Source organism: Nomascus leucogenys, chromosome 14 (assembly GCF_006542625.1).
Source record: "Nomascus leucogenys isolate Asia chromosome 14, Asia_NLE_v1, whole genome shotgun sequence".
Taxonomy (NCBI): domain Eukaryota; kingdom Metazoa; phylum Chordata; class Mammalia; order Primates; family Hylobatidae; genus Nomascus; species Nomascus leucogenys.
In genome coordinates, this window is record NC_044394.1 from 45,702,535 (window position 1) to 45,774,623 (window position 72,089).

General features: G+C 44.3%; 2 pseudogenes; both read right to left on the reverse strand.

Annotated features, from left to right (window-relative positions):
* Positions 1-4,632: 4,632 nt before the first annotated feature.
* On the reverse strand, positions 4,633-10,659 carry LOC100597421 (annotated as a pseudogene).
* A 27,654-nt stretch (positions 10,660-38,313) lies between these two features.
* LOC100598096 lies at positions 38,314-38,760 on the reverse strand (annotated as a pseudogene).
* Between the last annotated feature and the right edge of the window lie 33,329 nt (positions 38,761-72,089).

Below are 72,089 nucleotides of genomic sequence, written 5' to 3' on the forward strand. Positions count from 1 at the left end.
TGATAAAAACTTTCAGAAACCTAGAAATAGAAGGAAACTTCCTGAACTTTATCAAGAGCATTTATCAAAAACAAATAGCTATGTCATGCTTAAAGATGAAAGAATGAATGGTTTTCCCCTCAGGGTGGAAACAAGGCAGAGACATCTGCTCTCAGCAATACTGTTTGACAGAGCACTGAAAGCTCTAGTCAGCACAATTGGGCAAGAAACAAGTAAGGCATACTGATTGAAAAAAAAGAAAGAAGGAAAGTGGCGTCTACTGCAGATTACACGATTATCTTTGTAAAGTCTCAGAGAAACTAAAAAAAGTATTGTAGAATAATAGTATTTAGCAAGTTCACAGGATAAATGATCTATCCTCCAAAATTCATAATATTGCTATGAACTAACAATGAATGTGTGGAAACTGAATATACCTTTACAACTGCTCTAAAGAAAATACTTAGGCATAAATCTGACAAGACATGCAGAATCAAGATGGCAAAATTTACAAAATGTGCATGAAAGAATTGAGAGAAGAACTAAATAAATTCAAACATACCTTATTAATGGTTTGGAAGACTCAAGATAGCAAATATGTCAACTCTCTTCAAATTAATGGGTAGACTTCATGACAGTCATATCAAAACCCCAGCTACATATTTTTTATGCATATAGATAAACCTATTTTAAGTTTATATGAAAAGGCACATGATATTGGTGGAGAGATGGACACATAGGTCAGCAGAACAGAATGAAGAACTCAGAAATTGACACAAGTAAATATGCCCAACTCATTTTTGACAATGGTACAAAAGTAATCGAAGGAGAAAGAATAGTTTTTTTAACAAATGTTACTGGAGAAAATAAACATTTATGGGCTCAAAATCTCCGTGTAAACCTCGCACTTTATACAGTAACTAGAAATGGTTTGCAAACTTAAATATAAAAGGTTGTACTATAAACCTTTTAGGAAAAGAGAGTTCTAAAAAAGTTATTGGTATCTAGGGCTAGATAAAAGTCCTTTGTTCTTATTTATATGTATCTTTTAATGTTTTTTTGTTTTCAGTAAAAGATCAATGTGTACCTGTACTTATTCTAAAAAAGAAAAAATGTTCAATGTGCTCTTCCAGGTTAATAGACAAATCAAATAGACTCACCTTTCTTTATGAACCCATAGTGTATCAGTGATCCAGTCATTATTGTTTTCCTCAGAGGAAAATTCTCTTTACGCTCATCACATTTTTGGAGCATAGAACCAGAGGACCTAAGGTGAGATGAACACGCTGCCAGTGGAGGTGAGCAGGAAGGAAATTTCCGAACCCAAGAACTGGCAGAAACTGCTGGAGAGAGAAAGTTACTTGGGCAAGTCTAGAGACCAATTGTGATGTGCCTTTCTCTGTAGAATAATAAAAACAGTGTATTCCAGCAAAAAAATAGAACAGGTGATACTAATCGAATGATGTTGCAACACACCCATATGTCTGTATGTGTATACAGACCTAGGCACATAGACACACATAGATATGTGTAATATGTGTGTATTTGTAACTGAGGTTAAACCGTTAGGCAATAAGAATGCAGTCCTATTTTTCTACCCTCTCTTTTCTAACATCTTTCAAACAGATGATGTTTTGCAAGATTTTCAATTATTTTCAATAATTAAAAAAATTTCAAACAGAACAAATATGCATGCTGAATTATTTATCAATCCCCTATTTTACATGTGGCTGTAAATAAGTGACCTGTTGTATAGATATTTCAGCATCTTAGATGTTAAAGTAAACACATAGCTGCTCCTCATTTTTAGAAGAGTGGATTTACAATATATGTGTCTGATGCAAGTTGTATATTTAAATTACTTAAAAATACATCTTCTTTGGTAAGAGTTTTTTAAAATAAATGTGTGGCACATTTGAATGTTTTTAAGAAAAATTGCTTTTTAGTTTGTATTGTCTAAACATCAGAATTTTACTTTGAAAGATTTCAAAACTTACAAGAATATTCATATTTGACCTATAAAATAAGTAACTTAGATGGAATAATTTGAATTTGGAAATTTCTTTATACCACTAAATTTGAAGTATCAATGCCACATTTATTTTTACAGATTTTCCTTGAAACATTATATTGGCTACTGGAAAGAGTTAATACCCTTTATGAAAGTATGATTTTAGTGATGCAACTTATATATGAGGTAGATTAGGAAGCATTACTTCCTGTGCCCATTAACTAAGAAGATTTTATGAAACAATTTTTAACAGGGGCCACAGTCAGTACCGGGAGTGTGGTCAGGCACGCCTCCCTCCTCACTGGGCCCACCAGAAGCTTTCAGGGTTCTAGGAGAAACATGCCCAGGCATGCAGAGGCTGTCACAAAGGAAGAAGGGCCAGCTTGGGGAACCCAGCACAGGGGGCCTGGCCTCATAGGGGAGTCGGATAAGGTTTTCTGAGGAAGCTGTGTCCAAGCTGAGATCCTTCCTGTTCCATGTGCTCCAGCACAAGGCCTGCAGGAGGCGCCCTATGAGCATGGCCAACCTAGAGACCACCTGGGTGGATTCCCTGGGCATTGAGGGGGAGCGTGGCCTGAGGAGCTGAGCGTAGTCTCAGAAGGACGGCATCAGAGGAACTCTAACCTTTTCTATCATGAACGCTTACAGTTTGATATCAGCATGGGAGTTGTGATTGGGTGATCTTGGGAAGGGTCTGTCAGCGGGTCGGGGGGGTCGCTCTAAGTTGGACGCTGTCCGATAGAGGAGGCTTTTCTATTGTTCAGTATCTCATATCTCAAGGAATCTTATCTAGAAGAGGGCAGAGGGCCACCAGGAGAAAGGCGCTGCTGGTAATGAGGTAGATGCCGCTCATTTTCACCAAGTGCAGTGCTAGGGATTTTAGAGGGTGGCAAAGTGACCTTGATATAATTTCTCTGTGCAGGTCTCTGTTAGAGTCACTGTGAGTGTCTTCGTGGGGATCTCTGTGTTGGTTTTGAAGGGTCTCTGTGTGCGTCTCTGTCAGAGGTTTCTGTGGGGGGGTCCCGCTGGGGGTCTTCATAGGGGGGTCTCAGTGTTGGGGTCTCTGGGGGTCACTGTGGGGAATCTATGAAATCTCGATGAATGTGGGGTCTCTGTGGGAATCTTTGAGTGTTAGGGTCTACCGGGGGTCTCTGTGGGGCTCCTCTGCTGCAGGTCCCAGGATCCTGGGTCCCATAGATGGACCCACACTGGAGCTGCCCAGGTCACCACCCCAGACAGGACTTGGCTCCAGCAGTAGCCTGGACGCCAAAGTGACACCAGGGCGTGTTTGAAACAGATCCCCAGTGTGGGTCCCGCCAGGCCTGGGGACAGACCTGTCGCCTTGTCCTCAGCCTTCACAGCCCCTGCATGTGCAGAGCTCTCCCTGGGCAGAAGGCCCCTGGGCAGAGCCCTCTAAGGAACCGGCTCCTGCCTGCCCTGCCCTTGCTCCTGCCTTCCCTGGGGATGGCCAGGAAGGACCCAGTACCAGGACGAAGGGAGTGCAGGACTGGACCCTGTGGGGACTGTCCCTGCCAACCATGTGACCAGATTCTCTGAGCCCCAATGTGTCCCTTGCCAGCACCTGGGCCTGGAACCATAGATGTGCTTTGTAACCCAGGCCAGCCCTTCCCTTCTGGGTCCCCCTCCCTTGGCAGTGGCACTGACCACTTTTGCTTGTAACGTTCACCAGACTGCAAGGACCCTGCTTACAGCTGTGGGCAGCTTATGGATCCTGCACTTGCAAACTTACGCTCGTCTTCCCTGATTCTTCTCCCACCTCTCACCCTGGGCCCTAAGGTCTCCTCCTGTGGTTCCTGAACATAGAGTCCCATCAGAGGGGCAGGCAGCAGCCCTGGGTGCCTCCTGAAACAGACACCCCACACTAGTGGGCTGGGAGACTGCTCTGGTGAGGCAGGGGACACCAGACATGAACCCAGGGGTGTTATCAAGGCTGAACCAAGAGCTGGCGGGGCCCAGGTCCATCCCAGAACTCAGCAGGCAGGAACGGGTCTGGGGACGGTGTCATCTCTTCCCCACCAGGAGATCCCAGAAAGAGCAGTCCCCCCTCTGACCCAGGGCCAGCACAGGACACCCCCCACATTCCCCGGCTACTATGGGGCAGGGAGGCTGCTGGGATCCATCACTCCTCCAGCCTTAGGGGAGCCTACCACCCCCCCAGTCCATGAGGACCTACAGACCCAGCCCCTACAGCAGCACAGAAGTCACCTTAGAATGGGGAATGCAGTAAGCCAGAGCCCGGGTGGGATCTCCATAGAGTTTGCTTTCCTTACACATCCTGAAGGCTCTGGGTCATGATCCAGTTTGGAAACCAGACACAGTGTGGGGACAGGGAAAAAAGGGGGTCCTCCAGGTCCCTGTCAGCCTCCTCTAGGCCCAGCCATTCTGGAAGCCACACTCAGGAGGAGCTGACACTGAGCCCTTTCAGGCACACTAGCATGGCACACACAGAAGCCATCACCTCTGCAGGGAAAGCAGGTATACTGGGAACTTCTCCATGGAAGTCAGGAACACATGGGGACTGTTATCACCCACGCAGGACAGGTTGGTTGTGTAGGTGTCCAGTGTTATTTGAGTAGAACCCCCTGTCTCCCCCAGGAGAGGTGTGGGAAGCCTGGTCTGCTTCAGGAGGCAAGACACCTCTGTGTAGACTTCTGTTCCTGCAGCTGTGGATGGGGCCGCCCGAGGTGCTTGCCACTCATGGCCCTTGATGGTGGGGACCAGCTGGGGACACAAGCTCCCTGGGAGGTGGGGGCCCAACTGCTATCTCTGTCTCTGATGCCCTTGTTTTTGACAGGACAGTTGTGGCCCTTGGGGGTGGCTTTGGGGCTGCAGACCAGGGCTCTCATCTCTCTGCTATGTTCCTGGTGGTAGTGAATCCTGTGGCAGCAGGAAGGCACATTCTCCTGGGCATGGAGGTTGCCTTTGTGGCGACTGACCTCTGAGGGACCACGTCCCTGCTGAAGCCCCAGTTTGCCCACCAGGATTTGCCCCACAACTCTGATGATGGTCTGGGCTTCATCAGCCATGCTGTGCATAAACAACCTTGCTGGGCCAGACCCCCAGCTCTGGACAGCATCTGCCCCAGGCTCGCCTTTCTGCAGGATGTCTTCCTGCTCTGAGCCTCTTTTCCTGGGGTGTGGACCCTGTGGTTGGTGACTGATCTTTCTCTGGAAGTTGCTTTCTGGTGGTGCCTGTCCCTTCTCTGGCTGAGGCTGATTGTATTTCCTTTCTTGTCTCCTATTTCCCTGGTGTGGGCACAGTGGCTCCTCCCACTGGCTTCAGAGGTCCGGGATCCCTTGGACCTGTGTCCCTGCTCCCCTGGACTGGGCCTCCTGAGGGCCTTGCCCTTGTCCGAAGAGCCCAGCGTCTTTGTGGGGCCTTCATTTTAGGGCTCCCAGGCTCCTGCAGCCCCAGTCTGTCCCCTCCTTTCCATAGGAGGGCACATGGCCCCTGGGAAGCTGTTGTGTTCCTCCTACTGAACACACTCTGGGTGGTGAACAGAGGGGCCTAAGTGGGTGGCCTGTATGTGGCTGGGAGCATGTCCATGTGGTGGCCTGGAAGGCACAGGCCTGTGGCGCCCTCCTGGAGGAGGATGCTGGAGACATGGCCTGGCAGCTGCTCCTCTGAGTCCACCTGCACTATGAGCGCAATCTCACTGAGCACCTGCACTTTCAGGCACAGCTGCCCTGAATCCTGAGCAACAGATTGTAGACACTGAGGGGTTACTAGTGGTCCCCAGAGCTCCTGTGCTCCTCAGATCCACCTGAACACTTTTCCCAGTCTTGCCCTCACACTGGCTCCAAAGGTGACTTTCCGATCAGGGGGGCTTCTCCTCGGCCTCCAGTGCCTCCAGGGCATCTTTGGCCCTTGCCCACTGGGGCCCTATGCTGAGCTCTTGCAGGGCTGTGCTATGACAGGGGTCTCCTGGGGACATGCTCTCAGTCTCAAGCCATGCCTCATTCCCAGCCATTTCTGAACCCACACTCCCCTCAAGTCTAGGTTTCCCGGACCCCAGGACAGTCCCGCTCTGCCAGGTTCTGCCTGCAAGGTTGCACACTGGGGGCTGAGAAGATGCCCTATCCTCCTGTCCAGTCTGAGAGGCCTCTGATCACTCATGGGTGTCAGCTGACTGGGACCCTTTTGGGGCCCTCTGGACTTCCTCCTGCTCAGGTGATGGGGCAGTGACAGGGCCATTCATGGTGGGGACTGACTTGCTTGTTGTTCTGTTGTCTCCTGGACCATTCTGGGGAGGTTTTCCCAATAAAATGGCAACCTTGGCTACAGATTCAGCCAGAGATTCCCAGGAGGCCCAGTGGGGGAATGGTGGAGTGTGGGAGGGGTGGAGGCTGAGCCTCACCTGACTGGACATTTATGGGCTCCAAGGACTGAAAGTCTGGACCCCACCTGTGCCTCACATGGAACTTGAAAAGATGTGCTTCCAGCATCTGCTGGGCGCAGGGATGGAGGAAGGAAAGCTCCTGGGAGGTGTTCACGTGGGCTTTCCCACCCCTCCAGGATGCCAGCTTTCCCGGTTTCCTGTGGGTGTCAGACTTGGGAAGAGCATGTCTGGCCATGAACCAGGAGCGATGCACAGACACAGGGATCCAGCCCTCCTTGATCTCCCCCACCTTCCTGTCCAGATGGACCTGCAGCTTGTTTTCCAGGTGCTTCTTGTCTGGGTCCCTGGGTGCAGAACTTACTGATTGGTACTTCCAGGGCCTCCTGAAATCACCTTCTGATTCCTCCTTGTCTTTCTCCAGAAGCTTCACTGAAGTCCTTCCTGAGCCTTGATCCTGGTTCTGGCTCTAGTTTGGACCCTAAGCACCCCTTCCCAGAGAACCTTCCAGAGCTCCTGAACCCTGCCTTCTGCACATCCTTCATGCCCTTTCCTACAAATTCAGAATCCTGGGAGGGCAAGAGGACCTCCTGCGTGTCTTCTATCTGACTCTGGGGCCTCCCTCGGAATTCCCCTTCAGGCTGCAGCAGGTCTCTAGATGCCTGGAATCTGCTGGAAGGCCACAGGAATGTCCTGGTGGATGGTCTCTTTCCTTGCCAGTGGTGCTCTGGGAGCTCAGGGCTGGTGGCAATCCCGGGAAGGATGGGGCTGACTTAGGGTTCTGGGAGGCTGGCCTCTCCTGGGGAAGGTGGGCAGTGGGCTGGCTCAGGACGGCCTGAGACTTTTTAAGGAGAGAGGGCAAAACCCTCTTCCACTTTGGTCACTTCTGCAAGGGCCACTCAAGATACTCCTTTCCAGTGGGGACGACAGACTGTGCCCTCTCCTGGGATATAGGGCAAGATGCCTCACAGACCCTAATCTGGGATGGAAAAGAGCACGGGAGGCTTGGGACAGGGGTTGAGATTTGCCCCACTGTGTCTGGATCGCAGCCAGAGGCGGGGGCTGGGACTGGGGCCAGGTTGGAGTGAAAGGTTGGGGCTGGGCCACGTGGTGGGGCTGGGGCTGGGCCTGGGAAAGCTGTGAGGGTGTCTCCACCTCAGTTTCACCTGGAAGAGAAGCGGAGGCTTTATCCAATGGTAGAGAGTGCTCATTCTGTGGGGAAGGGTTCCTAGAAACCCAGGCCCTGGCCACCAGGGACTCGCTATTGAAAGAGGGGAGATCCCAGAAGAGATGGCTGCATTTCTGCTCTAAGTGATCCCACATGGCCGTGGCGTCAGAGACCTGCTGAGGATGGGGCAGCTGCTGTGGTTGGGTTGTCAAGTTCCAGAAGGGATTTAGAGTCGTGATGTCCCACTCCTTCCCCAGTGATGTCATCTGCAGGTAGTCTGCCCGCCCCCATTCTTTCTCCTGCTTCATCACTGCTCTCTTGGCGATGAGAGTCTCCAGCAGCTTCTGCACGTTGGGATGGATGAATGTGCAGCCACCTGCCTCCATCTGCCTGGGTGTGGGGTCTCCCCAGAAGGAAGCCTCTAGGGGGTGGTTGGGAAGATGCTGTTGCTGGGATTTGCCATGTGAGCAGGTGGAGAGGCCCCAGGTGGTGGCAGCCTCCCTCCAGCAGGAGAGGTCCTGGATGGGACCGCTGGAGCACCCAAGGCCGGAGATCACCTTGGTTGGAGAAGGGGAGCTCTGGTTGTGTAGAGGGGAGCTCTGGGGGACAGGGTGTGTTGTGGAGCCACACTGAAGTCCAGCCAGGCTGGAGTCAGGTGGTGGAGAGGAGGCCACGAGAACATGGGGCTGTGGTGAAGGAGGAAAAGCACATGTGGCCGGGCTGCAGGGCATTTTAGGGGAAGCAAGGGCTCTGGAGACCTGGAGGCACTCAGGGTTGAGTTTGGTCCAAAAAGCTCTGAGAAGATCATTGTGCCTGGTGACAGGTTGGAGGCCAGAGGAACTGGGGGAGCCCTTGGGGACAAGCTGGCAGGAGATGGATCTTGCATGCATTTCCTATGCGGCTGGTGGGCCTTAGCAGGCGCTGGTTTGTACACGTCACCCGGGGGGTCTCCACCTAAGGGCAGATGGGAGCCGCCCTCCCCAGTGAGCTTTCCCAGGTGGCTGCACAAGGTACAAGCTGCAGCCAGGGGCAGGTGGGGTTGGGAGGTCGGGAGAGCTGGGCACCTGGTGCCCACGGCTCCTCCACCTCCCCCACGGCTGGTTTCACAAAGCTCTGTCTATGCCTGCCCCAGGGCTTCAGTCCGCTCCCACCTCTTCCGAGGACCTCCCCCTCCCAGGTCACCACCGGGCCCTAAGGCTGCATCAGAGGCCCTGGTAGAAAGGAGGACATGGAGAGAAGGGGAATCTCCTCATCTTTCCAGAAGGCAGGTCAGGTCCTGAGTCTCCTCCAGCTCCCTCAGGAGGATTCTGCAAGCTGGAAGTAAGGAGACAGAGTTATGGTGGGGAGGGCGGTGCCAGTGAACCTCATGGGAGGCTGAGTGGATGTCTCTTTTTTTTTTCTTTTTTTTTGAGACGGAGTCTTGCTCTGTCGCCCAGGCTGGAGTGCAGTGGCACAATCTCGGCTCACTGCAAGCTCTGCCTCCCGGGTTCACGCCATTCTCCTGCCTCAGCCTCTCCGAGTAGCTGGGACTACAGGCGCCTGCCACCACGCCCGGCTAATTTTTTGTATTTTTAGTAGTGACGGGGTTTCACCGTGGTCTCGATCTCCTGACCTCGTGATCCGCCCGCCTCGGCCTCCCAAAGTGCTGGGATTACAAGCGAGAGCCACCGCGCCCGGCCTGAGTGGATGTCTCTTTAGGGGACACCATGGGGAACTAGACCCTGAAGCCCACGCATCTGTGTCCAAGGCCACATGGACCCAATGGTGACAGCAAGGTGTGCACTGTGCAGAACTTTGTCATTTGCAAAAAGTGCTTCCATGTGCAACCCCTCACGGGTGTCACAACCATCTTGTGGGGAGAGCGGACAGGGGTGGTCTGTACGAAGAGTCAGCCATGGCCGAGGAGAACAGCTGTCCACATGGACCTGGAGCCTCCCTGACGTCCCCCCATATCCTGGCAGGCCTTGGTCCCTTCCCCACACCACCCCCTTATGGGCAAAACCAGTTCCCGGGCCCACAGCTTCATTCCCACAGGGAATCTGAGGAGGCTCCGAGTTCTGATTTCCCTCCCAGGAGCTTCCTTCTCAGGCCTCTGCAAATGACTTCCTCAGGGACAGACGATGCGCAGTCACCTCTGGGGAGTCTCGGGGACTAGTAGGGCCTCACAATTCAGAGCTGGGATCTTCTTCCTGCTCCTGGGCCTCCCCTGTCTCTTCCTTTGATGCTGAGAGGCAAGCAAGGGTGAGGGGCTGGGACTAGTTCTCAGTCTCCTGTCCCCAGGCCAGCTGCACACACGCGGTGCTCATGAAGGACACGGCTTTCTGCCTCTAGCTCAGGGAGCTGTGTGTGCGTTTCTTTTACTCATGTTTACCATCAATGAAATGTTTTCTGTTTTCCTTCTTAGGGAAATGCAAGGAGGGGTTTTCTGTGTGACTCCACCCTGGAGGTCCCCAGTCCCTGCTCCTCTGCTGAAGGCACACCCAGGCTCAGGCCTAGAGGTGCCTCTGAGCTGCCAGTAGGATTCTGCTTTGGAGGAGGCCAGACGTGAATCCAGGCTCTAGCAGGAGGCTCTCAGGGGTTCATTACAGCTCCCAGATCACCCCACGCAGAGGAGGCTGGGCTGCCAGCCACCTGCCTTGGAAAGGGGCTGAAGAGCCAGGGCCGGGGCCTGTCCTCCCACAGAGACCTCACCCCTCTCCTGATCTGGTCCTCGCCACTGAGTCCGGTGTTGGTTTTTGCCCTGATGCCTCCTGCGCATGTCACAGATGGCCTGGGAGCTGGGGATGGAATCCTCTGCCCACTCCCACCCCTGCCTGCCCTGCCCTTCCCTAGAGGGATGATGAGATTTTCCATTGCAGGAGAGTTTCTCGTTGCTTAGGAAAAGTGGAAATAAGGGGAGGAGAAGAAGAGAGAATCTTTCTCTGTGGGGCTGGGCTGAGGGCTCCTTACCTTCCTGCTGCTCCTCTTCCTCCCGTGCGGGGGTGAGGGTGGGTCACTGGGGAGGTAGGGGACCAGTAGGAAGGGGAACCCCTGGCTCCACACTCAAGTGAGGATGAAATCCACAATCCAGGGAGTGGAGCTGGGGCCCAGCCATGTGGGACTAGGGCTCTTCAGAGGAAAGAGCATTTTTTCCATCTGAAGTGCAATGTCGCCGTCAAGCATCTGAGCCCTGGGCATCGCTTTTGGGACTAGGGACTGCGTCCCAGGCCTGCATCACAAAGCTGGGGCCTCCTTCTCACCAAGGGCTCCTGGGGGCAGGGGAGGGGCAGTGGGAGGAGGAGGCTGAAGCACAGCCCCGCCCTCAGGTCCCAGTCCCAGGTCCCTCCACCCTCCTGGGTCCCCCAGATCTTTTCTTCCCACTCCAGTTGCTCACCCTGTCAGAGACAGCCCTGGGTCCATTTACTATTCTGTTCCCTGGAACAGAGATGTTACCTGGTTTTGTGGCAATCTCTGTGCCAGTCCCTCAATTTCCCGCATCTTTAAGATCTAGACTTCTCCCTGGAGTTTCTGTTGTTTCTCCAGTTTCTTGCTCTTAGGATCTCATTTGTTTGCAGTTCTAACTTTCCCCCTTAATATGTTCTTGCCCTGCATCAACTCAGACATAGAACTTACATTTTTTATACTTATTGATCATTGTGAATCTTGATTGCAATTTTCATAATTTTTTAAAAGTTTAATATTTATTTTTGTGGGCACACAGTAGGTGTATATGTTAATGGGGCACATGAGATACTTTCATACAGGCATGCAGTGCGTAATAATCACAGCATGGTAAATGGGGTGTCCATCCGCTCAAGCCTTTTTCCTTTGTGTTACAAACCATCCAATTATACTCTTTATTTTTTTAATGTACAATTAAATTATTATTGACTCTAGGCATTCTATTGCTGTCAAATACTACAAATACCCATTTTTATTCATTCTTTCTAATTACCTTTTTTATCCATTAACCATCCCCACCTCTCTCCCCCTGTGCCTTCCCAGCCTCTGGTAACCATCCTTCTACTCTGTATCTCCATGAGTTTAACTGTTTAATTTTTAGCGCTCACAAACAAGAGAGAACACGTGATGTTTGTTTTCTTTGCCTGATTTCACTTAATGACCTCCAGTTCCATTCATGCTATTGCAGATGTTAGGCTCTCATTGTTTTTTTTTATGGCTGAAGAGCACTCCACTGCGTATATGTACCACATTTTCTTTATCCTTTCATCTGTTGATGGACACTAACCAGGTTGCTTCCAAATCTTGGCTATTGTGAACAGCGCTAGAAGGAACATGGGAGTGCAGGTATCCCTTCAATATACTGATTTCCTTTCTTCTGGGTGGGTACCCAGCAGTGGGGTTGCTGGATCATACGGTAGCTCTAGTTTTAGTTTTTGAGGAACCTCCTAACTGTTCTCCATAGAAGTTGTACTGACTCACATTTCCACCAACAGTGTATGAGGGTTCCCTTCACATCCTCGCCAGCATTTGCCATTGTCTGTCATTTGGATGAAAGCCATTTTAACTGGGGTGAGATGATATCTCCTTGTAGTTTTGATTGCTTTTCTCTGATATCAGTGATGTTGAGCACCTTTTCATATACCTGTTTGCCATTCATATGTGTTCTTTTGAGAAATGTCTGTTCAGATCTTTTGTGTATTTTTTTATTATTTTATTTTAACTTCTGGGGTACATGTACAGGATGTGCAGGTTTGTTACATGGTAAATGTGTGCCATGATGGTTTGCTGTACCTATCAAGCCATCACGTAGGTATTAAGCCTGGTATGCATTAGCTATTTTTCCTGATGCTCTCTCCTGCTTCTGACAGGCCCCAGAGTGTGTTGTTCCCCTACCTGTGTGCATGTGTTCCCTTTGGTCAGCTCCCACTTATAAGTGAGAATGTGTGGTGTTTGGTTTTCTGTTCCTGTGTCAGTTTGCTGAGGATAATGGCTTCCAGCTTCATCCATGTCCCTTCAAAGGACGTAAGCTCATTCTTTCTTATGGCTGCATGATATTCCATGGTGTATATGCACCACCACATTTTCTTTATCCAGTCTTTCATTGATGGGCATTTGGGTTGATTCCATGTCTTTGCTACTGTGAATAGTGCTGCAATGAATATATAAGTGCATTCATCTTTAGAACAGAATAATGTATATTCCTTTGAGTATATACCCAGTAATGGGATTGCTGGGTCAAATGGTATTCCCCATTCTAAATCTTTGAGGAATCGCCACAGTGCCTGCCACAATGGTTGAACTAATTTACATTCCTGCCAACAGTGTAAAATTGTTTCTATTTCTCCCCAACCTCACCTGCATCAGTTGTTTCTTGACTTTTTAATAATCGCCATTCTGACTGGCATGTGATGGTATCTCATTGTGGTTTTGATTTCCATTTCTCTAATGATCAGTGATGTTGAGCTTTTTTCCATATGTTTGTTAGCCGCATCTATGTCTTCTTTTGAGAAGTGTTTGTTCACGTCCTTTGCCCATATTTTAGTGGGGTTCTTTGGTTCCTTCATGTAAACTTCCTTAAATTCCCTGTAGATTCTTGAGATTGGACCTTTGTCAGATGGATAGATTGCAAAAATTTTCTCCCATTCTGTAGGTTGTCTGTTCACTGTGATGATAGTTTCTTCTGTTGTGCAGAAACTGTTTAGTTTAATTAGATCCCATTTGTCAATTTTTGTTTTTGTTACAGTTGCTTTTGGCAATTTCAACATAAAATATATGCCCATGCCTATGACCTGAATGGTATTGTCTAAATTTTTTTCTAGGGTTTTTATAGTTTTGGATTTTATATTTAAGACTTTACTTTATCTTGAGTTAGTTTTTGTACAGGGTGTAAGGAAAATATCCAGTTTCAATTTTCTGTGTATAGCTAGCCAGTTTTCACAACACCATTTATTAAATAGGAAATCCTTTCCCCATTGCTTGTTTTTGTCAGGTTTGTCATCTTGCCTACAGATTACACATTGAATTACCATTTGGAGATCATCTCTCCCCACCTGGAGTGGATCAAAGATAACAGGAGCCAACAGGAGAAAGTTTGAGCCTCGCCAGGTCAATATTGGTGCTGAACAAAGTGACTTGTGGCTGTTTTGCTACATGTATTTTGCTTTGGCTGGGATGGAAAATATTAACTTGATTCCCCATGCAGCCTCTTGGGCAGCATCTTGCAAAATTGAGAAGCTTTTGCCTATGGTTCCATCAAACAGAAAAGGCTAATTTTATTTTGTAATGGAACTTGGCTCCCATAGCTATGATACACTGAGCGGGGTCATCAAAGAAGAACAGAGGTTCTTCTGAAAGCTGCAGAGAAAGGGAACCCAGAAACCTGGTATGCTGGCAAAAAAAAAAAGGGTAAGAAATTCTTACCAACCATTCTCATCTTTTTCTCTCTCGCTCACTCTCTCTCTCTGTCTCTCTCCCTCCCTCTCTCTCTGTGTGTTTGTGTGTGTGGGTGTCTGTGTGTGTGTGTGTGTGTGTGTGTGTGAATGGTAAGCATCACTGTTTGTCTCCTCTGCAAAGGTTTGATTAATAGAAAAAAAGGATTTGTGAGACTAGTCTTAGGCTGTAGCAAATCTGGAGCACTTTGTGCTAAGAATTTGTCTGTTTTGTTCTTTAATAGAGAGAGCAGTATCACAGGAGAGAAGGTGGGCTTAGGACCCCTATAAGCCTGCCTTTCAAGCCAGCCCAGCAGTTGGTCATCTACAAACTTTGCTGGGGGTCCCTGAGACCAATGCCATATGAAGTTTCCCTCTTTTTGTTTCATGTCCTTGAGAGCTTAACCTTGTGACCGTGTGGGGATACTTTCTCTTGGTGTCTGCCATCCAGCGGACAGGAATTTGGGAATTCATGTCATAGCCCTGAAAATTATCTTGAGCAGTTAAAAGCCTTTGTGAGGTCGAAATTGGCACCTCTAGGCTCCTTCTGGGAAGAGCAACAGAACCTGCTGAATGCTGTAGCGCAGTAACCAAGGCTTTTGTCTTTTGACAGTGGCTGCCCCAGGTTCAATTCTTGGCTTTGGGAATGATTTCTTTCTGGTTTGTTATCTGTGTAACTTTGCCATTTTTTGAGGGACTCCCCCCGCCTTCTATGGATAGTTTCTGATTTCCTGTCTTGAATTGTCCTTTCTCTGAACTACCCTGGGGAAATTCTAAATCTTGTTTAAAAAAAAAAAAACTGCTTACCATCTCTTTGAAACAGTTCATGAGTTCATGGTTAAGTTATAACCTTAGTTAAAACTTATTAATTTCACGTGAGAGGTTACCTGGTATAGAATTCAAAAGCCAGAAATGTTGGCTGTCCTCACTAGAGCCTGGTAATAAGTGATTTTAAAAGTTTTTTTTTAACAACAGAGTTCTATGGTTAAAAGTGGCTTAATTAAAAATAGCTATCCAGGGTTGGGTGCGGTAACCCTGGATATCTATTTTCATGCCTATAATCCCAGTACTTCAGGAGGCCAAAGCAAGAGGATTGCTTGAGCAGGAGTTTGAGACAAGCCTGGGAAACATAGTCAGACCACATCTCAAAATTGAATAAATAAATAAAGTATCCAAACTATATCTATTTAAAAGGCCTTTATCTTTTTCTCTTCTTGATTCATGTCTTTCTGGAATAAGTTTTTTTCTTCTGAATTGTTTTTCTCCATTTTTTCTTCTTGCCACACTTGAAGCACACATGAGAGAACCTAGGTAAATTCTAACAGCCTGGGACTCATAGGGAAAAACAGAGGAGGTGTCACAGACCCCATTCTGGGAAAAACCTCCATTTTCCTCATGAAACCCCAGGAACTGAAAGTTGATAGATCTCCCTTGAAATCTAAGTCTTGGTTCAGTTTTCAATTTTACATTATGTTACCTGACTTTTTTTTTCTTTTTTTACTTTTGGGTATATCAGAAATTGCTTCACATTATGGGAAAGCTTTTAGCCATGGTTTGTAATAACCAGATAGGAAATACACTATAAGGGACTGCTAATGGCAATTAGGAGGAATACTTGGCTCCTTGCATGCTTGGATCAGAGAAGCATTCTCTTGACCACCTAGAAGGTAAGAAAACATCCCTACCCCCTACTGAGAGATGAGAATCCCATGGGGGATGGGCTGATTACAAAATGGGCTGAATGGCTTTGGACTGTCTTGCAATAAAATGCAGGGTGGAAGCACTGTACTAGCTTCTTCTGTAGTATTTCCCTCTTTTGGGGGGTATCCAGGATCCTATATAAAATGGCACCTTTAATTTGTTTTTGCCTTCCAGTTGTGCCTGCTTATTAGGCCCTAGAAACTGCATGATTTTCCAGCCCTGTTTCTCAAAGGTCTCCAGCCCGAATCTAGGAATCCCATTAGGACACTTAAGAACTGGCAAATGAAAACTCTTACAACTCCTGGAGCTCCTGTCTGTCTAAGTATTTATATATGCTGTGTGTGTGATATTTACTTAAAAGAGCTCTAATTAATTGGTTTAAAGAAAAGTAAGCACTTAAATATTTTCTCAGTAAAATTAAAACTAATGCCCTTTAGTTCACCTAACTTTAGTAATCTTTGGTAATAAAGACAGATTAAAAAATTATTGATAAAATAGGCTGGGTGAAGTGGCTCATGCCTGTAATCCCAGCACTTTGGGAGGCTGAGGTGGGCAGATCATGAGGTCAGGAGATCGAGACCATCCTGGCTAACACGGTGAAACCCTGTCTCTACTAAAAACACACAAAAAAAATCAGCCGGATGTGGTGGCAGGCACCTGTAGTCCCAGCTACTGGGGAGGCTGAGGTAGGAGAATGACGTGAACCCAGGAGGCAGAGCTGGCAGTGAGCCAAGATTGCACCACTACACTCAAGCCTAGGTGACAGAGCAAGACTTCATCTCAAAAAAAAAAAAAATCATTGGTAAAATAAACATGTCTTCAAAATTCAGACATTTGGTCTAAACTGGGTCTGATATTAGGTTTGCCAAATGCTTTAAGATCATAAACTGCCTCTTTAACTTTTGAAAATTGTTCAATTTACCTAGTTTGGAGTCATTACATTCTAGATAAGGCCTGGTGACATGTGAAATTAGCCCCCTAGCTATGCAAAGAAGGTTATAAAGAAAAGAGATTTTGTATAAGAAAGGATCTTGTATGGTAAATTTTTGTCCTAAAGTGAAATGACTGGTTCTTGAAATGGCCATTGTCCAAGCATGTAATAGATGGTCTAAGTCATGAAAGGATTCATGAAAGGGAATTTATGCAAGAAACATTGTACAATTTAAAGGTTATTAGGCCGCCTAAATGCTTCATAAGTGCCACTATAACTCGTAACTACACACTTACCTGCTTTACTGCTAGGTAAGTGCTGGGGACATGTGGAGTTAGCCACATCCCATAGCTATGCTGGAAAAAGTTAGAATTGATCTGCACTTCTGTCCCTTGTCTGTCCTAAGCTCCACACCTGGTACATAATTAAGATGTCCTACTAACCAGATTTTTCATCAAAAATAGAAGTTGCACAGAGTTAACAGTGTAACATGTATTTGAGGCTACTGAAGAAACAGTTCCATATACAAGGCATGCAAGAAAAGTAGAATGTACTTTTGATAAAAGGTTATAAGAAGGCCTGGGAATATGGATTTCTTGCCCAAGTTTAGAGGGTTAAAGTATTGTTTTAAGTGAGATAGGAAAAATCTAAAGGTTTAAGCAAGTTTTGAAAGGTTTATAAAAAATTAATTGTAAAAGAGATTCTATGTGTAAACATATTGGCTAAAGTTAAAGGGGTATTAGTCAATGTTTCCATAAGTTGAACATTGGAATAAAGGCATACAGAGTTTTCTTAAAACATGGTTCTGCTCTGTAACAACAACTAAATTGTAAAGGGTTACAAAAGTTTATAAAAACATTAACTTATGGTGAAACTAATTAAAACCAGATAGATTTATAAAGTTTTAATAAAAACTAGCTTTAGCATTAAAGATGCAATAATGCAAACATGAAATTTGGTTTTCTCTTTTGAAAAAGATTCTTATGTAATATTGAGAGTCAATGAAAAAATGCTGTTTGACTTTTAAGGGAGGGGAGAGAGAAGAGACCAATTCAACTGGTCTCATGCTATCTTCAATGGGTCTTGTAGTTTGAGAAGCTAAGTCTCTTTTTTATCAAACTAAAGGTTTTTTCCTTTTTAAAACTTTGTGAGTTATCATTTTGGCTAAATAAATGTCTTATGGTGACCTAGCATTCTATTTTGTGATATCCAGTGTTTTAAACCTTTGATATTTGACAAACCTGTCAAGATCAAATTCGAAGTTAAAAAAAATAGGTCCCCTACAGTCCAAAAAGACATAGTCTGCTTATTTAATGTATTAAAATCATGCAGAAACATGGCCAAATGTAAAATGATGTTTAACTTTCTGTGGGTGATATTCATATAAATATGTTATTATAATGTGTTTCAAAATTGAATAAGATTCCTATAATTTTGATATGCCTTAGCGTATGTTATCAGTAATAATTATAATTTTCTATGTTAAATTATTGCGTGCCACAGAGGTTACAAGTTTTCTTGTTAGTTGTGTTTGACTTTGGCTGCCCTAAAATGTCTTCTCCTCCACAGACAATTGTTACCTTGTTTTGATCCTCTTTAGAAGATAGTTTTGTAATCAGCTATAAAACTTGGATGGGTGCTCTTGAATGCAAGTTTCTGATAGCTTTGGAGATTGCAACATTAGAATAAAGGAGAGAACGTTCAGGACTCTCATGGAGAGCTGAAGTGTTCATGAATATTAAGCAGAATAAGAGTTTACTGAACGGAATGAACTAATGGAAAACTGAACTAATCTTTTTCTTTGTTTTTTTTTGTGTGTTTTTTTTTTGTTTTTTTTTGTTTTTTTTTGCTTAAAACATGGCTGATCCTTTTCATTTTTCAGAGAGCCAAGAAAACTTTTCTTTTGAGCTACTTACAGCTTTTAACAACTGAGTAAAATATACACCTGTGAACAAAATTTGGAGCATGTTTGTTTCTCTCTACCTGATTTCTCCAGAATCTGGAAGCTATTTACAAGTATTCTTAATTTATGGCAAAAAAATTATTTGCATAAGTGCAATAAGAATGTTTTCTTTTGCAACAGAACACAATTGGAGAAACTGTTTATTTTACCACGGCTTTGACTGGAATGGCATGCTTTTGTTTAAGGAATCAAACTTGACTTACAGAGCCAATGAAAACCCCTAGGGTAAACTGGCCTCATACCTTGTCTACACAGTCCCTGTACAGGGTTCCTAACCTATGGTAAGTAAAGAATGTCACTTTCCAACAGGCCCAGGAATCTTAAGTTATCTTGGGATCTTAAGAAGAGAGGAATGCACCCAACTCATAGGCAACTCAATCAGTTCTGAGACCCTACCCAGGAACAGAAGACAGCAAGGAAACCTCACTTCGACCCCCTATGATTCCATCTCCAACTTGATAAATCAGCACTCCCCACTTCCCTAGCCCCTACCAGTCAAATTATCTTTAAAAACTTAAGCTGGGCATGGTGTCTCATGCCTGTAATTCCAGCACTTTGGGAGGCCAAGACGGGCGAATCACAAGGTCAGGATTTGGAAAGCAGCCTGGCCAACATAGTGAAACAACGTCTCTACTAAAAATACAAAAAAATAGCCAGGCGTGGTGGCAGGCACCTGTAATCTCAGCTACTCGGGAGGCTGAGGCAGGAGAATCGCTTGAACCCAGGAGGCAGAAGTTGTAGTGAGTTGAGATCATACCATTGCACACCAGCCCAGGCAACAGTGTGAGACTCCATCTCAAAACAAACAAAAAAATGCTCAGGAAGTCTGGTTTGAATAATAATAAAACTCTGGTCTGCTGCAAAAATAAAGTAAAAAAAAAAAACAGGTAAGTTAATTCTAATAAAGTCTATTGTTACAAAGTCTTTGGAGTTTCTATAACAGCAGAACAGTTACAAGACAGAACCTTCAAAAACCACTTCACTGCAACTCTGAGTCCCTAAGGAAAAGAGAAACAAATGTCAAAAAATCAAATGCTTTTTTAATGGCACAGAGGTCATTGTTTTCTTCTATAATTATAACAGCAAAATCTAGATATCTGTGTATATATACATATATATGTGTTTTTTACATTTTAGATAGCATGTCATTCTCTATTTTATACAAATTTTATATATAATACATATACATGAAATGTGAATTGGAAAATATTAAGCATTAATAAAGAAAATAATGCATAACTCCTACTGGAATAACTTACAATTATTGTTTTTATATTTATCAACAGCTCTAGAACTTTAACATGAACATATATAAAAGTGCCCACTTCCTTAGAATTCCATTTTGATTTCTTATTTTGTTGGGTTTTGTTTTGTTTTGTTTTTGGTTTGTTTTGAGGTGGAGTCTCGCTCTGTTGCCCAGGCTGGAGTTCAGTGGCGCGATCTCGGCTCACGGCAACCTCCACCTCCCCTCCTTCTTATGCATTGATAAGAAGCATAAACCTAACTGATTCCTTGTGAGAGAAAAAGAAAAGTGAAATCTGAAAAATGTCTTTGTGTAAGTCATGTAGTGACCACCTTGCAGTGACAACCCTGAGCTAATCAATGCACATCTTTAAACACATAGTATCCCTCACGGCTTTGGCTATTACTATGCTCAGAAATAGATTTGTACCAAGAGGACCTGTGTATGTCTACATGCCAACTTTGCCTTGCAATTGATCCGTTCTATGTTTTCTCTGGTTAATTCCCATCAATTTCTGTGTCTACATTTGGACATACAGACCTTGAAACCCCCTACAAAAGCCATTGTAAAGCAAGGTGGTTCCTAAACAGATCACCTGAAACTTTCTCATTTTCTGTTGTTCTGGGAGGAGTGAGGAGGACAGGAAGGTGTCACAGAGTGGGGAGGAAGGAGAAGTGGAGTTGAGTGAGACCTGAACGGTCTTACTGCTCCTACCTCCACATCCACATGCCTGAAACCCTGGGCCCTGGGCCAGGTGAAGGCATCCCTGGGGTGCAATGTTCCTTGGCCCTTGAACCAAAGCAGGAGGGCCCCACAGAGGCAGCACAGCCTGTCCACGCACAACCCTCATGAGTATGTGGACTCACACTTGTAGTTTTGCAGAGGATTAATGTCAACTTTATTGTCCATTGACTTATTAACAACTTATTTCTCCTTTGCATGGAAAAAATTCAGAGAATTGGTAATACAGATTACAGTAGCCAAAGAATAAAACACCATGGTATAGAAAAAATAGTCTTATTGTTTGGCTGCATTCCCACTAGTGCTGTTGAGACTTTGGGAGCACCCGGGCAAGTCTCCAAAAAGGGGGTGAGGAAGCCAAAAGCAAGCTGCATTTGAATGCTTGGCTTTAACTTCCTCTGGGTTTTCCCAGTGAATCTTTTGTTATGAAGTTTCTGGTCATTTACTATGACAGAGAGAACAACAGAGCCCTGAACTTTCCTCCTGGCCCTGTCATCCACACATGGGCTATCTTAGATATATTATTCATTCTCAAGAGGTCTTTCACCTTTCAAGCTCAGCACCTTTCTCCAGAAGCCTGCTCCTCTGTGCTGTGTTTCTGGCCTCAGTGAGTGAGGACAGTCACCCATCCATCATGCTAGGAACCCAGCGGCCATCTGTGACTTCATCTTCCTTGCAGTCAGAGGGTCACTAAGTCTCACTGTTCTTTAAAGCCCTCCATATTTCTGCCCTGAATTACTGCAGCTGCCTCCCTGCTGTGCCATCCATCTGGGCATTACTGCCAGGGTAACCTTTCCTTAAGTGAGTGCTGCTGATTTGGGTTCTCCAAAAGCACTGTGGTGGCTCCTGTCTCCTTCAGGGTGAGATATGAGCTGTGGAGCAGCAGCTTCAGCACCCAGTCCATTTGTTGGGTCTCAGGTCCTCCAGTTTTCCTTGGATTCTCCTTCCTCACCAGTCCTCCACACACTTCACTCCAACCACACAAAACACAGATTTCAGAACAAGCCACAGTGCTTCATGCCTCCCATCAGGGTCTCTCAATCTCTGCATTATTTACACTCAGGGCTGGAGAGCTGTGTTGTAGGGGACTGGCCTGGGTGCTGTAGGATGTTAGCAGCATACCTGGCCTCTACTCGCCATGTGCCTATAGCATAGCCACCCCCAGTTTTGATAACCAAAACACCTTCGGTCATTACCAAATGTGCCCCTGAAAGATCATCCCCAGTTGAAAGCAGCTGCTCTTTGCTTTTACAAATGCGGGTCCTTTTACCTGGAATAACCTTCCCTTCATACTGAACTCCTACCCAGTCATCTCTTCAAAACTTCAGCCCAGTCATCTTCAAAACTTCAAAACTCAACCCGGTCATCTCTTCTTCTCTGGTGACCTCCTTGCTCAGGCACAGCCAGAGCTAATCCTTATGTTCCTTGTGAAGCCAGCATTCCTTGTAATACCTCTAAAATCAAGCTCATCTCACTATATTGGAGTCTTTTGCTTGGAAGTATCTTTCTTTTCCCCGGCCTATTAGTGCCCAGGAGAAATGGCAGAGATCATGGCTTCTTTGTGCCCTCCTTGTCTGGGGTAGATCCTAGCAAGGCACACCTGGGGAAAATTTGTTCAAAGAATGAACTGATTTCGTCTTATTCTCTCATGTTAATGGCAATTAAAACGTGTTCCTTTATGGTGAGGTTGACACCAATATTTTGTGTTTACTAAGATAAACTCTAAACCAAAACTGGAGCCTAATTTTGCTTCTAAGGTTCTGATTTTGAATGCTAAACGGAAATAGATGTGAAAGCTAAGGACTTTTTCTACCAGTGGGAATGTCAATGATGGGGAATAAAATCAAAATTCCTTATGGGGCCCTACCAAGCCATCATTTTTTCTCTTCATAAAACTGAATCTTTCTGAAACAAATGTATTAGCAAATTCTAGCATAAACTTATACAAATTGGCATCAACTTTTGAAAAGCTGGCATTTGCACATAAATTACTATTTCATGATGACTCTGTGTACAAGTAGATGTCTGATATATTCTCCCAGGTCTAGAATATTCAATAGAGGAATAAGAAGCTAAAAATTATTAAGCAAATCCAGAAAGTGAAATTTTTACCCAGGCAACTGATCTTATCCCTTCAAAAATCAATGTAAATCACTAGACAAAATAAAACACGTTACCAAACACTAAAGAATTAATGCCAGAAAAGGTAAACATACAGGTAAATATAAAATACTTTTATCTTGCTTTTCATAAATTTTTATGAAATAATTTACTGTTTAAGCAAAAATAATAACAAAGCATGATGGTGTTTAGAACATACGTAGAAACAAACTGTATGAAAGTATGGCTGTGGCATGTCATTGAAACACACGCATATATGTTTTCATCCACAGTTCCTTGTTCATAACTGTCATAGCCCTTGAAGACAAGGTTTGGAAGCTTCTGCAGAGCTGAACACATGAAGGGTGACTAAAAGGTGAAGAACTCATTCACTTGCTGAGAGGGTGGCACTCCCTGACTCCACATGGACACAGGCTCCTGCACTTGGGACCCTTCAAAATCTTCCAGACCTCATCCCGTGTGTATCTCTTCATCTGGCTGTACATACATCTACATCCTTTAAAATGTCCTTCGTAACAAACTAGTAAACAACATAAGCATTTCCCTGAGTTCTGTGAGCCACTCCAGCAAATTAATCAAACCTATAGAGGGGGTTGTGGGAAGCACAGCTTGAAGCCAGTTGATTAGATAAATTCCAGAGGCCTGGACTTATGACTGGTGTCTGGGGGTAGGGAAGTGGCAGCCTTGCAGACTGGGCCCTCTCTTTGTGGGATCTGATGCCATCTCTGGGTAGATAGAGTTGGAATTGAACTGGAGGATATCCAGCTGGTTCCCGCTGCAGAGGTGACTGCTTGCTTGCTGGTGGGAAGAAAGCCCCCGCATTCTCTGGGTCTCATAAGTCTTCTGTGTAGATTGTTGTTGTGTTGGTGTGGATACAGAGGAGAAACAGTTCGGGTTTTTCCTAAGAATTGCAGTAGGAGGAGATAGAAATATGTTGTTACAAGGTTTTTACAATGTACATGAATTGGTATCATATTATATGAAATTAAATGGTGATAAGTTTAAAATGCAAAATATAAATCCAGAGAATTCTTCTGGCTCTTATCCAAGACCAACAAGGTGGAACTTCTATGAGTCTGCAAGAATCACAGTGTTATTGGGCTTGGGGTGCCTAGTAACCTAGTACAGGTATGGCTTAGGCCACAACACCCAAGTCCCTTGGAATACCTGGAGCACTTTCCCAGAAAGGATGGCTACAAACAAACCCAACTTCAAAGATGACACTACCTAACTCTTCAATGCCCAGACACTACAAACATCCACAAGCATCACAACTCTCCATGAAAACATGGCCTCAGCAAATAAGTAAGTCACCAGGAGCCAATTCCAGAAAGACAGAGATATGTGATCTTTCAGAGAATTCAAAATAGCTGTTTTGAGGAAACTCAGTGAAATTCAAGATAACACAGAGAAGCAATTCAGAATCCTATCAAACACATTTAACAAAGAGATTGAAATAATTTTTAAAAATCAAGCAGAAATTCTGGAGTTGAAAAATGCAATTGACGTACTGAAGAATGCATCTGAATCTCTTAATAGAAGAATTGATCATGAAGAAGAAAGAATTAATGAGCTTGGGGCCAGGCCCGGTGACTCATGTATGTCATCCCAGCATTTTGGGAGTCTGAGGCAGGTGGATCACCTGAGGTCAGGAGTTCAAGACCTCCCTGGCCAACATGGTGAAACCCCATCTCTACTACAAATACAAAAATTAGTCAGGTGTGGTGATGGGTGCCTGTAATCACAGGTACTAGGGAGGCTGAAGCACGAGAATCACTTGAACCTGGAAGGTGGAGGTTGCAGTCAGCCGAGATTGGGCCACTGTACTCTAGCCTGGGTGACAGAGCAAGACTTTGTCTTTAGAAAAAAAAAAAAATTTAGGCCGAGCATGGTGGCTCAAGCCTGTGATCCCAGCACTTTGGGAGGCTGAGGTGGGCGGATCATGAGGTCAGGAGATCAAGACCATCCTGGCTAACACGGTGAAACCCCATCTCTACTAAAAATACAAAAAGAAATTAGCCGGGCGTGGTGGCGGGCGCCTGTAGTCCCAGCTATTCAGGAGGCTGAGGCAGGAGAATGGCGTGAACCCAGGAGGCGGAGCTTGCAGTGAGCCGAGATTGTGCCACTGCACTCCAGCCTGGGTGACAGAGCAAGACTCTGTCTCAAAAAAAAAAAAAGAAAAGAAAAGATTTAGGGCGCTTGAAGACAGACTAATTGAAAATACACAGTCAGAGGAGACAAAAGAAAAAAAAAATGAAATTGAATGAAGCAGGCCTAGAAGATCTAGAAAATACCCTTCAAGTGGCAAATCCAAGAGTTATTGGCCTTACAAGGAGGTAGAGAGAGATAGGGGTAAAAAGTTTATTCAAAGGGATATTTCTTACAACTGCATGTGATATGAATCTATAATTATACACACAATTTTTATTGTAAAAAACTAGATAAAATAGTCTTTTTGAACAGATATTTCACAAAAGAAGATAAAAAAGGCCAATAAGCACATGAAAAGATTCTCAGTATCATTAGTTCTCTGGAAATGCAAATTAAAATCATAATGAGATACTACTACATACCCATTAACATAGCCAAAATTACCCAAATTAACCACCCAGAAAAATACCAAATATTGGCAAGCATACATTTCTGTATGAGAGAGCAAGTATGTCATATATTTAATGGAAACTATCACACATTCCTGGTGGAAATATAAATTGGTAGTCATTTGGATGTTTCTCACGTAATTAAGTAAATACATACTAAACATAAGACCTGAAATTCTATTCATCAGTAATTAACCTTGAGAAGTGGAAACATACGTCTCTATAAATACTTGTACCACAGATGTTCATAGCATCTTTATGCATAACAGCCAATAACTGAAAACAGCTCAAATGTCCATCAGTAAGTAAAAATAAAAAAATGGTGTTTCCATACAACAGAATAGTACTCAGTAGTCAAAAGAAACTACTGACACATAGCAAGATGAATGAGACTAAAAAACCTTATTCCAAGCAAACTAAGGCAGACACAACATAATACATACTGATGACTCCAGTCATGTTAAATTCTGGAACAGGCAAGGTAATCTGTGGTGACAGGATCAGTATTGTCTGCGGCCAGTGTGGGGAGAATGACCACAGAGGGGTGGGAAGGACCTTCTCAGGCAATGGAAATGTTGTGTATTTTCAACACAGCACCACTTCCATGGGATGTATATATTTGTCAAAACTCAACTAAGTATACACTTAAAATAGATGCATTTTAAAGTTTAGATACAACCTCAATAAAGTTTATTAAAAATTATAATGCTAGCTGAGCGTGGTGGCTCACGCCTTGTAATCCCAGCACTTTGGGAGGCCAAGATGGGCAGATTACTTGAGGTCAGGAGTTCGAGACCAGCCCGGCCAAGATGGTGAAGCCCCGTCTCCATTAAAAACACAAAAATTATCCAGGCATGTTGGCGGGCACCTGTAATCCCAGCTACTCAGGAGGCTGAGGCAGGAGAATGGCATGAACCCAGGGGGAAGCCTCTTTTTTTTATTTTAGCATTCTGTGGTTGAAGATTATATCAGATTAGAACTTTATTCACAGACTCTGTGTCTCAAAGCCCCTGCTCCCATCACAGGGGCATATTTGCAGAGTAACGAACCTCAAATTTGCCCTCCTTCCTAGTGTCTTGCCAATGAAAAGTGCTTCCGACTCTGACCCTAGTCCTGCTTGTTTTTGTTGTTGTTGTTTTGTTGTTTTGTTTTTTCCAAGCAGAACTAAAGCAACTTCAGTACTATTGGAGATTTGGAAAGTGCCTTCACATTGTCTTTGCCAGTTCTCACCTGGGAAGCCTGCAGATGCCCCATGAGAGGAGAATCTAAGGCTGTTGAGGGAGGGGCCATGATCTTGGCCCTGAAGCTGTTGGTCTCAGAGGCTTTAAATTACTTCACTGTATTTGACTTGTTCTCTCGCAGTGCCTTTGGTTTCCCTAAGTTCTAGTCCTTAGACAGAGTCTGTGCCTTGCAACACTTTTCTCTTTAATCCATATTAATCCTAGTGGTGAGGAGGTGATGTGGTGGGCAGGGGAGCAGTAAATGTTCTTGAAATTGAATTCCAATGATTTCTTGCTGTGCTTTCTCTAGGCTGTGCCCTTTACAGGGAGTCTCCAGTGCTACAGCTGATTTTCCTCCATCCTCTACTCCACCTCCTGGCTGCAGCATCCACAGATTATTGTCTTGAATCTGACCCCAGTTGTTTTACTAATTATACCCCTCTTCATGACACAGGAAGGATAAGATGAAGCTGTCTGGGATGGAAAATAAGCTGTTCCTCTCACATAGAATAAAGATCTTGAAAAGTATTTTTTCTCTGTAGAGTCTGTCTGGAGAAAGTTCTGGGCATATTTATCAGAAAATAGTTCTCCTGATGACAGAGCCATGAGGGAATCTGTTTGAATTCTTATCTTGAGAACCCAGAAGTTTCTGGAGGGAAATTCCATAAAAGGGTGAGGTGTATGGCCCCCAGTTCTTACCCTACCCTATCCACACTTGTTCTCCAGGCATTTGTGGAATTATCATGTAACTGTTTCCATCAGCTTGTGCTTTCAATGGAAGAATCACGCAATTTATAAATTTAGAAAGGAGATTTTATTTCTGATAAAGGGTTGAAGCTGCAGGACAGCCATCTTAACAGGCTGGAAAGCAAAGCCTCCCACAGAGACTGTGATCAGGCACTTCAAGAGAGGGAAAGACGAGAAATGAATTCATGCGAATGGATTGGCCAAGTGCACATACTCAGCAGGCTATAGAAGGAGCTATGGATATTCACATGGCAGGCAGGCTCTCGTGTGTAATAAGCAAACACAAATGTTACATGCATTTCATATTTGGTTTTGGCTGAGGACATGAACTACAGATGAACTACAGTCTGGCTCTGTACACCAAAAGGGCTTTGTGCAGGGGCAGAAAGACACAGAGTGCACAGCCTCTGGAAATTGGCCAGGACAAGTCCATGGTCAGTCTCAGCTCCTTTTCCTCAACTTCAAATTTACCTGGTTCCACTCCAGCACTGTGCCTGGAAACTCCCTTAAGGAAGTATCTGAGCGTGCATTCATCAGAGGCCTCCTTTTATTCATTTCCCCTCTCTCAGCAATTACTGTCCTTGTTACCTGATGTCACACATCATAAAATCAAATTTAAGAAATTTCACTGTATTTTACAAGTATTTCTGGTGGAAAGATACGTCTGGTCTCTGTTGTTACACCTAGTTTGAAAGTTATCATCTTACACAAAAAATATTAGAATTAATTTTATGATGCGCACCAAGATTTATCTTGGAATATATACAAATACTCAACCTTAAATTTCAAGCTATTACAAAATTTTGTTTTATATATATATATATATATATACACACACTATGTATATAGTGTTTATTTTGTTTTGTACATAGATAAACACTATATATATAGTGTTTGGTAGAATTAATATCATACCTAATATTAAAGTATTCAAAATATCCATATCTGTCACATAAGTAAAGCACAAGTTCTACAATGCCCTGATAGAAAAGCTTCCTATTTGTCTTTCTATGGATGCCTCCTATGGAAATAGAGGGAGACATCTTAGGACACTGATCCCAGGGGTGCCTTCAGAGACCCTGCCCAGAACATGACTCAGCAGGGATGTGAGGGGTTTCCATCTCTGTGCCTGGCATCCTGTCTCCTTCACAGAAAATCTAGGATCTTCTGCCATCCCTGGGGTGGGCTGCTTCACCATTCGGGACACTGTGGGACAGACAGGGGGTGTGGCAGGCCACAGACATCAAAGGCCACAGTGTGGATGAGGATCGAGGTGCTAACCTGCCCCAGTGAGAACAGGGATCCCCAAAGGGCAGAGTCCCAGGAGATGATCTTAACCATGTGGGGATCTGTGTGCCTGTCTGAGAGAAGCGTCCGCACGTGGACAGTGTGTGCCTGTGTGAGGGTGAAGGCTCATTCATGAAGATGTGTACCTAGACCGAGGTTGTGATTGGGGAAAATATTTCTCAATTAAGAGATAATTAAAAACTTCAGAGTGATTTGTTTGTGGAAAAAGAAAATAAGCCATGAAGAATCCTTATGCAGAAACAGTCACTGGACAACGTTTGTCAGAATACAGTTTAATAGTTAGGCCATGCCTGTCTAAGAAGGAAAGCCCCATCTTCTTATAGCCTGAATACTACCCAAACTTCTCCTAGACCTCTTATACAATGAATATCCTGGTATTTTAAAGAGTAACTGGATACCAAAGACACTGGTGCCATTTATATTTCTGATACCTCACTAATTTATTCATTGACCAGTCCTGACCTAGAGACCTTTTCCCATGAAATGTAATTTTCAATTCAGTGAGTATTTATACCATGATACAAACTGTCTAGATCTGCCTGTTGATTCTGACATGATGACCATGTTGTTGATGATGAAGATGACATTCTCAGAAAAATAAGCCTGCTTCTAGGAGCCAACTGTAGAGTCATATTTATGTCTGTTTTTCTTTGAGACATGAAGGGCATGAGGTCTAAACAGCATCATGAATGGTCTCCTGAGGGTTGGATGCTGTTAAGCAAAACAAGACTGCCCTAGAAGGTGGTCAGAGGCTCCCTGGCTGGTTCCTCTCTGCATCTGCTCCTCACTGGGGATCTGCCTTGGGTGGGTTCTGAGCATCTCCTGCTGGTCCTCTGCTGCCCATGCATCCCAGACAAAGGAGGGCTGGGGGATCTGATCCTGAGATGCCCAGTGCTATGTCTGGCTCCAGGGCAGAAGCTCTGCCAGTCCTGGGGGCTGCACCTTGGATCTTTTCTGTGCAACCTCCCCTGTGCACTGAGCTTCCTCACAGCAAGGTGACAGGATCAGCTTCACAGACATTACTGCAGGCAATTTTCAGCAAATCTAATTGGAGTTTGATTATATAATTCAGGAATCATGTTCATTGGGGTGTAAGTGACTGACATATCCACACACATACACACACACACATGCACACACACACAAATTGCATGGACATTTATGTACATTTCCCCCAGACTGGACACATTTTGTGTCATTCCTGATAAGTTCAGAAAATTTTGAGGTTTTTAATCATAAACTAAAAGATAATATTTTCTATAACCAAACTTGCAAATGAATAAGATCAGAATATCGGGTCAGAAAAATCAAGATTGAGTTATTATCTGCAGTCTAATGGTGGTAAGTTACATAATGGAGCTGTGTGAGATAGGATCCCAGGTGCTCTAACTCTTAACCCCTCAATCACAGCTGGCCAGCAATCTCTGACAGTGGGGAAGCTAGAGGTTCCCCTACATGGGATAGCTCTCTGACTCCATAAAACTTCGCTGGGCTTCTCTGCAGGCTCTGAGGTGTGCAGAGTCCTGCCCCAGATTCCGCAATCAGACAAATTTCTGCTCTTTCCCTGGGGATGCAAAGATAGTGTGGAAAAGCACGAGACGTCCTCTATTCAAGGTCTCTGCATGTGGACAAAAACCAGTGAATGTGGAAAATGCACATTCTTGATCCTTTGAACAATCACTATGAAAAACTCAACTCTCTGTGCCAGGACGTCAAGCAGAATTAATAAATAATGTAATTGAAATAAATGTGAAAATTACAGTTGTTAGCAGGTGAACACTTGTTCATATATTTTCCAATAAAACACAGCAAAGTGGGTGTTCTCTAAAAAAATCCACAAACAGGCTTGGCGTGGTGGCTCAAGCCTCTAATCCCAGCACTTTGGGAGGCCGAGGCGGGTGGTCAAGAGATCGAGGTCAAGAGATCGAGACCACCCTGGCTAACATGGTGAAACCCTGACTTTACTAAACCTGACTCTACTAAACCTGACTCTACTAAAAATACAAAAAAAAATTAGCCGGGCGTGGTGGCAGGCGCTTGTAGTCCCAGCTACTCGGGAGGCTGAGGCAGCAGAATGATGTGAACCTGGGAGGCAGAGGTTGCATTGAGCCGAGATCGCACCACTGCACTCCAGCCTGGGTGACAGAGCGAGACTCCACCTCAAAAAAAAAAAAAAAAGAAAAGAAAATCCACCGTATGTTGACCCTGAGAATGCTCTTCCCTCCTTCCTCCTCCAGGCAGCAAAATGCAGGTAGTCAGGTTCCCAGCAGCTGCTTTCTGACATCTGTGGCAGGCCATGCGCTGAGGCCCATGTCCTTTGATCTACTCTAATGAAAGGACTCCACAGTGATTCCTAAGCACAGCCATTTCTGGGAGTCATGATGATCCCCTGAGAGGCAGCACTGACTTGCACGAGACTCAATTATCTTTTGCAGCTTCCTTGGACAGCACAGAAATATAGGATTCTGCCACCCAATCCGCCCTCCCTCTCTCCTTCGTTCAGGAACAGGCTTCCATCATATGCCTTCAGCTTCCCAGCCTCATTCCACTCCTTGTGCATTTTCTCTCAAAGGGATGGATGTACTTCTGACAAAAATGCAGGGACATTTCATGCGGTCTTGGAGTTTTCTGCTTAGAATACCAATATAGCACAAATGTTACCAGAAAGAGGTTCCAATTTGGGGCAAATCCCCAAAGTAAAAGGAAAGCAAGTTTATTAGAAAAGTAAAAGATTAAGAATGGCTACTCCATAGGCAGAGCAGCAGTACGGGCTGCCGGTTGTCCAGTTTTATGGTTATTTCTTGATTATATATTAAACAAGGGATGGATTATTCTTGAGTCTCCCAGGCAATTCCTGGAGCTGATGGTTCTTCCCCTTTTTAGACCATATAGGGAAACTTCCTGATGTTGCCATGGCATTTGCAACAGTCATGGCGCTGGGTGGAGTGTATTTTAGCATGTTAATGCATTATAATTAGTGTATAATGAGCAGTGAGGATGAACTGAGGTCACTTTTGTCACCATCTTCGTTTTGGTGGGCTTTGGCCAGCTTCTTAACTGTTGCCTTTATCATCTAGGTCTTTATGACCTGGATCTTGTGCAGACCTCGTATCTCATCTTGTGACTAAGAACGCCATAACTTACTGGGAATGCAGTGCAGCAGGTCTCAGTCTTATTTTTCCTAGCCCTATGCAAGATGGAGTTGTTCTGGTTCCAAAGCCTCTGACACAAAGTAGCAAAAATATTTATAATACGAGCATGGTTACGTTGCCAAATATAAAATAAAATAAAATAATGGCAACATTCAATTTTATGTGTTATCTTGACTAGACAACTGTCTCATCTACTTAATCACACATTGGTGTTCCTCCAACGACATAATACAGGTATTAGGAGAGCCTGTCATTATGTTCTCCCATTATTTTTTCCTAAGTAACGAAGAATGTTCTAGATAATTGAGGTGGGGCTGATTCAATCGGAGCATAACAGAAGACAATGGGTCTCCACGGTAGATGGCAGATGTAGGTCTTCCCAGGAATTCCAGCCTGTTTTTCCCGAAGGCCAGCAGTATTGACCGTAGGCTGCCTAGCCAGACCCTACAGTTACTGTTACCCAGAGCTCACAGCACAATGGAGTGTCCATCCTCAGCTCTCCTCAAAGCCACAGGTGAGAGTGCAAACTGTGCGACAGTGTGAGAAGCCCAAGACCAGCTCTATATCAATATCCCAGTGGATAAAACTAGTATTCCCTTCATGACTAATGTCAACTTCATTTCCCAAACGCCTCCATGCACAGAAGACAGCAGGAGAGTCCAGGCAACGGGGAGTGAGAAAGTCCCCTCAGCTAACCAGGTCCTGCAGACCTGAGTCCTGGGATTTTGACTACAGAAAATACATCCTGTTTTCAGGGAAGAGAAGAAAGCGAACTGTGAGAATCAAGTCTACAGAGAAGGAAAACGGATTAGCAGAAAGAGGGTTAACTGAATCAGTCTGAGTCAGATGTGCACAGTTTTACAAGATGAGGGGGATAGCTGTGAAAACCATAAGGTTTTAACTACCCCGACCCTGGGTGAGCCTCTCTATTGGTTCCTATCAGAACTCAAAGCCAGTTCTAAACAGAGATTCCCACGGAGTTCTCTGCCCTGAGTCTAAATGGAAAACACTCCTCAAGTTCCCCTGAGATTCATCGGGACTTTCATCCAGCTGACCACAGGATTATCTGCCCCTACAGTGGCACTGTGGCTTCTGTGGAGGTGAAGATGTGCCCTCGTGTTACAAAAACAATGAAACAAAAAGGACAAAAAAGGTCTGCATTTAGAGCTATCAAATGTTAGTACAGGAGTGTAAATCTGGGAAGTTTCCTGGGGAAATCTGACAATGAGGCAGCCCCAGACCATGACAGGAAGCCAGCCCTTAGCAGCATCTGCACCTGCCCTGGAGACAGCCCCGTGCACAGTGTCCCGGGCGCCCCCTGGTGGTCATGGGACCCCTGCAGGAAGGTTTGTGTCTGGGCTCACACTGACTTCCCCTCACTGTGCCTCTTGCACGGTAATACAAAACCGTGTCCTCGGCTCTGAGGCTGTTCATTTGCAGATACAGTGAGTTCTTTGCATTGTCTCTGGAGATGGTGAAACGGCCCTTCACAGAGTCTGCGTAGTATGTGGTACCACCACTGCTAATAACTGAGACCCACTCCAGCCCCTTCCCTGGAGCCTGGCGGACCCAATCCGTGGTATAGCTACTAAAGGTGAATCCAGTGGCCTCACAGGAGAGTCTCAGGGACTCCCCAGGCTGTACCAAGCCTCCCCCAGACTCGACCAGTTGCACCTCAAACTGGACACCTGCAAATAAAGAGACATCCTGGTCAGAAATTGCTACACATATTCATTGTTTCTCTCACTCATATCCACTCACACTCAAACTCCCTAGTTTTCCATGAATCACCTTCTAAAATAGCAACAAAGGAAAACTCAGCTCAGCCCCAACTCCATGGTGAGTCCTCTGTGTTCAGCGCTGATCACCAAGTGGAAACGCCTTGGAGTCCCAGGGCTAAGGCTCCTCTCTCAGAGCTGCAGGGTCGGGATTGGGTTGGTTTTCATCAGTAGAGGGAGGGCCCTAATTTCATGTCTCCAACTATAAAGCAAGTGCTAGGGTAGGACACTTGAGAAGTAGGCTGTATCCAGATAAGAAGCTATCACCCTGTAGAAGCTGGCTGGTAATGATGGTATTTGGAAAATGCGCTGTCTTATTATGAAATTGTGCTGTGATAAACATTTTGCCTTTATCACCCTATTTCATTTTAAAATATTTGTGTAAATTATGCTCTGTAGGAGTCAATATTTTTTCATTTACGGATGTGGAAGTAAACCCACACATGGAGGGGGCTCTGTGTGTATCTAAGAGCTCATGTCCAGGATGAGTGAACCCTGGTATCTAGCCCTGTGCTTCTCATCACCTGCTCCGACTGCTCCCTAAACCAACTCCAGTGCAAAGCTGGATGTGTCTAGTGTTTTTTCCAGAACCCACTTTCCGTAGCAAGAGCATATGTGGTTTTGCTGCACTCCAGCGCTCGCCTGAAAATATGGGGGAAAACTAGGGTCCAGGCACATTAATTTTCAGGTACTTCTGACATTTAACATATTTGTTCTATCTTTCTATTACTCCGTCCTTGTCTAAGGTTCCACTTGTCTGCTTGTAATATGATTTATAAGGCTTATTTGAAAGATAATACATTTCACATATTTAAAATGTACAGTTAGTAAACATGATAGAACTCTCATCATTATCAAGAAAGTGTACATGGGAATTCTTCTCAACATTTCCTCTTGTTCAGCTATATTCCTCCTCCTTTCCCCTTCCCTTCTTCTACCAGTTTCCCTGGCAACTACTGATCTTCATTATTTTATGTTAGATGCATTTCTATTTATCAGGTTTTATAAAAATGAAATAACATAGTATATATTCTTACTGGTTTAGCTTATTTTACTCAACACAAATACTTAGATATTTTAGCTTTTTCTTCTGTGTACCAGGCATTTATTTATTATAAATGATGGGTAGTATTCCAGTGAACTCATTTATCATAATTTGTTTTCCTATTAAGCACCTTAACAATATTTGCATTTTTTATTATACTTTAAGTTCTAGGGTACATGTCCACAATGTGCAGGTTTGTTGCATATGTATACATGTGCCATGTTGGTGTGCTGCACCCATTAACTCATCATTTACATTAGGTATATCTCCTAATGCTTTCCCTCCCCTCTCCCCCCACCCCACAACAGGCCCCAGTGTGTGATGTTCCCCTTCCTGTGTCCAAGTGCTCTCATTGTTCAGTTCCCACCTATGAGTGAGAACACGCAGTATTTGGTTTTTTGTTCTTGTCATAGTTTGCTGAGAATGATGGTTTCCAGCTTCATCCATGTCCCTACAAAGGACATGAACTCATCCTTTTTTAAGGCTGCATAGCATTCCATGGTGTATATGTGCCACATTTTCTTAATCCAGTCTATCATAGTTGGACATTTGGGTTGGTTCCAAGTCTTTGCTATTGTGAATAGTGCCACAGTAAACATACGTGTGCATGTGCCTTTATAGCAGCATGATTTATAATCCTTTGGGTATATACCCAGTAATGGGATGGCTGGGTCAAATGGTATTTCTAGTTCTGGATCCTTGAGGAATCGCCACAGTCTTCCACAATGGTTGAACTAGTTTACAGTCTCACCAACAGTGTAAAAGCCTTCCTGTTTCTCCACATCCTCTCCAGCACCTGTTGTTTCCTGACTTTTTAATGATTGCCATTATAACTGGTGTGAGATGGTATCTCATTGTGGTTTTGATTTGCATTTCTCTGATGGCCAGTGATGATGAGCATTTTTTCATGTGTCTGTTGGCTGCATAAATGTCTTCTTTTGAGAAGTGTCTGTTCATATCCTTTGCCTACTTTTTGATGGGGTTGTTTGTTTTTTTTGTGTAAATTTGTTTGAGTTTTTTGTAGATTCTGGATATTAGCCCTTTGTCAAATGGGTAGATTGCAAAACTTTTCTCCCATTCTATAGGTTGCTTGTTCACTCTGATGGTAGTTTCTTTTGCTGTGCAGAAGCTCTTTAGTTTAATTAGATCCCATTTGTCAATTTTGGCTTTTGTTGCCATTGCTTTTGGTGTTCTAGACATGAAGTCCTTGCCCATGCCTATGTCCTGAATGGTATGGCCTAGGTTTTCTTCTAGGGCTTTTATGCTTTTAGATCTAATATTTAAGTCTTTAATCCACCTTGAATTAATTTTTCTATAAGGTGTAAGGAAGGGATCCAGTTTCAGCTTTCTACATATGGCTAGCCAGTTTTCCCAGCACCATTTATTAAATAGGGAATCCTTTCCCCATTTCTTGTTTTTGTCAGGTTTGTCAAAGATCAGGTGGTTGTAGATGTGTGGTATTATTTCTGAGGGCTGTATTCTGTTCCATTGGTCTATATCTCTGTTTTGGTACCAGTACCATGCTGTTTTGGTTACTATAGCATTGTAGTATAGTTTGAAGTCAGGTAGCATGATGCCTCCAGCTTTGTTCTTTTGGCTTAGGATTGTCTTGGCAATGCGGGCTTTTTTTTGGTTCCATGTGAACTTTAAAGTAGTTTTTCCAATTCTGTGAAGAAAGTCATTGTTAGCTTGGTGGGGATGGCATTGAATCTATAAATTACCTTGGGCAGTATGGCCATTTTCACAATATTGATTCTTCCCATCCATGAGCATGGAATGTTCTTCCACTTGTTGTATCCCCTTTTATTTCGTTGAGCAGTGGTGTGTAGTTCTCCTTGAAGAGGTCCTTCACATCCCTTGTAAGTTGGAAACCTAGGTATTTTTTTCTCTTTGAAGCAATTGTGAATGGGAGTTCACTCATGATTTGGCTCTCTGTTTGTCTGTTATTGGTGTATAAGAATGCTTGTGATTTTTGCACATTGATTTTATATCCTGAGACTTTGCTGAGGTTGCTTAACAGCTTAAGGAGATTTGGGGCTGAGATGATGGGGTTTTCTAAATATACAATCATGTCATCTGCAAACAGGGACAATTTGACTTCCTCTTTTCCTAATTGAATACCCTTTATTTCCTTCTCCTGCCTAATTGCCCTGGCCAGAACTTCCAACCCTATGTTGAATAGGAGTGGTGAGAGAGGGCATCCCTATCTTATGCCAGTTTTCAAAGGGAATGCTTCCAGTTTTTGCCCATTCAGTAGGATATTGGCTGTGGGTTTGTCATAGATAGCGCTTATTATTTTGAGATACATCCCATCAATACCTAATTTATTGGGAGTTTTTAGCGTGAAAGGCTGTTGAATTTTGTCAAAAAGGCCTTTTCTGCATCTATTGAGATAATCATGAGGTTTTAGTCCTTGGTTCTGTTTATATGCTGTATTACATTTATTGATTTGCATACATTGAACCAGCCTTGCATCCCAGGGATGAAGCCCACTTCATCATGGTGGATAAACTTTCTGATGTGCTGCTGGATTCGGTTTGCCAGTATTTTATTGAGGATTTTTGCATCAATATTCATCAGGGATATTGGTCTAAAATTCTCTTTTTTTGTTGTGTCTCTGCTAGGCTTTGTTATCAGGATGATGCTGGCCTCATAAAATGAGTTAGGGAGGATTCCCTCTTTTTCTATTGATTAGAATAGTTTCAAAAGGAATGGTACTAACTCCTTGTACCTCTGGTAGCATTCAGCTGTGAATCCGTCTGGTCCTGGACTTTTTTTGGTTGGTAAGCTATTAATTATTGCCTCAATTTCAGAGCCTGTTATTGGTCTATTCAGGGATTCAAGTTCTTCCTGGTTTAGTCTTGGGAGGGTGTATGTGTCAAGGAATTTATCCATTTCTTCTAGATTTTCTAGTTTATTTGCATAGAGGTGTTTATAGTATTCTCTGATGGTAGTTTGTATTTCTGTGGGATTGGTGGTGATATCCCCTTTATCATTTTTTACTGCATCTATTTGATTCTTCTCTCTTTTCTTCTTTATTAGTCTTGCTAGTGTTCTATCAATTTTGTTGATCTTTTAGTAAAAGCAGCTCCTGGATTCATTGATTTTTTAAAGAGTTTTTTGTGTCTCTATGTCCTTCAGTTCTGCTCTAATCTTAGTTATTTCTTGCCTTCTGCTAGCTTTTGAATGTGTTTGCTCTTGCTTCTCTACTTCTTTCAATTGTGATGTTAGGGTGTCAATTTTGGATCTTTCCTGCTTTCTTTTGTGGGCATTTAGTGCTATAAATTTCCCTCTACACACTGCTTTAAATGTGTCCCAGAAATTCTGGTATGTTGTGTCTTTGTTCTCATTGGTTTCAAAGAACATCTTTATTTCTGCCTTCATTTCATTATGTACCCAGTAGTCACTCAGGAGCAGGTTGTTCAGTTTCCATGTAGTTGAGCGGTTTTGAATGAGTTTCTTGATCCTGAGTTCTAATTAGATTGCACTGTGGTCTGAGAGACAGTTTGTTATAATTTCTGTTCTTTTACATTTGCTGAGGAGAGCTTTACTTCCAACTATGTGGTCAGTTTTGGAATAGGTGTGATGTGGTGCTGAGAAGAATGTATATTCTGTTGATTTGGGGTGGAGAGTTCTGTAGATGTCTATTAGGTCCGCTTGGTGCAGAGCCGAGTTCAATTCCTGGATATCCTTGTTAACTTTCTGTCTCATTGATCTGTCTAATGTTGACAGTGGGGTGTCAAAGTATCCCATTATTATTGTGTGTACTTAACCCATTTTCTAAACACGTTTAAACCTCATAAATCCTATTATCTTCTCATCTCCAGCACAGCTGCCTCCTTCCTCAAGGTTTCTCACACTCTCAGTGTGTGGGTTTTCACACTGTGTGTCTTTCACAGTAATATATGGCCGTGTCCTCGGATCTCAGGCTGCTCAGCCCCACATAGGCTGTGTCTGTAGACATGCCTGTGGTCATGGTGACTCTGGCCTGGAACTTCTGTGCGTATATTGTTTCACCATCTTCAGGATCAGCACATCCCATCCACTCAAGCCCTTTTCCAGGGGCCTGTGGCTCCCAGTGCATGTAGTGGAAGGTGAAGGTGTAGCTGGAAGCCTTGAGTAGACCTTCACTAAGGCCCCAGGTTTCCTCACCTCAGCCCCAGACTGCACTGGCTGGACCTGGGACTGGGCACCTGTGGAGAGGACAGAGGAGTGAATGAGACACCACTTAACTGGACCCAGTCCCCTCATCAGCCCTGGAACTTAGGATTCTCTTACCTGTAGCTGCTGCCACCAAGAGGAGGATCCTCCAGGTCCAGTCCATGGTGATGTGCTCTGCTCTGGAGACTTCTGTAGGGGAGGGATGTGGTTGTTGTGTGATGCTCTCTGGGCAAGGACAGATCTGTATTTACCTCGGTAAACACCAGTGCATTTGCATATTCATAAGGCAGGTACCTATTTCATAGCTCAAGCCACCGCAACCTGAGGAAGAAGTTAGGTGACACACGGACCACGCCACAGTGGGGTGCTGAGCTCCATGCCCTGAACTTTGTTTAATGATATTTGTCCTCTGACATGCTCAGAAGTCCATGAAGACAGAATTCATCTTACAGAAAACCAGAATCTCCCAGGACATTGTCCTCAATGTGATTCCTTGTTCATATGGCACCCTGACAACCTGAACTTTTCCTGGGCCTTGACCTCTGCACCTTAACTTCCAGGATGAGTGTATCTCCCGGTAGTAACACCCATTGAATTAATAAAACCACCACTCAATTCCTAACTATAAATACATTTGAAAACACTAGACATTTCTCCATTTAAATGTGGTTTGCATTAAATTATTGGGTTAGGTATCTGCTACATATACAATAAAATACTTAAAGGTACATCAGTACTTGCCAAATTCTTATTTAAATTTTAAGTCATTATTGCTTTGAAATAAGAAACATTCAATTCCTGAGAGAAAACCCCACACCAGCCTTCTGTGCACCTGCTCCAGGGCTGAATCCTGTGCTGGGTGCGCCCTGAGGACCCCCTGCAGCTCAGTTCCTGCTCTGCATAGAAGTTCCTGTCTCGGCTCACAGAGAATTCTCCACCCATCATATCAAGCCCAGTATGAAGTGGCTATGCCTTGGCTCAGAATGCTCTTTCAGTGGCAGCAATTGCTTCTCCCACCATCTCTTACAGTAGGAAATAGGCCTTATCCTACAGGGAGACCTCAGCACAGCAAGCAAGGGATCACTAAAGCCATGAGGGAGCCCCTTCCCTGGAGCTCCAGGTGCACTGATATGGTCCAGACATATGTCGAGTCCAGGAACTGATGGGGACTTTGGGGCAGCCTCTTTTTTAGGATTCTGTGTTTGAAGATCCCATCAGATTCTAACTTTACACACAGACCGTATGTCTCAAAGCCCCCCAAAACACACAGTGGCATATTTGCACAGTAATGGGCCTCGAATTTGCCCTCCTTCATAGTGTCTTCCCAAAGAAAGGTGCTTCCAACACTGACCCTAGTCCTGCTTATGTTTGTTGCTGTTTGTTGTTTTGTTTTTTCCAAACAGAGCGAAAGCAAGTTCAGTACTACTGGGGATTTGGAAAGTGCCTTCATATTGTTTTTGCCAGTTCTCACCTGAGAACCCTGCAGATGCCCCATGAGAGGTAAATCTAAGGCCATTTAGGGAGGGGCTGTGATCTTGGTTCTGAAGCTGTTGGTCTCAGAGGCTTTAATGATAATTCCATAAATGCCTAGAGGACAATTGTGGATAGGGTAGGGTAAGAACTCCTGGGGGCCACGCACCCCACACTTTTATGGAATTTCCCTCCAGAAACTTCTGGGTTCTCAAGATGAGAATCCAAACAGATTCCCTCATGGCTCTGATATCAGGAAAACTGTTCTCTGAAAAATATGCCCAGAACTTTGTCCAGACAGACCCTACAGAGAAAAAATACTTTTCAAGATCTTTATTCTATGTGAGGAGAACAAATTCTTTTCCATCCAAGACAGCTTCGTCTTAGCCTTCCTGTGTCATGAAAAGGAGTATAATTAATGGGGTCAGATTCAAGACTTCCCTGTCTTTGATTTGTTCTCTCTCACCGCCTTTGGTTTCCCTACATTCTAACCCTTAGACAGAGTCTGTGCCTTGCCACACTTCTCTCTTTAATCCATATTAATCCTAGTGGTGAGGAGGTGATGTGGTGGGCAGGGAAGCAGTAAATGTTCTTGAAATTGAATTCCAATGATTTCTTGCTGTGCTTTCTCTAGGCTGTGCCCTTTACAAGGAGTCTCCAGTGATACAGCTGATTTTCCTCCATACTCTAATCCCCTTCATGGCTGCAGCATCAACAGATTATTCTCTTGAATCTGACCCCATTAATTATACCCCTTTTCATGACACAGGAAGGCTAAGATGAAGCTGTCTTGGATGGAAAAGAATTTGTTCTCCTCACATAGAATAAAGATCTTGAAAAGTATTTTTTCTCTGTAGGGTCTGTCTGGACAAAGTTCTGGGCATATTTTTCAGAGAACATTTCTCCTGATATCAGAGCCATGAGGCAATCTGTTTGGATTCTCATCTTGAGAACCCAGAAGTTTCTGGAGGGAAATTCCATAAAAGTGTGGGGTGCATGGCCCCCAGGAGTTCTTACCCTACCCTATCCACAATTGTCCTCTAGGCATTTATGGAATTATCGTGTAACTGTTTCCACCAGCTTGTGCTTTCAATGGAAGAATCACCCAATTTATAAATTTAGAAAAGAGACTTTATCTCTGATAAATGGGTGAAGCTGCAGGATGGCAGGCTGGGAAGCAAAGCCTCCCACAGAGACAGTGAGCAGGCACTTCAAGAGAGGGAAAGATGAGAAATGAGTTCATGCGAATGGATTGGCCAAGTGCACATACTCAGCAGGCTATAGAAGGAGCTATGAATATTCACATGGTGGGCAGGCTGTCATGCATAATAAACAAACACAAATGTTACATGCATTTCGTGTTTGCTTTGGGGTGAGGACTTAAGAACTAAACAAATTACAATTGGGCCGTGTACATCAAAAGGGCTTTGTGCAGGGGCAGAAAGACACACAGTGCACAGCCTCCATAATTTGACAAGGACAAGTCCATGGTCAGTGGTCTCTTCTCAGGAGAAAGTTACTGAAATCAGTCCTTCTCCATTCAAAGCTCTTTTTATGGCTGTGGAAAAGGAGCACAGTTACCCCATGTCTTGAGTTCCATGAGCTACAAATATTTTAATATTCTTATCTTAGGACCAGTGCTTTTTAGCTGCTAGAGAAAATGAAAAGCCCTGTGGCAGTTACAACATAGTCTATTTTTTAAGTGTAGGGGTGAGTGACTTAATTTTTGCTTAGTGTGGCCTTAGGTCTTGTTTATAATTTGGTATCTTATTGCCACAAGTTTGTTCCATCAGTCTGATGATCTCTATTTTAATGTCTTTCTAGTTTTTGGTTCTTGGTTTTCCCTGCAATTTAATTTCTTCAATAAATCCAAGAAGTTATTGATAATCAATTTTCCAGGCTTTCATTGTTGTAGGAATGTGGGGGATGACTGACATGCTCTTTACATATTAAAGCAGAAAACAGAAGTAGCTTCAGAGATCACCATTGACCTGACACAAGCAGCAGGAATCTCATCTCATTAAGCGGCACCACACAGATGTAGCTGAACATGCAGTGACACAGAAGACCCACACTACAGAACACATATGAAAAATTTTATGATTCTGAGGTTTTGTCCAGGAAGCTGGAACTCAGATGGTACTAGAGGGATGGACTCAGTTATCTCTCAGGTGATACTATGTTTTGGAAGCTTATTTCCACTCCTGCAGTGGACTCATTAGCTGCACCTCGACCAGCACACCTAAAACAGAAAGTCTCAATAATTAAGCACAAAACTCACCAATAGTAAAGCTGTCCCCAGAGAAGGTGTAGAGCAGGGAACTCTGCTTTTGGGAACGTGCTGGTGTGCAGGGAGGGTCAGGAGTGTGACCCATTTCCCTCTGCTCCCCCTGCCGGCTTCACTGACAACTGCATCCAGGAGCTTTACATTGCGAAGTATATAAAATATGTGATAATTGTAGAGAAATGTAATACACAGATTAAGGAATGAGGAACCTACGTGAAATTAAAATAAAACAAATATATAAATATAAAACGCTATAAGAGATTATCATGGATAAGACAACAAATATTAAAACCTGTGTGTGTACATGTTTGAGCTAGTATTCTTGTAAATTAAATCACAATTTGTTTATAAAGTCCTTCAACTATGTACAAAATCTTTGCCTTTGATTGCCACAAAGATGAAGAAGGATCTGGCACCAGGACTTCAGGGCCATGCTAGTGATTTCCCCTCCTATCTCCTGAGGACACGGTGCTTCCAACTCTGAGGATCAGGATGTTGAAATTGACTGTGTGAGAAGAGAAAGTGGGATTTTCTGTGGGAACAGACTAGTGTGAATGTAATTTTCAAGAAATAAATTTATTCTACCATGAGACACACTGCCATCATGCTGACTGTGTGTGTTGCTTTTGACATTAACATGATTATTATTATCAATATTACTGGGCTGTTCCCTGGAAAATGACCAATTGTCTCAGAATTAACTGGAGTCGTTTTCATTTCAGTTTTTTCACACTTCCAGCTAAATCACCTAATTTTACTGTGTTTGAGCTTGGAAAGTTTCAGGGCATAGGTTACAAATGATGGAGTGGAATGTCTCCCAGGGGTTAGATGTGGTTCCACTAAAGGATGACCCAGGATTTGTCCAGAAGCTCCTCTCCTTGTCTGTCCCAGCACTTGCTCCTCGGTGCTCCCCCTCCTGCCAGAGTCCTGAGCTTCTCTGTGTTCCTGGACAATGCACGTCTGGGGCATCTCCTTCCTAGATGCGCACACATAGGGCGGGCTGCTCTTCATAATGGTTGAGAGGGAGCTGGGCCTGGATCCACCCAGGTGGCCCCACCACTGTGCATTCGGCTTCCTCCCAGCAAGGAGACAAGGTCAGCTGAGTGCCTTCACTTCAGACAACTACTAGGAGGCGATTTTAGTCAAATTGTCACATCCTTTGTCTATGTAATCCAGCAATCATGCTTTTATTATTATTATTATTATTATTATACTTTAAGTTTTAGGGTACATGTGCACAATATGCAGGTTTGTTACATAGGTATCCATGTGCCATGTTGGTGTGCTGCACCCATTAAAACGTCATTTAGCATTAGGTATATCTCCTAATGCTGTCCCTCCCCCCACCCCACAACAGTCCCCGGAGTGTGATGTTCCCCTTCCTGTGCCCATGAGTTCTCCTTATTCAGTTCCCACCTATGAGTGAGAACATGCAGTGTTTGGTTTTTTGTCCTTGCAATAGTTTACTGAGAATGATGGATTCCAGTTTCATCCATGTCCCTACAAAGGACATGAACTCATCATCTTTATGGCTGCATAGTATTCCATGGTGTATATGTGCCACATTTTCTTAATCCAGTCTATCGTTGTTGGACATCTGGGTTGGTTCCAAGTCTTTGCTATTGTGAATAGTGCTGCAATAAACATACGTGTGCATGTGTCTTTATAGCAGCATGATTTATAGTCCTTTGGGTATATACCCAGTAATGGGATGGCTGGGTCAAATGGTATTTCTAGTTCTAGATCCCTGAGGAAACACCACACTGACTTCCACAATGGTTGAACTAGTTTACAGTCCCACCAACAGTGTAAAAGTGTTCCTATTTCTCCACATCCTCTCCAGCACCTGTTGTTTCCTGACTTTTTAATGATGGCCATTCTAACTGGTGTGAGATGGTATCTCATTGTGGTTTTGATTTGCATTTCTCTGATGGCCAGTGATGATGAGCATTTTTTCATGTGTTTTTTGGCTACATAAATGTCTTCTTTTGAGAAGTGTCTGTTCATGCCCTTTGCCCACTTTTTGATGGGGTTGTTTGTTTTTTTCTTGTAAATTTGTTGGAGTTCATTGTAGATTCTGGATATTAGCCCTTTGTCAGATGAGTAGGATGCGAAAATTTTCTCCCATTCTGTAGGTTGCCTGTTCACTCTGATGGTAGTTTCTTTTGCTATGCAGAAGCTCTTTAGTTTAATTAGATCCCATTTGTCAATTTTGGTTTTTGTTGCCATTGCTTTTGGTGTTTTAAACATGAAGTCCTTGCCCATGCCTATGTCCTGAATGGTATTGCCTAGGTTTTCTTCTAGGGTTTTCATGGTTTTAGGTCTAACATGTAAGTCTTTAATCCACCTTCAATTAATTTTTGTATAAGGTGTAAGGAAGGGATCCAGTTTCAGCTTTCTACATATGGCTAGCCAGTTTTCCCAGCACCATTTATTAAATAGGGAATCCTTATCCCATTGCTTGTTTTTGTCAGGTTTGTCAAAGATCAGATAGTTATAGATATGCAGCATTATTTCTGAGGGCTCTGTTCTGTTCCATTGATCTATGTCTCTGTTTTGGTACCAGTACCATGCTGTTTTGGTTACTGTAGCCTTGTAGTATAGTTTGAAGTCAGGTAGCATGATGTCTCCAGCTTTGTTCTTTTGGCTTAGGATTGACTTGGCAATGCAGGCTCTTTTTTGGTTCCGTATGAACTTTAAAGTAGTTTTTTCCAATTCTGTGAAGAAAGTCATTGGTAGCTTGATGGGGATGGTATTGAACCTATAAATTACCTTGGGCAGTATGGCCATTTTCACGATATTGATTCTTCCAACCCATGAGCATGGAATGTTCTTCCATTTGTTTGTATCCTCTTTTATTTCATTAAGCAGTGGTTTGTAGTTCTCCTTGAAGAGGTCCTTCATGTCCCTTGTAAGTTGGATTCCTAGGTATTTTATTCCCTTTGAAGCAATTGTGAATGGGAGTTCACTCATGATTTGGCTCTCTGTTTGTCTGTTATTGGTGTATAAGAATGCTTGTGATTTTTGTACATTGATTTTGTATCCTGAGACGTTGCTGAAGTTGCTTATCAGCTTAAGGAGATTTGGGGCTGAGACAATGGGGTTTTCTAAATATACAATCATGTCATCTGCAAACAGGGACAACATGACTTCCTCTTTTCCTAATTGAATACCCTTTATTTCCTTCTCCTGCCTGATTGTCCTGGCCAGAACTTCCAACACTATGTTGAATAGGAGTGGTAAGAGAGGGCATCCCTGTCTTGTGCCAGTTTTCAAAGGGAATGCTTCCAGTTTTTGCCCATTCAGTATGATATTGGCTATGGGTTTGTCATAGATAGCTCTTATTATTTTGAGATACGTCCCATCAATACCTAATTTATTGAGAGTTTTTAGCATGAAGGGTTGTTGAATTTTGTCAAAGGCCTTTTCTGCATCTATTGAGATAATAATGTGGTTTTTGTCTTTGGTTCTGTTTATATGCTGGATTACATTTATTGATTTGTGTATGTTGAACCAGCCTTGCATCCCAGGGATGAAGCCCACTCCATCGTGGTGGATAACCTTTTTGGTGTGCTGCTGGATTCGGTTTGCCAGTATTTTATTGAGGATTTTTGCATCAATGTTCATCAAGGATATTGGTCTGAAATTCTCTTTTTTGGTTGTGCCTCTGCCAGGCTTTGGTATCAGGATAATGCTGGCCTCATAAAATGTGTTAGGGAGGATTCCCTCTTTTTCTATTGATTGGAATAGTTTTAGAAGGAATGGTACCAGTTCCTCCTCATACCTCTGGTAGAATTCGGCTGTCAATCCATCAGGTCCTGGACTCTTTTTGGTTGGTAAGCTATTGATTATTACCACAATTTCAGAGCCTGTTATTGGTCTATTCAGAGATTCAACTTCTTCCTGGTTTAGTCTTGGGAGGGTGTATGTGTCGAGAAATTTATCCATTTCTTCTAGATATTCTAGTTTATTTGCATAGAGGTGTTTGTAGTATTCTCTGATGGTAGATTGTATTTCTGTGGGATCAGTGGTGATATCCCCTTTATCATTTTTTATTGCATCTATTTGATTCTTCTCTCTTTTCTTATTAGTCTTGCTAGTGGTCTATCAATTTTCTTGATCTTTTCAAAAGACCAGCTCCTGGATTCATTAATTTTTTGAAGGGTTTTTTGTGTCTCTATTTCCTTCAGTTCTGCTCTGATTTTAGTTATTTCTTGCCTTCTGCTGGCTTTTGAATGTGTTTGCTCTTGCTTTTCTAGTTCTTTTAATTGTGATGTTAGGGTGCCAATTTTAGATCTTTCCTGCTTTCTCTTGTGGGCATTTAGTGCTATAAATTTCCCTCTACACACTGCTTTGAATGTGTCCCAGAGATTTTGGTATGTTGTGTCTTTGTTCTCATTGGTTTCAAAGAACATCTTTATTTCTGCCTTCATTTCGTCATGTACCCAGTAGTCATTCAGGAGCAGGTTGTTCAGTTTCCATGTAGTTGAGTGGTTTTGAGTGAGTTTCTTAATCCTGAGTTCTAGTTTGATTGCACTGTGGTCTGAGAGACTGTTATAATTTCTGTTCTTTTACATTTGCTGAGGAGAGCTTTACTTCCAACTATGTGGTCAATTTTGGAATAGGTGTGGTGTGGTGCTTAAAAAAATGTATATTCTGTTGATTTGGGGTGGAGAGCTCTGTAGATGTCTATTAGGTCCGCTTGGTGCAGAGCTGAGTTCAATTCCTGGGTGTCCTTGTTAACTTTCTGTCTCGTTGATCTGTCTAATGTTGACAGTGGGGTGTTAAAATCTCCCATTATTATTCTGTGGGAGTCTAAGTCTCTTTGTAGGTCACTCAGGACTTGCTTTATGAATCTGGGTGCTCCTGCATTGGGTGCATATATATTTAGGATAGTTAGCTCTTCTTGTTGAATTGATCCCTTTACCATTATGTAGTGGCCTTCTTTGTCTCTTTTGATCTTTGTTGGTTTAAATTCTGTTTTATCAGAGACTAGGATTGCAACCCCTGCCTTTTTTTCTTTTCCATTTGCTTGGTAGATATTCCTCCATCCCTTTATTTTGAGTCTATGTGTGTCTCTGCACATGAGATGGGTTTCCTGAATACAGCACACTGATGGGTCTTGACTCCTTATCCAATTTGCCAGTCTGTGTCTTTTAATTGGAGCATTTAGCCCGTTTACATTTAAAGTTAATATTGTTATGTGTGAGTTTGATCCTGTCATTATGATGTTAGCTGGTTATTTTGCTCGCTAGTTGATGCAGTTTCTTCCTAGCCTCGATGGTCTTTACAATTTGGCATGTTTATGCAGTGGCTGGTACCGGTTGTTCCTTTCCATGTTTAGTGCTTCCTTCAGGAGCTCTTTTAGGGCAGGCCTGGTGGTGACAAAATCTCTCAGCATTTGCTTGTCTGTAAAGTATTTTATTTCTCCTTCACTTATGAAGCTTAGTTTGGCTGGCTATGAAATTCTGGGTTGAAAATTCTTTTCTTTAAGAATTTTGAATATTGGCCTCCACTCTCTTCTGGCTTGTAGAGTTTCTGCCGAGAGATCAGCTGTTAGTCTGATGGGCTTCCCTTTGTGGGTAACCCGACCTTTCTCTCTGGCCACCCTTAACATTTTTTCCTTCATTTCAACTTTGGTGAATCTGACAATTATGTGTCTTGGGGTTGCTCTTCTCGAGGAGTATCTTTGTGGCATTCTCTGTATTTCCTGAATCTGAATGTTGGCCTGCCTTGCTAGATTGGAGAAGTTCTCCTGGATAGTATCTTGCAGGGTGTTTTCCAACTTGGTTCCATTCTCCCCGTCACTTTCAGGTACACCAATCAGACGTAGGTTTGGTCTTTTCACATAGTCCCATATTTCTTGAAGGCTTTGTTCATTTCTTTTTATTCTTTTTTCTCTAAACTTCCCTTCTCGCTTCATTTCATTCATTTCATCTTCCATCACTGATACCCTTTCTTCCAGTTGATCGCATCGGCTACTGAGGCTTCTGTATTCTTCACGTAGTTCTCAAAACTTGGCTTTCAGCTCCATCAGCTCCTTTAAGCACTTCTCTGCATTGGTTATTTTAGTTATACATTCATCTAAAGCCTTCTTCTCTCAACTCGTCAAAGTCATTCTCCATCCAGCTTTGTTCCGTTGCTGGTGAGGAACTGCGTTCCTTTGAAGGAGGAGAGGTGCTCTGCTTTTTAGAGTTTCCAGTTTTTCTGCTCTGTTTTCTCCCCATCTTTGTAGTTTTTTCTACTTTTGGTCTTTGATGATGGTGATGTACAGATGGGTTTTTGGTGTGGGTGTCCTTTCTGTTTGTTAGTTTTCCTTCTGTCAGACAGGACCCTCAGCTACAGGTCTGTTGGAGTTTGCTAGAGGTCCACTCCAGACCCTGTTTGGCTGGGTGTCAGCAGCGGTGGCTGCAGAACAGCAGATTTTCGTGAACCGCAAATTCAGCTGTCTGATCGTTCCTCTGGAAGTTTTGTCTCAGAGGAGTACCCAGCCGAGTGAGGTGTCAGTCTGTCCCTACTAGGCAGTGCCTCCCAGTTAGGCTGCTTGGGGGTCAGGGACCCACTTTAGGAGGCAGTCTGCCCGTTCTCAGATCTCCAGCTGCATGCTGGGAGAATCACTACTCTCTTCAAAGCTGTCACACAGGGACATTTAAGTCTGCAGAGGTTACTGCTGACTTTTTGTTTGTCTGTGCCCTGCCCCCAGAGGTGGAGCCTATAGAGGCAGGCAGGCCTCCTTGAGCTGTGGTGGGCTCCACCCAGTTCGAGCTTCCTGGCTGCTTTGTTTACCTAAGCAAGCCTGGACAATAGCGGGCGCCCCTCCCCCAGCCTCACTGCCGCCTTGCAGTTTGATCTCAGACTTGTGTGCTAGCAATCAGCAAGACTCCGTGGGCGTAGGACCCTCTGAGCCAGATGCAGGACACAATTTCCTGGTGTGCCGTTTTCCAAGCCCGTTGGAAAAGAGCAGTATTAGGCTGGGAGTGACCCGATTTTCCAGGTGCCGTCTGTCACCCCTTTCTTTGACTAGGAAAGGGAACTCCCTGACCCCTTGCGCTTCCCAAGTGAGATGATGCCTCGCCCTGCTTTGGCTCGGCTCGTGCACGGTGTGCTGCACCTACTGTCCTGCACCCACTGTTTGGCACTCCCTAGTGAGATGAACCCGGTACCTCAGATGGAAATGCAGAAATCACCCGTCTTCTGCGTCTCTCACGCTGGGAGCTGTAGACCGGAGCTGTTCCTATTCGGCCATCTTGGCTCCACCCCCCACAATCATGCTTTTAAGTGTTTATCTGACTGTAAAAGTAAGTCCACAAAGAAAACTGCACGAGTAATTACAATAGCTTCATTTACATTTTCCCAAAACTATAAACATTCAGAAAGTTTTTCTGTAGGTGAAAAACAAACTGTGATAAATTCATACAATGGAATGATATAGCAATTATAAAAAAGTGCTAACAAACCATGAAAACACATGAATAAATCTTAAATGCATATTGTTAAGTAAAATAAACTAGTCTGATACAGCTACACAATATATAATACAATTTATTTGATAATCTGGAGAAGGCCAAACTTTAAACAAAGTGAAAAAAAAATTGTATTTGCCAGAAATTTGTGGAGAAGGTGAGAATAGATTAAAAAATAGAAGACTTTAAAGGATGATGAAACTATTATGTATAATATTGCAATGGTAGATATGTGATGTCATAAATTTGTCAAAATCCACAGACTATACAGCATGAAGGCTAGATTTTACTTTACAAAAAATATAAATAAATAAGAGATTAGGGACCCCAAGATGGAATGCAGATTGTACAGAAAATATCTGATGTCCTTATTAATGCACAAAACAACTTTGTTGAATAAAGTATGTGAAAAAAGCTGCTAAATCACTTTAGAAATAGTGACGCCAATAAGACTAAAAAATAAAGAAACTGCACGTCAGCATTCTCCTCTAGTTGATGATGATGTTCCACAAGGAGCACAGATTACCAACTGTGATTCCACACTACAAGAATCCCAGAATTGGACAACACAGGGAATAGACAGTGTGTGGCGGGAGGGGGTTCCTTGCAGTTGGAGTGGGAGGTTACAGACAGCAAGGAGGAAAGGTGAGAAATGTCCATGAAAAGCTGGATTAGAGTGAAAGTGCTAGTAATTTTTTATGATTGACGTAATCTGCATGCAATACATTAAATGAAAATACTTCCTTGAAGAAAGTGCAAAATAGGATATGACCTAAATAACTTTGGAAAGAGGGAATTCTGAAAGTCTAAAGTGTAAGTAAACTGCACATAATCACTGTACTCTAGTGGATAAACATGTTCCCAACAGACGTATAGCTTCACAATTTTGATTCCGCTATGCACGTTTCCTGAAATCGTGCAGCTAAGTAATACAACGGAATATGGTGGGATGGAGTTCCTCATTTGGCAGTGGGTGGTGATTGACAGGCAAGGCAGGCAGGCTAGAAATGTCCATGTGGTATTGTAATTGGGTGGAGACAAGAATGTGTTCTCATTTTTAATGTGTTACAGGTACAGAAGACTAGATATGTAAATAGTTGAGATGTGTCTCTAAACATGGGTTAATGAACACATGCACATTTTCTAAGACATTTAGTTGAGAGGTCCTTGAGGCACTTATATCCCACTAACAATATATACACCCAACTTCACAATTCTCTATTTTAATACCATTCTTCAACACCAGAAGCCAGTAATCTTTAGAAAAACAGCAGATTCTATGTATGGAAAAGATAATATGGAAAATAAGCTTAGGATTTCTTATAATACCAGAAAATAGGGAAGTGTTTAAAAACAAAAGGAAGAGATGTCATGTAAGGATACAGGATCCAAACTAAATGAACTCCAAGCACATAAAAAAACTGTGATGATTTGGGCAAAAGCATAAATAATGAGGTATGGATCTTCCTCAGAGTATAAAATAAGCATCTTTAAGCCAATACTGTTACTAATAGATGAGTAAATAAAGAAAATGTGAAAAGAAGGATGAATCTCCCTTACAGAGTTATTCAAAATATTTTAAGCTGATAGTACTCTCATCATGTAGGTGAGGTTTAAACACTCATGTGTTGATTGTGGTCTGAGATTATAGACATGGAAAAAATAATCACTGCTAGTTTATTTTATAACCAGTTTTTAGAAATAATGCCAAAAACATGGTCTCTGAGTGAATACAATTATTCATGGTAATGTATCCAAATTTGCAAACACACGCACACGTTTTTCTGCAATACACACTGATAAGTAACTAAAAAGACAATCACAGACTTGGAGAAAATATTTTCAATTCGCATTTTTGTTAAATGATTTCTTTTAATTCAGTAAATGACTTTTATAATGAATATGCAAGTAAACTCAACAAAATTATATAAAAATTGTTAAATATAAATTTTTCATTAGGGATGTGTGCATTGAAACAAAAATTAGATTCCATTGCTCACCTATTAGAATGGTTAAAATGCACAATCCTCATGGTGAAAAATGGCCGTAAGAATGTGAAAAAACAAGAACGATTTTGCATTTATGATGGGAATCCCAAATGGTGCATGCACAAAATGAAATACATTTTGGCTTTTTTTTTTTAACAGAGATAAAAGTAGAGTTGAAATATGATCTAGTGGCTGTGTTTCAAAATATTTAAAACACTGATTCAGAAATTGATGTTTACACAGGAAACCAGCTTCTGCTCTCTGACATCTATCACCTGGTTTGTGCCAAGAGCATTAACCGTGGGCGCTCCTCCCAAAAAATGGTTGTCCACAGGGGAGATATTAAGCTATGGCTGCTCCTGGGACTCATTGGAGATTCCTGATGGGCAACTGTAATCAGGGAGTCATCAACAGCCTTGCTGGACTTAACTTGCTCCACAGGTTAACTAGGAAGGACCACCAAACTCCCACATTTCCCCATCACTAGTTGTAAGACTGGGATCCTGGCCTGACAGTGTCTACAGCCTCACTCAGCCTCCTGTGTGTTTTTCTGCCTGCTTTACTTACATCTCACTTTGGGACAAATAAGAAATTTTTTAAATAAACTTTTCTAATCTAGAGACCTCAGTGGTAGGCACAGAAACACAAATGTAGAGAGGTTCCCAGGAAAACTGTTCGATGCAGAGGAAGCCACAGACCCTGAAGGAAAGTGGCCCTTGACCTTCAACTGCACTTGCCCTGGGGATGCCCGTAACTTCTGTGGGAGTCAGTGCCCCATGCAGCCCAGGCTCCTTCCTTCTTGCTGCAGGAAATTTTGTGTTTTGGCTGACACTGGTGTTCCCTCACTTGGTATCTTATGTACAGTAATATGAGGCCATGTTCTCAGCTCTCAGACTGTTCATTCACAGATACAGTGAGTTCTTGGCATTGTCTTTGGAAATGGTGAATCTGTCCTTCACAGATTTTGAATGGTATAACTGACTTTCATCATACTTCATATTTACTGCTCACTCCAGCACCTTCTCTGAAGCCTGGTGGACTCAGCTAATTCAGTAGCTTCTCATTCAGTAGCTCATTCAGTAGCTACTAAATTTGAATCCACGGGCCACACAGAAGACTCCCAAAACTCTCCAGGCTGTCTCAGGCCTTCTCCAGACTCCACCAGCTGAACCTCACTTGACACCTTCATACACATAGGCATGGTTAGAAACTGCCAAATGCATCCACTGTTCCTCTCACTCACATCCACTTATACTCACTCTCTCTAATTCTCCATGAATAAGCTTTTAAAATAGCAACAAGAAAAATCTAGCATAGCTTAAAGCCCATACTGAATCCTGTGTTCAGTACTGATTACCAAGTGGAAACACCTGGAAATCCCAGGGCTGGTACTCCTCTCCCAGAGATGCAGGACCAGAACTGGGCTGTTTTTTATCAGTAGAAGGAGAACCCAATTGGAATGTCTTCTACTTCATAACAAGCTCTAAGGTGGGATGCCTTAGGATAGGGCAGGGCCCAGAGCAGATGTGAGACTCCTGGAGTTTAGTGGCAACAAAAGAGTTTAGAGAAGCATAATTGCTTAATATGTGATTGTGCCATGAAAATCACTTAGCAAGCCGGGCGCGGTGGCTCACGCCTGTAATCCCAGCACTTTGGGAGGCTGAGGCGGGAGGATCACGAGGTCAGGAGATCGAGACCATCCTGGCTAACATGGTGGAACCCCGTCTCTACTAAAAATACAAAAAATTAGCCAGGTGGCAGGCGCCTGTAGTCCCAGCTACTCGGGAGGCTGAGGCAGGAGAATGGCGTGAATCCGGGTGGCGGAGCTTGCAGTGAGCCGAGATCACGCCACTGCACTCTGGCCTGGGAGAAAGAGCAAGACTCTGTCTCAAAAAAACAAAACAAAAAGAAAATCACTTAGCAATATATTTTACATCTTTTTAACATATTTTTAAAAATATAAATATATCTGCATTAAGCAAACTTTAAGAGATATAAAGGGTGAAATAGAAAAAAATACAATAATGGAAAAATATCTTAATATCTCACGGACCCCCGCAATATCTTAGCAGAAATCGGAGGCAGTGGAGGTCACCCCCCCGCTTGAATGAGAAAACAGTTGAGTTTATAAAACTGCACTTGGCTTCTCCGCAGGCTTTGAGGTGTGCAGGAGCAGCCCCTGCCCCAGACTCAGGCATAGCCCCAGTCTCTGCTCTTCAATTTACACAACTATACAGGTTAATAATATATTTCAGAACTTCATAATCACACATACACGTACACACATATGCCCAGTACTTACAGGTACATGGGGAAATACAAAAATGAACACATGAAATACCAAAACAAAACGTGAATTTATTTACTATTGTTACAGTTATTGAATTTAATTGAAATTGTTTTGTTTTATACTATGATGTTTTAGTGCAAAATAATGTTTTTCTATGTGATTGTTTCTCTATCCCAATGCCAATAAACAAATATATCTAAATGCATGTTTTGGTAAAACTAAGTGTAAATGCCATTCTTGCCAAATACATTAATTAAGTGTACATAGTATTTATGCATCGACTCTGTGTTGGTTTATTTGTCATTTACATTTTTGGTGTATATATATATATAATACATATATAAATATATACACATATATAATATATACACATAAAATATATACATATATTATATATACTTATATATAATATATACCTATATAGTATATATATATTATATATATACGTACATATATATATATATATTTTGAGATGGAGTCATGCTCTGTCATCCAGGCTGGAGTGCAGTGGCGCAATCTCGGCTCACTGCAATCTCCACCTCCTGGGCTCAAGCGATTCTTGTGCCTCAGCCTCCTGAGTAGCTGAGATTATAGGCTAATTTTTTGTATTTTTGGTAGAGACAGAGTTTCACCATGTTGGTCAGGCCGGTCTCAAACTCTTGACCTCGTGATCCACCCGCCTCAGCCTCCTAAAGTGCTGGATTTACAGGAGTGAGTCACTGTGCCTGAGTTATAGTTAAAAAGGCATTTATAAGAGTGTGACAGACACCGCACAGAAATCAAAAACCCATACATAGAACAAGAGTTTAAATTAGGCATATGCAATTTCTTATTATATTATCAAAATCATACTGAGTATTGCTAGTATTAGTATTGCTAGTATTATTCTAAAAATATGAAAGATCAAAAGTTGAATTAAATCCCTGTTCTAAGTTAATGATTTGTAGTTGAAAGAAACCATAGATTACAAGGAAGAAATGGTGAGAGCTCCTGAGAAAACTTTTGCTTGACCAGCTCAGGAATCGGCAAGATCAAAAAGCAAACCGCACCCTCCCCAGGAATCTGATATGAAGCTGCCTCCTAAGAGAACTCTGGTGTCCTGAGCGATTCCCTGGTGGTTGCTGAGAGCTGCGTGGTGGCCTGAGCACTCCCTGTTGGCCCTGAATTCCCCCTGGTGTCCTGAGTGCCTCCTGATGGTCTTGTGTGCCTTTAGGTGGTCCTGTTACCCCTGGTGGTTCCTGAGAATCTCTTGGTGGTCCTGCGTGTTTCTTGGTGGTCCAGAATCCACCATCTTGATTCTGTGTCCCCTGCTTGTCCTGAGCCCCCTGGTGTCCTCAGTGCCCCCTGGTGGTTCTGAGCACCCCCTGGTGTCTTGAGTACCCCCTAGTGTCCTGAGCGCCATTTATTACAAGGTCCCCTCCTGTCTCCCTGCAGGGAGGTTTGTGTCTCGGCTCACACAGAAGTCCCCTCACTGTGTCTCTCATAGTAATACACTACCTACTCCTCAGCTCTCAGGTAGATCATTTTAAGGGAGACTGTGCTGGTAAGTGTTGTCCCTGGGAATTGTGAATCTTCTTTGTACTGATGCAGGGCATCACTGAGAACTTTCACTTGAATCACTCACTGCTACCATCCACTCCAGCCTCTGTCCTGCAGCCATCTGGGCCCAATTCATGCTGTAGTCAGTGGAGGTGAATCTTGATGCTTTACAGAAGAGGCGCAGAGAACAGCCAGGCTACTTTGCCAAATAAAACAGTATAGATCTAGTAAACCTTTAAGGTCTTCCAGGAATTTGGGGAGAGGGTGTGTGGAATAGGTGAAACACAGATGCTTTTTAATCACAATGAAACTATTTTTTATGATAGCCAATGATGAACACATGGCATAAATAATTGGTGAAAACTCAGAATTTTTTGAGACAAAGTATTAACCTAAATGCATAACAGCATAAAAAGTATCTAGCAGGTCATGAAACACTGCAGGAAATGAAAGCTGTATGAAAACATCTCACAACTACAAAAATGTTCGTCTGAACTAATTTCACTGAAGAAGGTGGGGTATAAATCTCTGACACCAGTAACTTTGGAAAGAATTCAATTTTCTGTTTGTAAAATATAAATAAGCTGCATATAAGCACTGTATTCTAGTTGATAAACACACTTCCAACAAGCATCAGTTAAACAATTCTAACACAATTTGTGTATCTTGAATTTATGCGCTAAGTAAATTAATGTCATATGGTAAGAGAGGCTTCCTCACCTTTGAGTGTGGGATTATGGACAGGCAAAGAAGGAAGGCTATGAATGTCCATGTGGATCACAGTAGGGTGAAGACACCAATGTGTTCTCATGTTTAATGTAATATGGATACAGAAGATTAGATACATAAACACTTTAATTTTTGCCAGTAAATAGTATATGTATATATTTATGGGTACATGAAGTACTTTGATACATCATGAAATGCATAATAATCACATTTTGGTAAAGGGGTTATACATCCCTTCAGGCATTAATCCTTTGAGTTACCAATATTGCAATTGTACATTTTTGGTTATTTTATTTTATTTTATTTTTTTGAGGCAGAGTCTCACTCCGTCGCCAGGCTGGAGTGCAGTGGTGCAATCTCGGCTCACTGCAAGCTCCACCTCCTGGGTTCACACCATTCTCCTGCCTCAGCCTCCCAAGCAGCTGGGACTACAGGCGCCTGCCACCATGCCCGGCTAATTTTTTTTGTATTTTTAGTAGAGATGGGGTTTCACTGTGTTAGCCAGGATGGTCTCAATCTCCTGACCTCGTGATCTGCCCGTCTCGGCCTCTCAAAGTGCTGGGATTATAGGCGTGAGCCACCGTGCCTGGCCCATTTTTATTTTAAAATCTACAATTAAATTATTAAGGACTACACTTATATTGTTGTGTTATCAAATATTAGGTCTTATTCATTATCTCTAACTACCTTTTGTACCCTTTTACCATCCCCAATAACCCCCATCTACCATAGACCTTCCCAGCCTCTGGTTACCATATTTTTACTCTCTCTCTCCACAAGTTCAATTGTCTCAAGTTTTAGCAACCAGAAATAAATGAGAACATGTGAAGTTTGTCTTTCTCTTCCAGGCTTATTTCAATCAATATAATGAACACCAGTTTCATCCATGTTGTTGCAAATGACAGAATCTCACTCTTTTCATGACATAATATTAACCCATATCCTGTATGTACCATATTTTATCTATCCATTCATCTGTTGATGGACACTTAGGTTGCTTTCAAATTTTGGTTATTATAAAAACTGCTATAACAAATATAATAGTGCAGATATTCCTTTGATATATTAATTTTCTTTTTGGGGGGCACATATACCAGCAGTAGAATTGCTGGATCATATGATAGCTCTATTATTACTTTTTTTTTTTTTTTTGAGACAGAGTCTGGCTCTGTCGCCCAGGCTGGAGTGCAGTGGCGCAATCTTGGCTCACTGCAAGCTCTGCCTCCCGGGTTCACGCCATTCTCCTGCCTCAGCCTCCCCAGTAGCTGGGACTACAGGCACCTGCCACTACGCCCGGCTGATTTTTTGTATTTTTAGTAGAGACAGGGTTTCACCATGTTGGCCAAGATGGTCTCGATCTCCTGACCTCGTGATCCACCCGCCTCAGCCTCCCAAAGTGCTGGGATTACAGGCGTGAGCCACCGCGCCCGGCCTATTATTACTTTTTTAAGGACATTCAAAACTGTTCTTTATAATGGTTGCACTAATTTAAGTGCCCACCCAGTTTATGAGGGTATGAGGAGTCCCTTTTCTCCATATCCTCAGCAGCATTTGTTATTGCCTGCCTTTTGCATAAAAGCCATTTCAAATGGGACCAGATGATATTTCCTTGTATTTTTCTTTTGCATTTTTCTGATGATCAATGTTGTAGAGCACATTTTCGTATGCCTGTTTGCCATTTGTAAGTCTTATTTTGAGAAAAAAACTTTGCCTGGTTTTCATTTGGTTTACTAGATGTTTTTCCTATAGAGCTGTTTGAGACACTTGCGTATTCTCAATATGAATCCTTTGTCAGATGGGTAGTGATGTCTCTTTACCTTACATTACAAAAGGCATGATGTCATTAGTCACAGGTGCATCCCTGGATATATACACAATATCCATGGAAAAGCTGTCATTTGGCAGTGTTGCCTTCGACAGCCTGTTTACCTGATGTCTCTGTTTGGGCGTCTATATCTCTTAATGTAACAACTAGATGTTGTTTTTCGCACTCATTGCTGGCATGGTGTCACTGTTTTGTGTCATAAATTGATCCACAGTCAAATGCAATTAAATTTGTTCCTATTTGGAGGATCAGGTTTTGAGATTTGTTATGACCCACAATTTTTTCTTTTTTTTTCAAGAAATTGGGTCTAGCAATATTTCACAGGCTGGTCTTGAAATTCTGGGCTCAGATGATCCACCCCTGGGTCTGGTTGGAATGATTCCTGATGGTGTTCCCTGGAAGACAAGGAAGGGAGAACACAGGGAAAGGGAAGGCCTTGGGCTGGGAAAGAGCAAGGCCTCCCAGGAGGGAAGACGAGAGGGGCCCTGGGATGAGAGTCAGGTGTGAGCCTCCCACACTGCCTGCGGCCACCCACGCTGCCTACGGCCACCCTGGTCTTTTTCCACCAGGCCCAGCCCCTACTCTGGGAGACCATAGTGTGTTCAGGTTCAGTAAAATAGTCAGAATGCGGTCTAAAGCTTGGCTGGCTCTGCTGCCTCATCGCTGTGAGACCCTGGGCAGGTTACTTAACCACTCTGAGCAGCAGTTTCCTCAACAATGGAAAGAGTAACAGGAAAGAGAAACAAGGATCCTGTAAGACAGCTGCAGGGTTTGGATACAGACTTCACAGGACATGTCAGGACAGGGTGAGTGAGTGCTCCATGATGTCAGCCCCTACTACTTTGTCATTGGTGGTCACTGGACCTCTTATTAGAAAGTGCAGGTCTCAAATGGGACCTAATTAAACTGAAGAGCTTCTGCTCAGCAAAAGAAACTATCAACAGAGTAACAGGCAACCCACAGAATGGGAGAAAAGTTTTGCAAACTATGCATCTGACAAAGGTCTAATATCCAGTATTTATAAGGAACTTAAACAAACTTACAAGAAAAAAAAAACCTCATTAAAAAGTGGGCAAAGAAACATGAACAGGCACTTCTCAAAAGAAGACATACATGCAGCCAATAATCATATGAAAAAAAGCTCATCATCACTGATCATTAGAGAAATGCAAATCAAAACCACAATGAGGTACCATCTCACACCAGTCAGAATGGCTATTAATAAAAAGTCAAAAGATAACAGATGGTGGTGAGGTTGTGGAAAAAAAGAAACACTTTTACACTGTTGGTTGTAGCATAAATTAGTTCAACCATTGTGGAAGACAGTGTGGCAATTCCTCAAGACCTAAAGACAGAGCAATCCCATTACTGGGTATATACCCAAAGAAGTATAAATCATTCTTTTATAAAGATACATGCACACATATGTTCATTGAGGCACTATTCACAATAGCAAAGACACGGAATCAACCTAAATGCCCATCAGTGATAGACTGGATAAAGAAAATGCGGTACCTATACATAATGGAATACTATGCAGCCATAAAAAAGAATGAGATCATGTCCTTTGCAGGGACATGGATGGAGCTGCAGGCCATTATCTATAGCAAACTATCACAGGAATAGAAAACCAAATAACACATGTTCTCACTTATAAGTGGGAGCTAAGTGATGAGAACACATGGACACACAGGGGGAATGACACCCTGGAATCTACAGGAGGGTGGAGGGTGGGAGGAGGGAGAGAATCAGGAAAAATAACTAACAGAAACTATCACCAGAGTAAACAGGCAACCTACAGAATGCGAGATACTACAGGTACTAGGCTTAACACCTGGGTGATGAAATAATCTGTACAACAAACTCCCATGACACACATTTACCTATGTAACAAACCTGCACATCCTGCACATGTACCCCAGAATGTAGAACAAAAGTTAAAAAAAAAACAGATCTCTTATAAGACAAATACCAATTATTAAGTCAGCAAGTGTTTATTGAGATGCTACTACTCTATGCTCTGCTCTTAGGGGGATACGAAAATAAGACAGTCATCAAGGGATAGGGTTAGGCATAGACCTCTACTGAAGGAATGGTGCAACTAACACACACTGAGTGTGCAACCAGCACCCTAGGGCAGGAGGCAGGTGAAAAGCAGGGGCTGCACAGCCACAGCTGCCCAGAGGCCCCAGGAGCCAGAATGGCATCAAGGCAAGCTGACTCAAGGAGGAGCTTGACATTCTTGAGCGGCTTGGATTGCGGGGTCACACGTTTGCTTGTTCAGATGAGGACAGCCTAGGACCAGAAAGTTAACAAACATAAAGTCAAGATATAAGGAAAAAGGAAGACTTAAATCCCAAGTATTCATTTAACCAATATTTGTTGAGCAGCTACTGTCTCTCTGCCAAGCACTGGTGATACAAAGACGAACAAGACAGACATGGCCCCTGCCTTGTGGAGCCCCACGGCTAACGAGAGAGATGGAGAACAGCCAATGAAACCAATAAAGGGTGTTGTGCCCGTCACAGTCCAGCAGGAAACAGAAGCCACGACAGGTATGTCACACAGAGGGAATTCATTACAGGGACTTGTTGACACAGTCGCTGGAAGGCAGAAAGAGCAGAAACAGGGTGCTGAACAACGCAGAAAATAATAATCACTCACAGCAGCTGCCACCCACCGCCAGAGTCAGGGACAGAAGGGCAACCGGGGCTGATGCTCAAACCTCTAGACGGGGCCATCCCTGCCTCTCTGGTACCCAGACCCGTGCGGGGGTGCTGGAAGACAGTGGTCACCCCAAAGAAAGGGCACAAGGACCCTCATCTCCAGCGACTGCTGCTGCTGCCGCCGCTGCCGCCGCCGCCGCTGCTGCTGCTGGAGAGACAGTGGCAAAGCCTGGAAAAGGTGGCAGGAAGCCCCACTCCTCTCCTAACATCCCAGCCTCCCTCTAAGTCCTCCACTGCCAGAATCTAGCAAGGACCCAGATGCCGAGGGAGCCCGCGTCTCGGAGCAGAGAGACACTCAGTCCCGCATCCACGCCCCGCTCTGCCCGTGTCTGAATTTCCAGCCCTGGTCTTTCCCTGACAATGCAGCCAGACCACAAACAGCCTTCCCTTCCCTCTCCGCTCAGCCAAGACAGACAACCAGGCACACTATCAGAAGGCAAGCCCGCCTGGAGGGCCCACAGAAATGACGGGTGCCCTGAAGGAAGCCGCCGGCTGCTATGGTGGAGCCTCAGGGAGAGGGCCCAGGCAGTCGGACCTGCTGGACCTGGGGCGAACCCCAGAGAAGGAGCCTTGTTAATTAGAAGCGCTGCTTCCTTCCGCCATTCCCAGGGGCTTTTTCCCTGGAGAACTTTCCCCTGGGCAGGGCAGATCTGTGGGGGTCAGGAGAGGCTTCTAGAGTGTTGTCCAGACTAGCAAGTGAAGGGCCAAGGGCCAGAGTTGGGAGGAGTTCTGAGGGCCCCAGTAGTTGCCCCCTCACCTCCTGGCCCCAACTCTCTCCAGCCCCTCCCCTGCCTCATCTATCCCTGCCTGCCAGCCCCCAGCCTCAGGCCCCTATCACCTCCTGAAGAGACCAGCCTGTCCCTCAGTCATCACCTGGTCCGGCCTTCCCCATCTCGGCCATAAGGGACAGCTGCTCAGGCCCCACACAGGCCCCACCTGGTGGAGCAGGGCCAGCTCCTTCCGCAGCACCAGCTCCCTGCAGCCACTTCCAGTCTCCTGGCCCCTGACAAGCTGTTCCTAGAAAATACTAGCTGGGCCCCAGAGTGCAGCCTCAGTGGGGCCAGGTATCATGGGTCTGGGACTCCAGAATCTTTAGGCCTCAGCCCCTCACCTGGGCTGGATTTTCTGCGCTTTGCTTCTCTACCTCGGCACTGTTCGCAGCTTCCCCTGCCCGCCCATAGGAACCCTGTCTCTGCCGCAGTGACACTGGGGGAGGTGTGGCAGGAGTGTGTGTATCTGAGCGCCATCCTGACAGCACATTTTTGTGTAGTCCATCCTAGGTACCAGGGCGGTAGGGTGTCTCAGGATGACGAGGGGTGCTGGTGGGGTCGGAGAGGGGGCAGACAGGTGGGAAAAAGCCTTCCCAGGAAGTTCAGAGGGAAGATTGCTCCCTACTGGGAGAATGTCTAGGGGCTAGGTGCTCATGGAGCAGGAAATGGGTGGGGACGAAACAAATAAGCATCTGTCCCCATCTGGTCCGGGCTCCTGACAGGAACGGGATCTGAGGCTGGGCCACAGTGGAAGGCCCAGAAGGCATCAGGCGATGCCACCTTCACAGGCATCTGTCCCAGGAAGCTGAAGCTGTCAGTGGCGTGTCCAGCAGCTGCCTTCTCCTTTCTCGAGTGGGTGAGCGACATGTATCAAACACATGCTTTATGCCAGGCTCCATGCTGTACTCCAGGGACACAGGGACCTCAGGGCATGGTGCTGCCTCCAGGAGCTCAGGGTCCTGGCAGGCGGCAGGAAAGAGACAAAGAGAGACAATGAAAGTGGAGAGTGACCCAGTGAAAGTGGAGGTGTGCTGGGGGCTTGGTAGTCAAGGGTGACTTCCTGGAGGAGGTGACATTGGTGACACTGGCCCTTGCCTTGCAGGGTCCAGTCATAGATAGGCTGGGAGTGGGTTGGGGGAAGCAGAGCAGGCAATCAATCAATCAGGACTAAGTGACCTGGGACCTAATGAAAGGCAGGAACATGATTACCGGTCACAAAATGTCTGTGGGTTCCTGGAGGAAGAGGAGAGAATGGGCACCTCCCTTAAGCAGGTGTCCAGGGCTCATCTGGCAACTTCCTGGGGACCTGGGAAGGGATATGAAGTTAAGCCATGCAACTGGGCTGAACACGGAGAGTGGGAAAGAAGAGACCAGGCAGGAGGCCAGGGTGAGTGAGATCCCAGCCTCGGGGCCACTGGGGGAGCAGGATGCCTTTGCCTGGCTGCTTTACTGCCTTTCTGTACTTTCTAACTTTTCTAAGGTACACAGGTAGAAAAAAGGGGAAAATGCTCCCAAAATGCTCAGTGTTTAATTTTGTCCTTTTTTTTTTTATTAAAGGGACTAGAAAACAAGGCCTTTAAATATTAGATAGAAAAGAATGTTCTAATTAATCTGTTTTATGTGACATTGTAAAGATGTGCTATTTAGTTAATAAAAAGCTGGCGCAGTCCATCTGAATGGGCTGATGTGGTCCTGGGGGAGGAGGACGCAGGAAGGGGAGGCCTGGCCCTAACTCCTGGCCCCTCTCGGACTGCACTTCCTACACACCCCAGGAGGCCCGGGGCACTGCCAGCCCCGTCCTTGGAGCACTCATAAGTGTCAAGGACCCCCTTGTGTGACTGGTTCTGCCAGGAGCAGGTGCGATGGGAGCTCCCGCCAGCACTGTTCCTCTAGATGAGACAGGGGCCCTCGCTGGAGGCCCAAGGGGACTGGGCCGGCAATTTCCTGCCGGTCTTAAAGCCACAGAAGGAGCAAATTCTCCCTCCATGAGTCAGGGCACAGTGACTTGGTGTTTGGAAGTATCCTAGGTTGAACTGCAGAGTGTAGGGAAGTATTTTATTTGCTAATTCAGTGTTCACTGGGACTTTACGAAACATAGCTACTACAAATAACAAGAATCAACTATATCATTAAGCCATGTAATAAATATATATGTATATATGTTTATGTACATATGTATACATATATTTATGTATATATATATAAAGTAGAATACAAAATATATGTTCACCATAATTTACAACTTTATAAAAAATGTATATGCGTAATGATGAGGCCTGGGAAGGAACATCTCATAGGTAAAACATCTTTACTGTTAATGTTGTTTTTACAGTGAGCTTAAAACAGGTTAAAAACTAATAACCGCTCTAATTCCCACTATGTGGTTTCATCCTAAGCCATTAAAATCTCCCCGGAGTTGAGGCATTTTGAGTGAACACCACCCAACCCCCGAGGGATGCCACGGTGGCAGGAACATGGGCACATCTGTTTAACGGAGCTGTGACTCTTGAGGCATTTTGCATGGGAACTGCCTGATGGGTCTGAAGCACAGCCCCAGGATGGCCTTGTCTTGTTTTTTCCTTTTCTTTTCTTTCTTTTTTTTTTTTTTTTAAGACAGAGTCTTCCTCTGTTGCCCACACTTGAGTGCAGTGGTGCGATCTCGGCTCACTGAAACCTCCACCTCCCAGGCTCAAGCAATCTGTCCACCTTAGCCTCCCAAGTAGCTGGGACTACAGGCATGCGCCACCATGCCCAGTTAATTTTTGTATTTTTTTGTAGAGATGGAGTCTCACTATGTTGCCCAGGCTAGTCTTGAACTCCTGGGCTCAAGTGATCCACCCACCTCAGCCTCCCAAAGTGCTGGGATTACAGGCATGAGCCACCGTGCCCAGTTATGTTTTTTCCTTTTAAAGCATGTGCATCAGAGAGCTATTTGGACACATGTTCACAGTAGCATTATTCACAACAGTGGAAAGGTGGAAGCAACCCAAGAGGTCAGCAGCAGGTGAGTAGATCAACACAACGTACAGTACATGTGCAGTGAAATATTATTTGGCCCTGAAAAAGAAAGAAATTCTAACCCATGCTACAACACAGATGAACTTTGAGAACGTTATGCTAAGTGAGATAAGCCAATCAGAAAAGGGCAAATGCTGCCTGATTCTATGTATATGAGGCACCTAGAGTGGGCAAATCCATAGAGACAGAAAGTAAATGGTAGTTGCCAGGGGCTCGGGGGAGGGAAGAATAGAGAGTTGTTTAGAGTGGAGTTTCTGTTTTGCAAGATGGAAAGAGTTCTGGAGATGGACGGTGGTGACGGGTGCATGACAATGTGAACGAATATTAATGCCACTGAACTGTGCACCCAAAAATGGCTAAGATGGTTAATTTTGTGATGTGTATTTAACCACAATGTTTAGCAAGGGAGGTATATAATGGACAAGAGACCCTGGGAAGCAGCATATACTGTGTGTGCCTAAATGCGAGCATCAGTAGTTTCCTTCATCTTGAAACATTACACTGTCAAAGGGAGCCTTCGCAGCATCCAGGTTCCCTCTGTGGGCAATGCCCATGTGTGTCCTTCATGGAGCCCAGTCCTCCTGGGCCCTTGGTGGGACCAGGAGACCCCTGCTCCCTGGTGTGCTGATGACACAATACTTGCCCATCTGGATTTCGGCCTTTTCCTTCCAGCCGGAAGTTTTTGAGGCTTCCTGGTACAGCCTGCAGTCACCCGAGTACCAGAGAAGGGAAGGAGAGGGAAAGCTGTCATGGAAAGGAGGACAAGTAGTAGAAAAGGAATCTGGGGTTGGCAGTGCATGAAACCTGCCTTGCTGAAACAATGCCCGGCTATGCAGAAAAACCTGCCACCGGCTACCCGCCCCTGGTGCTCCTCCCCATTTCTCAGCTCCTCCTCTGCCCCAGCCCAAACCCATACTTCCCAGCCACAGCCCAAAGCCCTGCCACACTGACCTGAGAGCATGCATCTTCTTGACACCTGATTTGCCCTTCCCATGGAGTCATTACTTGGGTAGTGTCTGTCACGGCGTGTAAAGTTCACTTCTCAGCAGCAGTCCAGCCCCTGCAGCAGCCCCCGCCTGCCCATGAGAAGCTTCCAGCTGCTCTGTGCAACAGAGCAAATCCGCTCTCCCCAGAGGCTATCCTCCTTATTGTTTCCCATCTCAATGCTATCTCGCCAACTCAGCTGATTGGTCTCCCTCCCCTCTGTCCCAGGAGTGAACTTCCCATCCCTTAGGGATATTTCCTTCCCTGGGTCTTTCTCAGGGAAACTCCCCTCCTGCCCTCTGTGCCATTCCAAATGGTTGTGGTTACTTTGGCCAACACTCACCATGTGCCAGAGAAGCTTGTTAAACCCTCATGAGGACCGGATGATAGAGGGGCCAGTGAGACCCCCACCTCCTCTATTTGATGGACAGAGACACAGAGGCACAGGGGAATTCAATGACCTTGCCACCAGGCAGAGCTGGGATTCAAACACAGGAGGAACGCTCTTGCCTGATGCGTGGATTGAGGGTGAGAGTGGAGGCAGAGAGCTGGCCTCAGGCTTCCTCAGCCCTGGCCACCCTGCCTGGGGAGCTTTCAACAATGCAGCTTCCCTTACCTGTTCAAGCAGAATCTTTGGGCAGGAACCCGACCCTCAGACTTTCTTGAATTCCGCAAAGGGTTCTAGGAGGAGCAGGACTAAGAGTGCTGCCCAGAGGGTGGTGCTCAGGTATCCACGGTTTTTTGTTTGTTTGTTTTGAGTCGGAGTTTTGCTTTTGTCACCCAGGCTAGAGTGCAATGGCACAATCTCAGCTCACTGCAACCTCCACCTCCCGGGTTTAAGCAATTCTCCTGCCTCAGCCTCCTGAGTAGCTGGGATTACAGGCGCCCAGCACCACGCCTGGCTAATTTTTGTATTTTTAGTAGAGACGGAGTTTCACCATGTTGGCCAGGCTGGTCTTGAACTCCTGACCTCAGGTGATCCACCGGTCTCAGCCTCCCAAAGTGCTGGGATTACAGGTGTGAGCCACTGCGCCCAGCTGTATCCATGTTTTTAATAAGCCCTTTGCCCCATATCATATTTTTTGCTTGCTTCTTTTTCTCTTAAAACAGTTTTCAAAATAATAAGCATCCTCCAAAAGTGATCAAAGAAGTTTTTAAGTATCGTTTTGAACTTGTGGATTTCAATTTAGTGCATTCCAATCCATTGTAGGGGTAAGAAGCTCATGTGTTCCCATCTTTGGCCAGCAGGAGGCTGCTGAGGCTTTTTGACCAGACCCCAGTAGCTTTTGGAAGTTTTCTCACCATTTGCTGTGGTAGCATCCAGGCTCAACCTCCCTCTCCAAACCTGGCATCAGCCATTTCTTCCTGGACTCCAATCTGGGGGGTTATTACCCCAGTTCTTATATTCTACTCTTCACCAACTTTCTAAATATAAGAGGCTCTTCTCCGTGTTCTAGAGAAGAATGGGTTAACACACCTATTGTTAAGCTCCATCATTCCTTAAGAAGTCCTTTCAAGTTTAAGTTCAGCCTTTTGGGAAATGCATACATGACTGTGTGTATTTGCTTATTTAAAAAAAAGGATTCTGCCAAAGTTATACTTGAAATATACTCACTCTAAATGGCTCACTGCAATCAAATATTTTCTCCACTTTGAGGGCCAGTCCCGACCACTAAAAAATATCTCCTGCTCTGAGAAAATACACAAATAAGCATTAAAATGAGAGGGCAGTTTAGGCCACCAGGAAATTTGGAAAACTAAGTATGAGTTTTAATTAAAAAGTAAAAACAAATACTCAAAGATTTCACACTAAAAAGAATCCAACCTAGACTACTTGAGACAGAAATGAGATAACAAACTCTACTACTGGGTTTACATCCACCTGTACTCCTTGGCTGTGGTCCCTCCTAGTGTTTAGGAGCTAGGGGGCTGTGGAAATAGGAAGTGACTTTCTTCCGCACAACACTGATTCTGCAACACTGAAGCCATTGCAGGAAGGCTCCCACGACGTTTGAGTAGATTCCCAAATGCTCAGGGACCCCTGGCATGTCATGAAAGATAGGACAGGGATCCCTAAGCCATAGCTGGAACCCAGAGAAAGGAGGCCACTGATGGGCTCCGTGGCACTGCAGGCATGATGTCCCATCAAGACTCCTAATTGCCCAAGCCAACCATGGCTGAGGCTAAGGCAGGGCACCCTCTGGGCACATTCTAGGAGCCTCTACCTGCCCCTGTCCTCAGGTGTGAAATCTAGTTTTGGGGGGAGACCCACAAGTGTCCTACACCATGTCCAGGCAGCACCATGCCCTGCCCATGTGACCTTGGGCCCCAGTCCCCTCCAGGACAGCACCACCTCCTGGACTATGGCAAAGATTAAATGTGCAAATATAAGTAACGTGCATATGGCTATATCTGGCCAGGACAGCTTCTGATGGCAGAAGGGGGACTGCGACCCCTCTGCAGACACTGGCTGGCAAAATGGGGCCCAGGTGCCATTGCTGGCCCCATGCCTGGCACAGGTGAGCTGGCAGTAAGCAGCAGAAGGTAGCAAATGGCAGTTCTCTGGTCTTGCCAAGGGAGTTACAGTTGCTGCATGGACGAAATGAGACAGTCAGGGTGAGTGCATCTTATAAACTGTAAAGTACCTGGTTAATGTGAGGAGATGGTGGTGTCATTGCAGATTCATTCAAAAGAATGTACTTTGATGTCCCTCCCTCCCCACCTATTTTTTCAGACCCTGGGCTGGGCACCAGGAATATAGCAGTGAATGATACAGACGGCCAGGCTGCTGGAGGTGTTTCCCACCACCACCTCCTCACATTGACCAGGTACTTTACAGTTTATAAGATGCTCCCCCTTCCTTCCTTCCTTCCTTCCTTCCTTCCTTCCTTCCTTCCTTCTCTTTCCTTCTTTCTTTCTTTCTTTCTTTCTTTCTTTCTTTCTTTCTTTCTCTTTCTTTCTTCTTTCTCTCTTTCTTTCTCTCTTTCTTTCTTTCTTTCTTCCTTCCCTCCGTGGCCCAGGCTGGAGTAAACTCGGCTCGCTGCACACTCCCTGCGTCCGGCTCCCGTGATTCTCCTGCCCTGCCCTGCGGGCTACCTGGGATTGCCGCCGCGCGCCTCCACCCCTCCCTGGTTTTTCTCCTTTGGCTGGAGGCGCGGTTTCGCCATGTCGGCCAGGCTGGTCTGTAGCTCCTGACCTCCAGTGCTCTGCCCGCCTCGGCCTCCCGAGGTGCTGGGACTGCAGACGGAGGCTCGCTCATTCGGTGCTCGGTGTTGCCCGGGCTGGAGTGCGGTGGCGTGGTCTTGGCTCGCTGCAGCCTCTGCCTCCCAGCCGCCTGCCTTGGCCTCCCAGGGTGCTGGGATTGCAGCCTCTGCCTGGCCGCCGCCCCGTCTGGGAGGGGGGAGCGTCTCTGCCTGGCCACCCATCGTCTGGGTTATGAGGAGCTCCTCTGCCCAGCCGCCCCGTCTGGGAGGTGAGGAGCGCCTCTGCCCCGCCGCCTCGTCTGAGAGCTGAGGAGCGCCTCGCCCCCCCCCTGGAGGAGGAGCGCCTCTGCCCGGCCGCCCCGTCTGGGAAGTGAGGAGCGCCTCTGCGCGGCCGCCCCGTCTGGGAAGTGAGGAGCGCCTCTGCCTGGCGGCCCCGTCTGGGATGTGAGGAGCGCTCTGCCCGGCCACCCATCGTCTGGGATGTGAGGAGCGCCTCTGCGCAGCCGCCCCGTCTGGGAAGTGAGGAGCGCCTCTGCCCGGGCGCCCCGTCTAGGAAGTGAGGAGCGCCTCTGCCGGGCTGCCCCCTTTGGGAAGTGAGGAGCACCTCTGCCTGGCCGCCCCATCTGGGATGTGGGGAGCGCCTCTGCCCGGCCGCCCCGTCTGGGAGGTCTACCACAGAGGCCAGAAGCAATGTGGGGGCTGGATGTGGTGGCTCACGCCTATAGTCCCAGTACTCTGGAAGGCTGAGGTGGGTTGATCACTTGAGGCTAGGAGCTGGAGACCAGCCTGGCCAATATGGCGAAACATATGAAAAATACAACTGTCAAACCAACCAACGAACCAAGCGACAACAAAACAGGTCCACCCTGGAGTCATACTCTAATTTTTTCTGTTTTCCTCCCTTTCTGATCCTTTATCCCACTTTCTTTTTCTTCCTCTTCCTTCTCCTTCTTCTTTGTCAAATAAAGGATTGAGTTATTATCATTGAAAAAATAAAAATAAAAAATAAAAAAAGATGCTCCCACTCAGACCATCTCATTTAGTCCACATGACAACTCTGACTCCCTTGGAAAGTCCAGAGAACTGACATCTGATACCTTCTGCTGCTTGAATTCCTTGCCGAGGAGTCTCTGCCTTGTGGTCACCTTCCTATTCTAGTCTGGCTTTTCATTTCCTTTTACCTTTTTCTCCTTAACAGCCCATAAATCCAAAAGTGTTTTTTCTCCTCAGGACAACCACAGTGGAAGCCTGAGAAGGGACAGGGTGACATATCTGTATCTATTTATTGGCCAGTTGTAGGATACGAACTGTTAGTCCCAGAAAACCAGGGATATACTTTGGAAAGCAGAACCTGAAGTTGTGTATCTTTAGGCTGAGATACACAGAAGGGAGTGAAGGTCAGGCACAATGGCTCACACCTATAATCCCAGCATTTTGGGAGGTCAAGGCAGGAGGATTGCTTGAGGCCAGGAGTTCAAGACCAGCCTGGGCAACATAGCAAGGCCCTGTCTTTACAAAAAATAAAATTAAAATTGGCCAGGTGTTGTGGTTTGTGGCTGTAGTACTAGCTACTTGGGAGGCTGAAATGGGAGGACCACCTGAGCCCAGGAGTTGGAGGCGGCAGTGAGCCATGATTGCACCACTGCACTCCAGCCTGAGTGACAGAGAAAGACTCCATCAAAAAAAAAAAAAACAGTGTTTGGTCTAGAAAGACTCTAATACATCATTGAGAACTGAGCTACCTCCACAGGCATGAGCTCCCGATGAAAACTCACTACACATAGGAAGAAACAAGTGAACAGGAATTGAAGTTAATGGAAGTAACTGCAGAATCAAGCTACTAAGACCAAGCAGTGGAATTTTCAGATATTGAATATACAATGAATACTAAGCAGAAGTAATGAAAAGATATCCACATCTCAACACCTTGTATCACTATTTCACAAACTGCAGAACACCAAAGACAGAGCAAAGACTCTGAATGCAGCCAAATATCAAAGACAAATTCCTACAAAGCAACAAGTCAGCTGACAGTTGGCCTCTCAACAGCAACAGTGGAACCCAGAATACAACAGAAAAATGTGGAAAAACATAGAACACAGCAAGAATATATCTTGGAAGTGCTAAGAGAAAATAATTGTCAGGGGAAATTTAAGGACGTTTTCTAACAAATCAAACTGACGACTTCCAACTGACCTTCATTAAAGAGACCACTAAAGGCTGCAATTCAGGAAGAAAGAAAATTATCCCAGAAGAAAAGTCTGGGATGCAAGAATATCTTCGTGACTCAAGCTAGAGAAAGATTTCTTAAACTTAATAAAAAGCATAGTCAATAAAGGAAATGACTGACATATTCAACGGCATTAAAGTTAAGGACTTAGTTCTTCAAAGGACACCATAAAATATGTGAGTGCCAGCAGAATATATGTGCAATGTTTGTGACAGTCAGTGAGAACCACGCTATCAGCAAGAATTCCTATAAGTCAATAAAAAAAAATCTATTTTAAAACTGTAACTGATAAAAACAATGAAAATTTACAGGGGAGGAAATATTAATGGCTAACAATATACCAAAATCCTCTTTAAACTAATAATAAACTAATAATAACTATAAACTAACTACTAAACTATTAAGTAACCTTAGCAAGTTGCAGGATACAATGTCAACACATAAAAAATAAATTATATTGCTATCTACTAGCAAAGGACAATCGAGAAATAAAATTTTCTAAAAGCAATAATATTTACAATAGCTCCCCCAAAATGAAATACTTAGGCATAAATATAACAAGATGTATACAGCCACTGTACGCTAAAAACTACAAGCGATTGATCAAAGAAGTCAGAGAACACCTTAATAACTGGAGAAACACGTCATGCTCATGGATTAGGAGACTCAACATAGTAAGGATGTCAATTCTCCCCAAATTCATCCAGAGATTTAGCACAATAACAATCCCAGCAGATAGATATTGTAGACGTTGACAAGCTGATTCTAAAATTTATGGGGAAAAGGCAACAGAACTAGGGAAGGAGACGAGTTGTCTCCTGAGACAGGCAAAAATGTGAGTCACCTGCGCTGACAACTCTTTTGATTACCTAACTTTATAGAAAGCTTTAAAACATGGTAATATAATTCCTCCAAATCACAAATTCAGGAGTCATTCCTGGCCCCGCACCCCATCACCCCAAACCTCCAC